Genomic DNA, 60,131 nt, shown 5'->3' with positions numbered 1-60,131 from the left:
TTGATCAAATAATTCAATTGGATATCCACTGGTAAATCAAGATGATAAATCTTATTCAAAATGCTATACATTGCTCTTCTTGCTTGATTCAGTTGTTTAGCTTGAGCTTTCCGAGATGAATTATTATAATTTAAGCCGGAATTGAAGGTCATTCCAAGATATCATCATCTACTACTTCAAATAAGAGAACCCGTTTTTCTCACTTTGCCACGGCAGAATATAACTATTTTCTTCTTGTCTATATTCACATTTGAATACCATCGTTTACAACAACCTGCATTGAGCGCACATTAAAGTTCTTGTTCAGATTTGACAAGGACAATGGTATCATCTGTGCATAAAGTATTGTAAATAACTTCATGTACACATCAATTCCATGATCTAGTAATAATGATTGAAGCTTCTCAGGTAAAACATCAAGACCATCATATCGTTCACTGATAAATTCTTTAAAGTCGTTTATGAACATAGCAAACAGTAAAGGTGAAAAATTTTCTCCTTGACTCCTATATTACAATTAAATAGGCTTGATTTTTTCACCATCTTTTATACAACACGATTGAGCTTGTGTGTACATAATACTAACCACTTTGAAAAGTTTCCATTTATATCACTTAAAGGTAATTTGTTCCAAAGTGATGTCCTATCAACAATATCAATGCCTTTTTACGATGATCGATGAAGGCACAATATACCCTTTTATTTTATTCATTTTATTTTTATTTTATTGATATGTTCATATTCCACAATCATCAAAGTACATTTCGTAATCATGTTTACAATGAAAAAAATGCATAACATATGCAGGATTGAAACGTAGCAATGAAATGAAAAAAAAGTGGAGGGGCCTACTAAAAAGCAGAGCTTGTAAAATGTAGACCCCCTATCAAAACACAAATAGAGTAAAATAATCAGCAAAATTCTATAAAATTATATAGATATAAACACTGTAACAGAAAATGTATTTACACTATATACAAAATTAAATATTGACTTCAAAAAATAAATCAATACTACCGTGGATAAGTATGAAGTTCACAAATATTTGATTGAATCAATAAGAATTCAGTAGAAATTTTTTGATGAGTAATTTAAATCGTATAAGATTAGCTGTCTCTTTCATTTCTCTGTCCAGAGAATTCCAGAGTTTTGGTCCTGTGAAAGATACAGTTTTGCTAGAAAATATTGTTTTACTTTTAGGTAAGTGATAGTCATTTGATTGTCTCGTATTATATGAATGTAAACTATTGTTTCTCATAATTTTTTTTGTAGGACATTAGGTACACTATTTCTATCTAGCTGATACATGAATTGGAATAGTTGCAAGCGGTACAGGTCATTGATTTTAAGGATACGTTTCTGACGAAACAATTCATCCGCATGAGCTCTAAAGGACATATTGCATATTATTCTCAGTACTCTTTTCTGAAGTAGCAAGACTTTATTTAGTCTCGTTTGAGAGGCATTACCCCATGCCAGAATTCCATAATTAAGATATGGTAGAATTAATGCACAATACAACATGGATAGCGCCTGTGCTGGAAGAACGTATTTAAGCTTATTGATGACTCCAATGTTTCTTGACACAGTTTTGCAAGTATTGTTGATATGAGCATTCCACGTAAGTTTGTTATCAATGGTAAGACCTAAAAATTTTGTTGTTTGCACTTCTTTGATTTCAGTACTATCTAAAAGTATTTGATGCGGTAGATGTTTCAATGAATGACTAAAAAGCATATAATTAGTTTTTTTCCAGATTCAGTGACAGTTTGTTGGCTTTAATCCAGTTTGTTACTTTTTTAAATTCTGTATTCATAGTGCTCAAAGTACATGTGGATCATGATGTGTATAGAAAATATTGGAATCATCAGCAAAGAGAATAAATGAGAGAACATGAGATGAATTTTTCATATCATTAACATAAAGTATAAATAACAAAGGGCCAAGAATACTACCTTGTGGAATTCCACAGGAAACTGGCCTTGTTGGAGATTCTGATTCATTTACTGTAACAAACTGAATTCTATCAGTAAGATAACTCCTAAACCATCGTAAAGCTGTCCCTCTGATACCGTAATTTGATAGCTTACACAACAGTATTTCATGATCTACTGTGTCAAACGCTTTTGAGAAGTCAAGGAATAATCCTACAGTATGATCAGAATTATCAAAAGAAGTAGATATTTTATTTATTAATGTCAATATAGCATGAGTTGTATTATGTTTTTCTCTAAAACCGAATTGATTATCACATATGATACTATATTTCTTAAGGAAAGCAACTGTCCTTTTATAAATGATCCTTTCAAGAATTTTTGAGAACGAAGTTAACAAAGATATTGGGCGATAATTACTAGTAATTAATTGGTCTCCCTTCTTGAAAATGGGTATAACTTTAGCTATTTTCATCTTCTTTGGGACCTGGCCAAGCTGCAATGATAAATTAAATATATGAAGCAGGGGATCAGCGAGAGAATGTATAATGTTTTTCACTACTCTATTTGTAATGCCATCATATCCGGGTGTCTTTCCTGCTTTCAAATTAAATACAATCTCAAGTAATTCTTCTCTATGAACTGGAGTAAGAAATATTGAATTATCATTTTGTTTGTCCAAAAAGTCCTTAAACGAATTTTCTACAGGGATAATATTTCCAGCTAACTTTGGTCCAATTTGAGAGAAATATGAATTAAATTCATTTGCTATAGAATGAGTATCTTCAACCATATTTCCATCTACACATAATTTATTAACAGCACTAGATTTGTTAATTTTGTTTAGAGCCCCATTTATTGTTTTCCATGTATTTTTAAGGTCATTTTTATATGATTGTAATTTTTCTGAATAAAACCTCTTTTTTGCTATTCGGAGAGTAGTTGTTAAGGTATTTTTATAAGACGTGTATCTATTCCGTGAAACATCATTTGGATTTGATATATAAGAAACATACAGATTATTTTTCCGATTGATAGACCTTAATATCAATTTTGAAACCCATGGTAGCTTTGGATCACGTTTATAGTCGTAATTTCGATATTTCTTTAAAGGAACACAAGAATCTAAGCAATCATTGAAACATTTCAAAAATATGTCAAATGAGTCATCGACATTCTCTTTCGAGTTATAAACGTCAGACCAATCAACAGAGCTTAAATTTTCTTGGAGGCGTTCAATATTTTTGTCACTGAAGTTGCGACAGATCCTATATTTCTTTTCCATTTTTGCGAGTGATTGCATTGTTTGGATATGGGTAAAAATAAGGAAATGATCGGAAATGTCTGTCATTACAATGCCAGCTTTCGGAAGAGGATGAGAGTTACAGAATATATTATCTATAAGCGTAGCAGAATGATCAGTAATACGGGTTGGTCTAGAAATAATCGGCAAAAAAGTAGAAGTTAACATTAATTCAAGGAAATCGTTTGTTACAGAGTGATTACTGGTCAAGAGATTAATATTGAAATCACCAGTGATGATACAATTGTTATTTATCAATTCTCCGTTTTGCAAAAGTTCTCTTCCAAACAGGTAAATTCAAGTAACTAATGTCAAGTAAAAATATGATCTAGCGTTGATAGATTATTCCTAAATCCAGCTTGTTCATTTTCAATCTTTTCACAGTCTTATAGATATAAATTCAGCCGATGATTTAAAACAGCTGTGAATAGTTTACCCAGACAACTCAATAAATATGATAAAGTGAGTAATTGTTTGGATCTTCAGGTTTCCCTTTTTCTAGTAAATTGGCCGTATTAAAACAATAGTCCAATCTGTTGGTACAACTTTCCACTTTCAAACACAGTATTGAATAATTAAAAAATAAAATGACGCAGAGAATTACGTCTTGAGTTCTTCAAAAATTCATTCGGTAGCAAATCTTCAAAATGCGCCCTACCGGTTTTAATTTTTTCAACGAGTGATTACCTCATCTCTGTCAATTGGTCTGTTTAAAACTGCATTACTTGTTGGCGATTCAATGTCTTTCTTTGTGATCTTGATTCAAGTTTCTGAAATGTTCACAAAATGCTTTAATATCTCCAATATTCATGAGGTTGTTTCTTTTTCAAACCTCTTAATTCTTGGTGCAGATTATAATGAAATTCTGAGTTGGCATTTTTTTATACATGCGTTTCTTTTCTTCAACTTTTTCAGTTAGGTTAACAACTTTGTTTTTATTTTTAAGTTTTTTCATACCGAAGTATTATTTTCATTAGTTCTTAGTTTATAACAGTTATCAGTTAACCAAGGTTTACATCTCTTCTCTAATTTTTCCGTTGATTTTTTATAATTTAATTTGCAACCACTTTTCATCATACCACTCTCTTTTCTGCTACGTCATAATACAATTTTTAAAGACGATTACCAATTTCATCAATTGAATGTTGCGTAAAACCCCCATTTTTCTATATCTTTACTATCATGCAATATACCAACGCACTCATCATCTATGTTTTTTGTAAAGTCTGTGACAGATTCAGGATCCCATTTTATTCTTATCGTTTGTGTTGGTGGTGCATTATGTTCAGATAAGCTTTTCATTCGGTATGCATTTTCTTACACGGTAAGAATAATGGCATTATGTTTATCTGACAAAAGAATCGAACGTATCCACCATAAATAATTGCAGAATAAGGAAGGTGATGAAATGCAGCAATCAATGGTGCTTGCATTAGCACGCGTGAAATCTCCATCCTTATCTATGCCTATTCTTCCATTAACAATAATCAAGCGGAAACTTTTACAGAGCTCCACAAGACGATTTCAGTGATTGTTAATTGTTTTATCTTTGTTTTTTTCTTTCTTGATCCGTGTTTAACATTTATTAATCACTAGTATGTAATATTCATCAATCAAATGATGGAACTTATATTCATGAATTCCATTTTCAATTACGCACATTACCTGTTCTTGCATTGAAATCTCCTAACAAACAGATCGGTAAGTCATAGGTGTTGTTGAACATAACAAGATCAGATGATAAGTCATCAAACATTGACTCTTGATTTTTTTGGGGGGGGGTTTCTGGTGAAATGCACACTGCTCCAAGTATGAAAGAATATCCATATATATATGCTCTTTTGTCTATTTTTAGCCACAGCACTGTTTCTGATAAAATGCAGTTACAAAGTCGAAAAGACTCTTCCTGGTTAAAATTCCTATTCCATGTGCTTTATGTAGTGTGTTATTTTTATTTTCTTTACTAATAAATTTAAATCCGTTAGGAATAAGTGATTCAGAAATATCATCTGCCCTAGATTCGCATAAACATATAATATAAAAATTGGAGATATGCCATCAGATAGTTTTTTTTTCGAAGACCACAAACATTTGAACTCATTAATTTACCATCAGTCCTCGTGTCTTTTTTTGCTTTGCCTTCATTAGGTATTTATGTTTGCAGTAATGAGGTCAGATGGATACTGCATTAAGTGTTGAAGTTCAGATTTAATGCCTTGCACACACTCTTAAAACAGATCAGTCAAATTGACTAGACCATGCAGTAGTCAGCTGGGAGCAACTGATATGGCAATCACTGATAGTCACATTTCTGACATATATTCTAGTCAGAAATAACTCTGTTCTAGTAAAATATGACTAGAAAATTGTCAAATATGACTAGAATAACAGTTGCACCCAGCTGACCCTATTAACTAGTCATTTTTGACTGATTTGTTTTTAGAGTGCATCGATTACCTGAGAGAATCATGGACCTTGTAGATCGCCTTTTTTGTTCACAAGTAAATTCCTTTAAATCGTTTCGAAAAAAAATAAGCAAAGAGCAAAAGCGAATAAGTTAAAACAAATGGTATGTAAAATATTATGAATATAATTATGCGGTTCTTACTTTCCAAACAATCGAATGCAAGTTCCTATACTGTATAGATTTGATTCAATATTTTGTCCAACTATTGTGTTTTTTTCAACTAAGCTTTCATTGAGTTCGTAGACCTTGCTCCTTCACAACAAATTTTCTTGAAAGGATTCATCTTCCCGGAATAACTTCCCAACTTCATCAGTGTGTCTGCATCATCAAGCTTTAATATGTGTACAGGGGGTGATGAGCGGAGCAACAAACTTACGGATGAGTCGAAAGGGGGATCAGAAATGAGAAGATATATCACTCAGGCACTTGGCAGACGGAGGGTCTGACTACATCATACGTCATTACTGTGACGTTGATGCCGACGATGACACTCGCATACGTATACACACACATCGTTTACGGTAAATGGCAAATGCGGGCACACACACGCACACACTTACAAAACGCGGGAATTCAGGGAAGGGATTCAGAGAGTGGTAAAAGATGCGAATATTATCATCGTGCTTGAGCGAAGTGAATCTCATTACGAAAACGAAAGCGAGAAAATCTGCGATATATTTCATATCTAATTCCCGCGAGGTATGAACGGTCAACTGTTAGGTGTTGTGGTACACCGGTGGTATGGATGTAGGTGAATCTATAAACCTGCACTGGATGGGCAGCCATGCAGTGAGAATCCTCAGCTTCCATTATCAGCCTTTTATAAGATCAATTCGAAAGGGACCTTGATCAATTTAATCCTATTGTATTTACCGACTCTTGATCCATCGGCGTGCACACCCCCTCACCTTCTCTGGAGCTTTAAATCATTTAAACGTAGGCCTATATTCACCTGTGAGAGCGACCGACGATTGAAAAAAATGCTTAAATTTGACTTCCTTGAAAACGAGCGTTTACCAGACGAGCAGATTCGTTCGGGGAAGCGATATTTGTCGAAGTCGAAGGCGATCGTGGTCGTGGTTCTCTTCGTCCTCGCCATCGTCATTGTGGGATTGCTGTGTGGATTGCTCGCGGAAAAGAAGGCATGTCATACGAGGTAGGCCAAACACTTGTGATTATACAGGTATATTTGTTTGAAAAAAATAATATAATCATATTAACATTCAGAAAATAGCTTCTCATTTTACACTTCACACATTCATTGCCTTTCTTTCCCAAATTTTCCCTTTTCCATTAAAAAAAATTTTTTTTTATCTATTTATTTATCTATTCATTAACGTAGGCTACTTACTCATTTTAGCGCGGAGTGTACAACTATGAGTGCCCCAGCCGCATCTGTACGAAAATGGTGTATTTATCATTAAGGATATTCGTATTGATTTTTTTCAAAGTCGACCCCAGGGATTTCCATGCAGCCCCTAGATCCGAGTTTTCCAGTATGTGAAATGACAGTAGTTACTGCAATAAGTCATTAATTTCTAATCATACACCGCCATTCCCTCCATTTACGAGGCCTTTTCATTATTACCTCAAATCCCGATGTCGCTTCAAAATTACCAACGTAATCAAGCGTCTACAGAGGGGAGGAGGCGGTCGTATAAAATCGATTTACACCAGTATATGCATGGCAATTCATAATTTCTTACTTCGTTGGTTTATTTTCGTCATAAAAATAAATATGCAATCATGTAAAGAAACACAAAGAGTAACATGCACATGAAATAAATTCTTAACCTTGACAGCTACATAAAATGCTCTAAAAAGATAAAAGACAAAATACATGAAAGTGGGTTGGACGTTAAAGCCCATTGTCACTTGTACCAATTATGTACAGCATGCCGTCTAAGGGAACCAAATCCAGAGAGAGAGAAGGAGAGAAAGCGCGAGAGGGGAGAGAGGGATAAAATGAAATAAAAGAAAAGAAGGAAGAAAAAGAAGATGATGATGGTGAAGAAGGATGAGGAGGAGGAGAAGAAGAATTTGACATGTTTGATGCATGAAGTCTTACTCGATCTCGACTTTGAACCTAAAAACACTTGATGACACATTTATTTAGATGAACTTATGGGACTTATACTATCTTGTCATGGGGGTGTCTTCTGTTCTTGGGGGTGTGTAGTCGTTCTAATTGCGCGTAGCATGTTATAAGGTGTGTGTGTGTGTGTATTTGAGTTTTGTCAGACGTGTATCAATCAGATATGATTATTTACGTCTGGGACCGACCTTTAACGTCTCCATCCGAAAGACGTGAGCAGGATCGAACCTCGAATCTCTGCATCCATTTGTAACTTCCCCACAGCTTGGATTACAGGCGCACGCCACAACGCCCAGTCAAGGACCGCTAGTCATGATAGTCGCTATTCATAAGGGCCGCCAATCGTCGATGAGGGCCGGCATGAGGGTATAGTCATGACAAAGAGAATGGTACAAGGGTCGCCAATAGGAGGATCGCTATTTTAATAGAAGAGGGTCGATGGTAGGATCCATGCTGGTATCATTAGAATCCCCAGCGTAGAAATTTTTTGATTTTTCAGTCACCGATATCTTCACAGTGTCTGCACGAATTTGTTTTTCTTTTATAATTGTCTGGTGTGTTCTTCCCATAAATATGGAAAATACCCCCCCTCCCCCACAAATTGAAGTTCAGGATTATTAACACAAGACTTTATTTTATAACGTTAATCCATATATTGAAACGTCATGCAGATTTCAGTCAGTTGCCCAGAATCGACCCCAAAACACAAGACCCTATGTTTGTTTTACAGGCAAGCATCATATCTTCTCCGAGCATTAGTGACCCCCTTTTTATATGAATAGCGACCCTCTTCTATTATGACTAGTGATCCTCTTTTTATTATGAATAGCGACCCTCTTCTTCTCTCATGACTGGTGAAACTGTGATGCGTTCGTGAATAGCTATCCTTATGATTAATGAAGGATTTTCCATTTTATAACTAGCGACCCTCTTCTATTATGGCTTGCGATTCTCTTTGTTAACTATGACTAGATTCTTATGATAAATTACCCTCTAGGTTGATTATAAGCAAGGCAAACGCCAAGCGTTGTCTCGCCTGCATATTGCAGTCATGAAGAGAATGTATGTCAAAACTATGCTATATGACTTCCGAGGCTGTCAGCAGTTTAGGGGGTGAATTGTGGTTCTGACAGTTTACATATGCAATAATGCTATAGGCCTACTTTATCCCTAGGAAATGAGATAACACTAAGAATGCTGTTAATACTATGAAGCTATAATGATTTCCATGGAAGTAAGGAAATGAATGTTAGTGAAAAAGAATGTAATTCATAATAATGAGTGCAACATGTTGCCCGGCACCACGGCGTGGACGCGGATCACACTTCATAATATTCACACTGTAATAAAATGCCAATCTTTTTATAATTATGTTAGATGGTGGTAGAGGAATAACTTTTCTCAATTTGTTTTGTATAATCTACAGTATTACCAGAACATGCACATACAGCAAATCTGAAGGGTAACATTTAAGAAACTTTGACAGCTTTTCTATTGTACCTTTGGCAAATTTGTGTGAATATTATAAATGGTGCCAAGAACTATAGCTCATTAAATAAATAACAACAGCTTTTAAAGAATAAACAAGTAAAATACAAAATCTGGTTCAAGTATAGAGAGTACTGAGTTCTGAAGTAAAATGTTCATTGACCTTTGACCTTATTCAAATTCGACTCATATTCGAACTTGACCTGTGCCTTCAGGAGATGGACCTCTGGTATGAATTTGGTGATCCCACCTCGAAGCTATAGAAAGTTATTGGGTGTACAACACAGCACAGTGCCAGTCATGAAAAGTTCATTGACCTTTGACCTTATTCTAATTCGACTCATATTCGAACTTGACCTGTGCCTTCAGGAGATGGACCTCTGGTATGAATTTGGTGATCCCACCTCGAAGCTGTAGAAAGTTATTGGGTGTACAACACAGCACAGTGCCAGTCATGAAAAGTTCATTGACCTTTGACCTTATTCAAATTCGACTCATATTCAAACTTGACCAGTGCCTTCAGGAGATGGACCTCTGGTATGAATTTGGTGATCCCACCTCGAAGCTGTAGAAAGTTATTGGGTGTACAACACAGCACAGTGCCAGTCATGGAAAGTTCATAGACCTTTGACCTTTAACCTTATTCAAATTCGACTCATATTCGAACTTGACCTGTGCCTTCAGGAGATGGACCTCTGGTATGAATTTGGCGATCCCATCTCGAAGCTATAGAAAGTTATTGGGTGTACAACACAGCACAGTGCCAGTCATGGAAAGTTCATTGACCTTATTCAAATTCGACTCATATTCGAACTTGACCTGTGCCTTCAGGAGATGGACCTCTGGTATGAATTTGGTGATCCCACCTCGAAGCTATAGAAAGTTATTGGGTGTACAACACAACACAGTGCCAGTCATGAAAAGTTCATTGACCTTTGATCTTATTCAAATTCGACTCATATTCAAACTTGACCTGTGCCTTCAGGAGATGGACCTCTGGTATGAATTTGGTGATCCCACCTCGAAGCTGTAGAAAGTTATTGGGTGTACAACATAGCACAGTGCCAGTCATGGAAAGTTCATTGACCTTTGACTTTATTCAAATTCGACTCATATTCGAACTTGACCTGTGCCTTCAGGAGATGGACCTCTGGTATGAATTTGGTGATCCCACCTCGAAGCTGTAGAAAGTTATTAGGTGTATATAGCGCAGTGCCAGTCATGGAAAGTTCATTGACCTTTGACCTTTAACCTTATTCAAATTCGACTCATATTCGAACTTGACCTGTGCCTTCAGGAGATGGACCTCTGGTATGAATTTGGCGATCCCATCTCGAAGCTATAGAAAGTTATTGGGTGTACAACACAGCACAGTGCCAGTCATGGAAAGTTCATTGACCTTTGACCTTATTCAAATTCGACTCATATTCGAACTTGACCTGTGCCTTCAGGAGATGGACCTCTGGTATGAATTTGGTGATCCCACCTCGAAGCTATAGAAAGTTATTGGGTGTACAACACAACACAGTGCCAGTCATGAAAAGTTCATTGACCTTTGACCTTATTCAAATTCGACTCATATTCAAACTTGACCTGTGCCTTCAGGAGATGGACCTCTGGTATGAATTTGGTGATCCCACCTCGAAGCTGTAGAAAGTTATTGGGTGTATATAGCACAGTGCCAGTCATGGAAAGTTCATTGACCTTTGACCTTATTCAAATTCGACTCATATTCGAACTTAGACCTGTGCCTTCAGGAGATGGACCTTTGGTATGAATTTGGTGATCCCACCTCGAAGCTGTAGAAAGTTATTAGGTGTATATAGCACAGTGCCAGTCATGGAAAGTTCATTGACCTTTGTCCTTTAACCTTACTCAAATTCGATTCATATTCGAACTTGACCTGTGCCTTCAGGAGATGGACCTCTGGTATGAGTTTGGTGATCCCACCTCGAAGCTGTAGAAAGTTATTGGGTGTATATAGCACAGTGCCAGTCATGGAAAGTTCATTGACCTTTGACCTTATTCAAATTCGACTCATATTCAAACTTGACCTGTGCCTTCAGGAGATGGACCTCTGGTATGAATTTGGTGATCCCACCTCGAAGCTGTAGAAAGTTATTGGGTGTATATAGCACAGTGCCAGTCATGGAAAGTTCATTGACCTTTGACCTTTAACCTTACTCAAATTCGAATCATATTCGAACTTGACCTGTGCCTTCAGGAGATGGACCTCTGGTATGAATTTGGCGATCCCATCTCGAAGCTATAGAAAGTTATTGGGTGTACAACACAGCACAGTGCCAGTCATGGAAAGTTCATTGACCTTTGACCTTATTCAAATTCGACTCATATTCGAACTTGACCTGTGCCTTCAGGAGATGGACCTCTGGTATGAATTTGGTGATCCCACCTCGAAGCTATAGAAAGTTATTGGGTGTACAACACAACACAGTGCCAGTCATGAAAAGTTCATTGACCTTTGACCTTATTCAAATTCGACTCATATTCAAACTTGACCAGTGCCTTCAGGAGATGGACCTCTGGTATGAATTTGGTGATCCCACCTCGAAGCTGTAGAAAGTTATTGGATGTACAGCACAGCACAGTGCCAGTCATGGAAAGTTCATTGACCTTTGACCTTTGACCTTATTCAAATTCGACTCATATTCGAACTTGACCTGTGCCTTCAGGAGATGGACCTCTGGTATGAATTTGGTGATCCCACCTCGAAGCTGTAGAAAGTTATTGGGTGTACAACATAGCACAGTGCCAGTCATGGAAAGTTCATTGACCTTTGACCTTATTCAAATTCAACTCATATTCGAACTTGACCTGTGCTTTCAGGAGATGGACCTTTGGTATGAATTTGGTGATCCCACCTCGAAGCTATAGAAAGTTATTGGGTGTACAACACAATTGTTGACGACGACGCCGCCGACACCGGAAATAGTGATACCTATGTCTCGCTCCGCTACGCAGGCGAGACAAAAAACGACCCGCATCTTACAAAATGGATATCAGACCTTATATGACTTATTGTCCTTGTGACTTTATGACTAGTGGCCCACTTTTCCTGTGATGACCAGCCCACCTTCGGGTATAGGAACTTAGACATTACAAAACGCGGCATTTACTTTATACGCAGATGTTTTGACTAAAGCGGTCCATAATGACTACACAGCTTATATACCCCGTAACACCATGATGTTAGTTGTTAGACCTACTTCATATCAATAATTATGCTTATGTTGATCGGATATCCGATAAAAACAAAATATCGACGTATTTTTGTTTTGTGTACCAACCCATTCTCTAGCATAGGCAATGGAATGAAAATTCGGGGTACCTAGCTTTGTCAGGGGATGCTGTAGCGGGGGGCTTGGGGGTGGGCTTCAGCCCCCCCCACTTTTTTTCCAAAGCCGTGTACAAAAACGTAAAAATGACCATTTTTATTTTTTGCATGGTCACTTTGAAAACCGTTCTGCGGCCCTGTATGACTAAATGTATGACTAAATAAAGTTGTAATGTAATGCTCAAATTTTTCAAATAGAAATAAGAACATTACCTATTTTTTTTATAAATGAAAACATTACCGGTTGCTAATTTTAACGAGAGCTAGCTGAAAAAATCCAACGAGCACTAATATTTACCAAGGTTTCGAAGGACTTTAAAAACGCCAGACTCGAAAAAGATCTCTGCATTAATTGCGAAAAGCAAGTAAATAATATCATGAATAATTCAGAGTTACACAGGTTAATTTTCTGCATTGGTAAATCGTTTATCCCACAAGGTACATCATTTGAAGTGTGTAAGGCAGTGGCGTACCGTGGGTCACGGCATTGGGGGCACCAGCAAAAATTTCGGGTCACTTAGGGAGCGCGCTCAGTTGTCAGGTATACTGACCTAATAGAGATATTTTAAGGACATGCAGTGCCATCAAACGGATATGTATCTCACTGATTAAATAATGCGAGCGCGAAGCGCGAGCTGAAAATTTTTGATATTGAGGGCTAAAAATTGACATTATAAGCGAATTGTTTTGTAATCATGATACTTAACTGTCTCGCTAAACAAACAATGCGAGCGCGAAGCGCGAGCTAAAATTTTTGTATATACTGACCCTAAACAAGGAAATTTTAAGGATTATATTTTAGAATCCATTAAGAGTATAAATATCTCACCATAGTCATCTAATGCTATTGCCATCCTTTGCTGAAATTTTTGTATATATTGACCACAAACATGGATATTTTAAGGACTATAGTTACGAATCCATTAAGTCAGAGTATACATATCTCACCATAGTCATCTAATGCGAGTGCCAAGCGCTTGCTGATTTTGTTAGAATTACATCTAAACACATGGAGCACTTTTTGAAGTCATTGTAATCATGATTATTATACGCATCTCACTAATGAAATACTGCGAGCGCGAAGCGCGAGCTGAAAATCTAGGAAATTCAGACATGAAGAGGGGCATTCCAAGGCTTGTTTGTAGGAATTCACTAAGACCCCACGTATTTCACTAACCAAATGATGCGAGCGCGAAGCGCGAGCTAAAATCTTTTGATATTCAGATCAGAAAAATTGACATTTTAAGGACTGATTTTAGGAGTTCATGAAGAGCAGAAATCTCACCAATCCACTAATGCGAACGTTAGCACGGACAGGAAATGTTTTATATTAAGACCTTAAAATAAGGCAATTACTTTCAGTATTCATGAAAAAGAAGAATACATTACTACTTAAAACAATAATAACTCTAATTGCGAGGAAATATATTATTTTGTTGTATATTGATTTGAAAAGGCTTTAGTACAGCAGGTCTATATATCTCGCTAAAAAGTCTATGCGAGCACCAGGAACAATGAAGACACAATTAAGCAAATAATGTTTCATAAAGTTGTGAAAAAATGCTTCTTATGTTATATAACATAATATAATATCACTATGATAAACAACACTTTCTTGTTTCCCCCACTACGTTTCTCTTCTTTTTTCCCTCTTTTTCTCCTTTTCCCCGGTTTTTTTTTGGCCAGCCAATTGGGGGGGGGGGGGGGCACGTGCCCCCCATGCCCCCCGTAGTTACGCCACTGGTGTAAGGGACTGTTTGGCAGGCCTCTGTCCGCATAGGATTATTCTATTGTTACTGGGGGTGCTGAGCATTGTCAAAGAACCCCAGTAACAATATAATATAATCCTCCGAGGCCATTGCTATTTGGATATTCTTTCAAGAAAACGTTTAATAATAATAATAATAATAATAATAATAATAATAATAACGGCATATTTACCCAGGGTAGCCACTTCAGTTCCGAAAACTGTTCTCCCAGCGGGCCCTGCTATTATTATTATTGACATATTGTATATTCTATTTACATATTCAACCTAACTTGATTGTGGTATTATAGGTACACTGGAGTGACATACCCTCCATATGCAACTCATCACCAACCTACTCAGGAACCAACCAAGGATATATATGAAAGGACAACCCATCTAACGCCAACGAGTAGACCCCCACCTATCTCCACGAGCCAGGCACCGTTGGCGCCGTGGGAGGAACCGCGCCTCCCCGGCGACCTCAAACCGATTCACTACGAACTCGACATCCAAATCGACATCGACCACCGGCAGTGGTTTAATGGGACAGTGACGGTGTTGATACGGTGTTTGAGGAACACCAACATCATTATCATGCATTCGAAACAGCTGGACCTGATCCCGGGTTCTGCATCGCTTGAAATGTTGTCGAGGAACGGAGGTAGTGTTCTTCCGAGATTATCGAAAGAACCCTGGACATACCTAGGAAATCAGTACCTCGTGGTGGAGTTGGATGGTTGGTTGGTCCAAGGGGAGGAATATCTCTTCAAGATTGGTTTCGGTGCAGAGCTGGTAGACCAGGGGCTTGTCGGACTCTTCAGGAGTTCCTACAAGACGGTAACGGGAGAAACCAGGTAATGAATACTCCTCTATCATTCTGATCGAGTTGACTGATACACAGCAACTGAGGTAATATAATTAGTCTCCCTTTTTCATTTACCTCCCAAATTAGGTATTTTAGCCATTTTCAAAATTTTGTGTCGGTTTTTTACCTCTGCAAAATATTCAGGGGAGATATTTTGCAAGAACTTTCTCTTACTTCCTTGATAACATAAGAACTTTATTTACCCATACTTGTACTTAAACTTTTTTGAATAGATTTTTTGCAATAAAAGCACAAGCACCGACCATGCACTTACACTCTTGTGTTTTCTTGCACGAGTGGGATACCCCCCCCCCATGAATGTATATCGTAACTAGTATTAAGTAATAATTAAAATATGATTTATGTAGCGCATTTTCCAGAAGATATAAAGGGCTGTTATATGCAATTATAAATGTTACTTTTTATGCCTTTATAGGGGCATACAAAAGTAACATTTATAATTTTATAAGTATGTTTTCAGGTGATTTTTGAACATGTCAAGTGAGATGATGTTTCTTCGATCTACATCTTTCGAAGATCGGGTAGGTGTTCCGTAATGCTGTTCGGAAATTACGAACGACTTTCTATAGGTACGACTGGTAACATTACAAAGAGCTTTTATTATGAATAACCCAGAGTAACTTACGCCATGACTGATAGGCCTTGGGCCGGTTGCATAAAACTTTTGGCATAAAAACTATGGCAAATATTGCCAGTTTTCTTTCATGCAACAGGGTCCTGGTAAGTGTTTTATAAAGCCATTCGTAAGATGAGAGCGACTTTAAAAACGAATGATGAAAATCAACATCAATGAAAATCTAATTTACCACAAGAAAGGATCACCAGTCGTTCGTAAAGTAACTCACGAACACCTTCATCGATCACTCGCCTGATAATATTTAAATGTATCTGATATCGTCCGTTGCTAGATACCTTGCCACAACATTTTTCGCGCCCACCAACGCCCGCATGGCCTTCCCTTGCTTCGACGAACCGGCAATGAAGGCAACATACGACATCGCCATCGTTCACCAACCCGACTACGTGGCCATTAGCAACATGCCTGTGATGGAAGTGGAGAATGTGACTGTCGAAGATGGTCAGAGACCTTGGCTGATGTCCACCTTCCAGAGAACGAAACCGATGTCCAGCTATACCATCTGTTACGTCGTCTGCGACTTCGAAAAAGAAACTGGTGTGACAGCCGGCAACATAGAGGTTACCTCAAAATTTTAATCTTAATTACAAATGTTCACTCCCTCTTCCATTCAATGGCAAATTACTTTCATTTTTTCTACCTCAACCAGCACTAGGATATTTTGGTTATGGGGGATTTGCGTGCGGGGGGGGGGGGTATGGGGGCGAGAAGCCAAAAGGTAAAGTAATGTTTTCTCCATGGAATTATAAGGGGTATTATAGATTGACACGACCCAGATCACTCTTATACTGTTCTTCCTTATTTGGCCCTTTCTCTCCCTCCTTTTCCCACCTTTCTCCGTGGTTTTTAAATAATTTCAACAAACTCAAAAGGGGGCCATGCGATCACCCCTTCTGCCCACCACCGACGGCAACACATTCTATTTTTAATGTAACTTGATCGATGCTCTGTATCGAATCACAAGTGAGGCCTTTAATCTAATTATATCAAATAATGTCTACCTGTTTTAAAACCATATTCATGCCTAAAATTACGATCTTAATGGTATTGTTTAACTTTGTGAGCAGCCAATTTGAAAAATTCTCAAACGAAGATGTAACATGTGTACAAGTGCATGTATTGGAACTAATAAACCCTGAAAACAACCATTATTGAGAATGAAAAGCTAAAACTACAAGGCAAACCCCGATTTTGTAAATAGGCGTCTTATAGACACCTAAATAGTACACATAAGTGTATGGGATGAAATTAAGATGGTGTTTCCGGTCACTTTATATTTAAATTTTTGAAGCACTAAATAATTATTTTCGAACGCAATTTTTCTGGGCTTCATTTTTGTAACATATCACAGACACAGGTGACAAGTGTGACTTTCTAGCTTAGATTTTTAAAAAGTCGAACCAATGTTAACCCATCACTTTAACGGAAGATGTAGAAAAAAAAATCATGAAAATTGCTCCATTAAGAATTGTAAAGAGAGATATGCATATGCTAATCATCCTCTCCATTTTGCACGAAAATGCAACCGCTGTATGATAAACGACTGTCGAGAAAAAATATCATCTAGACAGCCAGGCCCTGGGGGATTCGAACCCTCGACCTCAGGAATATCACAGCGTCTTGCCTGGAGAATCTGATGTCTAAACTTAAACTCATGGAGGTTTATATATATATTTGGGACGGGGTCGAAGAGACGTCTTTTTGTCCTATTGATTCACCACAGAAATCGAAGACTCTCCGTTGGTACGATGTCAATGAAATTATTCCAAAATCTTGTGTTTGTGTTTTATCGCCAATTTCGCATGTGTTGTTTCGCATTCGTTTCACGAAAATTTTAAGGATGTATGCATGATTGTGTGCTTATCCGAATTCCCATTCTGTCAATAGCGATTTGTTTGACATTTTCCTCTTCTTGCCCGGGGAGTAAGTCAGAGGTAAGAGTGATTATTTCACCACGTTTAGATAATAACGAATAAAGAGAATAGGTATCTAGTCAGGTCCAGATTTAAAAAAATCTACTCAGAAAAAGTGCTTTAGGCATTTTGTGTTAATGCTGATTTATCAATTGTTTTAAGGTAATTCAGGGGTGCTGAACCCAAAAATGCTGTTTGCCAAACTTGATTCCGACGTTTTCATCCTCAAATCGGCAAAAAACAAAATGGCGGCATTTTTAATGCAGTTTCCCATATTAAACAATTTTTATGGGTGATTATATTTTAAAAAATGGGATCTATGCGTTATTTTTGATACCCAGGGTTGCAAACATAATGTGTCCGATTGATTCGTCAGCCATCTTTAATTCCAAGATGGCTGCCATGATTCACAGCTGCTGATTTGATAAATAATATGGCAAAATGTTTGATAATTTGGGGGCGATGCTGGCATATTCACATTGGATATCTTTAACGTGTCCGCCATTTTTTCCTCGCCTGCATAGCAGAAGCAAGACATGGACGTCGCTTTTCCGACGGCGGCGGCGAAGTCAACATCAAATCTTAACCGAGGTTAAGTTTTTGAAATTTCATAACTTTTAGGGTTTAGATGTCTATTTCATGAAACTTAGGCATGTTAGGATTAAACAAAGTCTATTGACACAGGTTATAGTTACAAAACGTCAATGTTACCTGGAAATCCAACAGAGCGTCCACAACGGCAGTCGTTGTTTCATCAACTCCGAAAATAAAGTAAATCCTCAAAATCAAAATCATCAAAAAGCTTTCAAGGCAAAGAATGAATCAGGACATGGTTACAAGATAGTCAGTGAGTGTGTCGGAGAATTCAAGATTACCTTCCAAAATGGCGTCTATAATGGACGTTGTAACTTTGAAATGGTCCAAATTCATATAATATCCACCTGGTAGAAATAACTTTGGGGTCTACCGAGAATAAAATAAAACATAAAAAAAATCATGATTCCAAAGGGAAAATTACATTGGAAAAATTTCAAGGTTTATCAGTGGTGCAGTTTTGCCCCCCCCCCCAAAAAAAAATAATGATGGCTTCAAAAATACTTGCTATTTCTTATAAATCTGGCTGCACATTTCATATAATATCTACCTACAATGTAAGAACATTTTTTGGGCCTTTCTCATGATCTCAAGGGTCATATGATATAGGTGAAGACATATTACAGGGAACCACTGTTGTCCATTTTGTCAAAAATTGAAGAACGCTCCAAAAATTACATTCAAATTGGCCACCATGTTACAAAAATGACAATACTTCATATCCCATCTAGTGCCTATTTTGGTATCTCTGTTTCTAAGACTCATGAAAATATGTTTACAAGAATTAGTGACATAATTAGGTGGTGGTGCAACAATAAGTAAACATCCAAAAACAAACTTAAAAAATAAGGTACACTTTCACCTAAGAATTTCCATAATTCACTGATAAGTATTTCACGACACGTCATTTTCGTTTTTTGTCTCACCTGCATAGCAGAGTGAGACTATAGGCGCCGCTTTTCCGACGGCCGCGGCAGCGTCAACATCAAATCTTAACCTGAGGTTAAGTTTTTGAAATGACATCATAACTTAGAAAGTATATAGACCTAGTTTATGAAACTTGGCCATAAGGTTGATCAAGTATTACTGAACATCCTATTAGAGTTTCATGTCACATGACTAAGGTCAAAGGTCATTTAGGGTCAATAAACTTAGACCATGTTGGGGGTAATCAACATCAAAATCTTAACTTGAGGTTAAGTTTTTGAAATTTCATCATAACTTAGAAAGTATATGGACCTAGGTCATTAAACTTAGACATAAGTTAATCAAGTATCACCAAACATCCTGCATGAGTTTCTGTCACATGACCATGGTCAAAGGTCATTTGGGGTCAATGAACTTTGGCCGATTTGGGGGTATCTATTGAATTACAATCAAAACTAAAAGTTTTTGGATCTGATTCATGAAACTTGGACATAATAGTAATCAAGTATCACTGCACATCCTGTGCAAGTTTCAGGTCACATGATCAAGGTCAAAGGTCATTTAGGGTCAATAAACTTTGGCCGAATTGGGGGTATTTGTTGAATTACAATCATAACTTTGAAAGTATGTTGGTCTAGTTCATAAAACTTGGACATAAGAGTAATCAAGTATCACTGAGTATCCTGTGTGCATTTTAGGTCACATGGCCAAGGTCAAAGGTCAATGAACTTTGGCCATAATGGGGGTATCTGTTGAATTACCATCATAACTTTGCAAATTTATTGATCTGACTTTTGAAACTTGGACATAAGAGTAATCAAGTATCACTGAATATCCTGTGCAAGTTTCAGGTCACATGATCAAGGTCAAAGGTCATGTGAGGTCAATGAATTTTTGCCACATTGGGGGTATTTGTTGAATTACCATCCTATCTCTGTAAGTGTACTGGTCTAGTTCATAAAACGTGGAAATAAGAGTAACCAAGTATCACTGAACATCTTGTGCGAGTTATAGTAGTTTTCAAAGTCAGCACTGCTGCTATGTTGAATCGCGTGATGCAGGTGAGACGGCCAGAGGCATTCCACTTGTTTATGATTAGGGGACAGCAGTCATTTTCACGCAATTTTAGAAGTCGTTTTGGACTTTTTACGACGAAAAAGGAAACTGACCATCTTTTTATTTGTTCCGATTTATTATTTCAGCCTTCAAACCGCAATACATGTAGTGTAGATTTTGTTCACCTAATTATGACTATGTTTAGCTGATGGAAGTGTTTTAAGACTCACTTTGAAAGCCAACTTTAAATAATAGGCAAAATGGACCGCTTCATACCATTGACATGATTGAAACTAATCCAAAAGTATTATTCAACCCTTGAAACCATAGTGTGGACACCAACATCATACTTCCCAAATGGATTTTACATAGATTGTGTCACATTTTTAGTATCAGCAAATTTTAAACTCCTTAATTGGAAGCCATCTTGGATTTCTAGACGAATAGGACCATTCATTGCCCTTGTAACTTATCCTAATGTATTACTTGACCATTTAAACCAAGGGTTAGACAACATAATCATATACCCCAGGCGGATATTAAACAAACTATGACAGTTTTTAGGTAACAATAGCCATTTTAGACTCCAATTTTGGAAGCCTTTTTTTATTCTTGGACATGCTGGACCTCTGACTGTCCTTGTAACTTGTCCTTATTTATTACTTGACCCTTTAAACCATGGGTTAAACACCAAAATCATATACCCCGGGCTGATACTAAACAAACTATGTCAGTTTTTCGGTGAGAACGGCCTATATAGACTCCATTTTTGGAAGCCATTATGGATTTTTGGACATAATGGAACCACTAACTGTCCTTGTAACTTGTCCCAATCTAATACTTGACCCTTTAAACCATGCGTTATACTAAAAAATCATATTCTCCAGGCGGTTATTAAACAAACTGTGTCGGTTTGTAATTAACGACAGACATTTTATACTCCATTTTTGCAAACCATCCTGGATTTTTGGACATGGAGGACCATAGACTGTCTTTTTTTACTTGTCCCAACGTATTTCTTGACCCATTAAACCATGGGTTAGACACCAACATCCTATGCCCAAGGCAGGTATTAAACAAACTATGTCGGGTTTGGGTTTTTTTAGATAACAACAGCTATTTTAGACTCCAATTTTGAGAGCCATCTTGGATTTTTGGACATAGTGGACTGTTGACTGTCCTTGTAACTTGTCCCGGTTTACTTCTTGACCCTTGAAATCACCAATGAATACAACCCAAATAAAAGACACTAAAATACGTAAAAGATGAATTATGAATTTTTAGGCCATGGCAGCCATTTTTACGCAATCTTGGATTTTCAGGTACCCTAGAGTGCTTATGTTCACTCTTTCCTTTTTCGCCCTCCACCATTGAATACATGTATGCACCGAAAAAGGTGTCTAGGGTAGATAAAGTGCCGGTTATTTTAATTTTCAGTTAATGGCGGCCATCTTAGACGCCATCTTGAAAATAACCACTTTCCCGGATACGGATTTTGGTGGATTTTTAGTATGTTATTTTTGAGATCAAATAGTACCAAAAACCGTTGACAAACGTTTTTGTCTCACCTGCGAAGCAAAGTGAGACTATAGGCGCCGCTTTTCCGACGGCGGCGGCGGCGGCGGCGGCGTCAACATCAAATCTTAACCTGAGGTTAAGTTTTTGAAATGACATCATAACTTAGAAAGTATATGGACCTAGTTCATGAAACTTGGCCATAAGGTTAATCAAGTATTACTAAACATCCTATTAGAGTTTCATGTCACATGATCAAGGTCAAAGGTCATTTAGGGTCAATGAACTTAGACCACGTTGGAGGAATCAACATCGAAATCTTAACCTGTGGTTAAGTTTTTGAAATGTCATCATAACTTAGAAAATATATGGACCTAGTTCATGAAACTTGGACATAAGGTTAATCAAGTATCACTGAACATCCTGCATGAGTTTCACGTCACATGACCAAGGTCAAAGGTCATTTAGGGTCAATGAACTTTGGCCGAATTGGAGATATCTGTTGAATTCCCATCATAACTTTGAAAATTTATGGATCTGATTCATGAAACTTGGACATAATAGTAATCAAGCATCACTGAAAATTTTGTGCAAGTTTCAGGTCTCATGATTAAGGTCAAAGGTCATTAGGGTCAATGAACTTTGGCCGAATCGGGGGTATCTGTTGAATTACCATCATAACTTTGGAAGTTTATTGGGCTAGTTCATTAAACTTGGACATTAGAGTAATCAAGTATCACTGAACATCCTGTGCACATTTCAGGTCACATGACCAAGGTCAAAGGTCAATGAACTTTGGCCGAATTGGGTGTATCTGTTGAATTACCATCATAACTTTGAAAGTTTATGGATCTGATTCATGAAACTTGTACATAAGAGTAATCAAGTATCACTGAATATCCTGTTTGAGTTTCACGTCACATGATCATGGTCAAAGGTCATGTAAGGTCAATGAACTTTGGCCATGTTGGGGTTTTTTGGTGAATAACCATCATATCTCTGTAAGTTTATTGGTCTAGTTCATAAAAAGTGGACATAAGAGTAACCATGTATCACTGAACATCTTGTGCGAGTTAGAGTAGTATTCAAAGTCAGCACTGCTGCTATATTGAACCGCGTGATGCAGGTGAGACGGCCAGAGGCATTCCACTTGTTGTTAAAAGTTTTGGGGGTCAGAATAGAGTAAAAATGGGTGTAGAATGGTGGCCATTTTGTTTTTGCCAATTTGAGGATTTTAACCTCAAAATCAAGGTTGGCAAACAGCAAATTTGGACTCAGCGCCCTCAAATTATGTTAAAGCACGTCTCAATTCAGCATTAACACGATTTGCCTAAGGCAGTCTACTTTTCTCAAATCTGGACCTGACTAATCATGAAGAGTCTTACGCAGCGGAGAGAGAGAGGGGGGGGGGGAGTGGACCGCAATAATCAATAGCCGACCTATCTTTCACTGTACATTTTCACAAAAGCCCTCCCAGCAAAAATGCGCACCTCATCCTTAATCCCATTAAAAACGCCTTTGTAATCAGCTCGTGCGCCTCGCTCTGTTGATTGATTACATATATCTATATATATATATATACACACAACAAAAAAAGTAAGTCCCCCTAAATCAAATTACTGTAACTTTTGAACAGAATTGTTTTGAGATATGATATTTCGTAGGTAGTTTTCTACATTTATTAAGCAACTCCTGGAGAAATATGAAATTGATCGGTTGAGTCATGCATGAGTAATCAAAGATTGAATTAAAAATGACAATTTTGGTAGTCACAAGAGTAGTGTTTCAGATTGTGCAAATACAAAGTTGGACAAAAGTTGTTTTTAGGTGCATTTTATGGTGTTATACTGGTTTACTATCCATCATTTAACCACTCCACACACAATTTTGATATCATATGTTCATGAGTAAGCACATTATTGCAGGGGCCGCGGAAGCGGGGGGGGGGGGTTCAGCCCCCCACTTTTTTCAAAAAGCATGTACAAAAATGTAAAAATGACCATACGATTGTGATTTTTTGCATAATCAGCCCCCACCCTCCCACTTTTGGCTCAGTCCCCCCTTTGAAAACCGTTCTGCAGCCCCTGTATTGTGACGTATCATCATAGGGATTTATGGTAGTATCCTCTACAACTTGTTAGATCATGTTAAAATTTGAAAATGTTGGTTGTTCCCCCGATTATAGGCCTCTCCCCATTTTAAAATTCTGGATCCACCACTGATTTGCCCATAAATTAAACTGGTCATGAGGAACTTACGAAAAGAATACATTTATGCCGCATAAAGATTATTCATTCCTAAGTTTTCGAATGTGCTTCCTCAACCATGAAAATGTTTAAAGTTCGGAAAGTGTGTGGTGATAGAAATGATGGATGATAAAAAAACATTTGAAACCGAATTTGCCCTCAATATTCAATTTATTACCCTTTGAAATGAGTCTGTGACATTGAAAATACCAATTTTCTCACTTTGATGCGTGCTCACTCATGCATGAATAAACATATCGATTTCATTTTTGCACAGAATTCTGCCCATAGGATGATAAACATTGCTGCCAAATGACATTGCTAAAGACAGCCTTGAAAAAAGTTCCACCATATTGAATAAGGGGTTACTTACTTTTAAACATATGCCCCCATAATGTACACAAGTCTATGAGAGAAGAAGTAAAAATTTTCACAAATATGAAATTAGGGTTTGTTTCATGAACGGATTTTGTTAGTTCTGCCAACAGTTATTACATGAGACTTCGCACATGGCTTCAGGGTAACACTATCCAAAAGGTGCGCACACCAAAATAACCTTTCAACACGGCACAGAGTGGGGCCAAGGCAATGAACTTTCTTCTCATTTGCATAATTTTCGAATATTGTGTGCAGACTGATGCATTAAACATCGGGATTTTAATAAAAATCAAATCAAATGAACTATGCAAGGAGGTCTGTGACAGATATCCATAGTTACAAATTGCATTTTTTCCAATAACGTAAAAAAGAGCTTATCACATTCCACATGTTCATTCAAGCGTGAATGTTTAATTAAACGCCTTTGAATCATTGAAGCATGTTAAATGGTCGTGAACATAACGAAAAAGTTGAGAAAAGATCATTTTCAGTTACCAAAATGAAACAATACTTGCCTATGATATTTGAAAATCGTATTTTTTGTTTTCAATAAATGTTCATTGAACCGTGAAACGATGAATAATCTTGAAGATACTCTTCCCAAAAATAACTGTCATATTCTTTCATTCTTATTGATACAAATTTGTAAAAAATCAAATTATAGCAAATATGGACTTGTGTCTATTCAACCGTGAAATTTAACCAAAAAAGTTGTATCGTCTTTTAGAAAGTACCTTTTACAAGCCTTATGGCTATTTTCCATGATGAGAATGTGGAATTAGTTCCAATAAAATAGAATCAAAGTCATGATATTTGGCTTGTGACTTTTGAAAAGTGACATTTTTGCCTTCTGACGGTGCTCACTGAAGCATGACGCAAAATACGTCCACAACATTTACTCAGAAGGTAGCTTATAAAAATACCTACACGCTCATGTAAAAATATATTAAAAACTCGCATTGGTTCGGAAATTATTGATGTTTGTTTAAGGGGGGGGACTTACTCTTTTTTGTATATATTGGACCATTCATGCCATGAAGTAAAAAAAGTGCGTACGTCGCGGCCATGGCATTAATAGTCATCGTTTCGCCTTTCATCCAAAATGTCCCTCAGCGTGGTTCCTGGGACCCGTTGCAAAAAGAGTTGCGTTTAAACGCAAACCAAAAAACCAATCGCAAGTCCCGAATGCGCGCTGTTGATTGGTTGAAAATCAAGTTGCGCATGATTTTTAGAGTTTCGATTGATTGTAACTCTTTCTGCAACGGGCCCCTGGTGTCTGCTGTACAACTAAATTTCACTCTCTTTAGAAATGTGTGTGTGCGCGCTTGGATGAGGGTTGGGTTTGGGTGTGTGTGTGCGTACATGTAAAATGACACCATTCTGTAATCATCTGGAAAAACTGCACCAACTATCAAGAACTTCTTATAGAAATCTCACACTATACATGTACAATCCTTGGTCAACTACGAAAACATATCTCATTATGTTTCAGTACACACGAGTATGTGTCCGCATTGCGAGTTTATCTACACAAGCTTAGAATTACATCTGTATATTCTTCACTATTTGTATCGACGTTTGGTTGATGACTGATTGATTTGTTTACATGAATTAATATAAATGAAGTTGAAAAGAGCTACTAAGTGAAAAAGGGAAAACAAATGATATCACAAAGTCAAAAAGGACTGAATAATTTGAATTCGAAGTAGTAATTGTTGCTATAAATTCAACAAATATGAAATTTGTGGAAAAGGTAAATGTTTTGACACTGAGGTATTTTTTCATAGGAATGAAATGGTGTACCATAGTCTCCAAAGATCTATTTTTAGATGGTTTGAGAAAACAAAATAGCCGAAATAACAATCACAGATGGTGTGGCAGAATAATTCTCTCTGACCTTTTGAATGTCTGAACTCTCTGAGAAACTAGCATGATGAACTTTATAATGAGAGGGATGGTAAAAACAGGAATGGAAGGAAAGTAAGGGAGCGAGAGAAAGAAAGAGAGAGAGAAAGAGAGAGGGGGGGGGGGAGAGATGTTGGATGAATCGCTGGTAGATCATTCCGTACTTAAAGGTCAAGTCCACCCCAGAAAAATGTTGATTTGAATAAATAGAGAAAATGAAACAAGCACACCACTAAAAATTTCATCAAATCGGATGATAAATAAGGAAGTTATGACATTTCAAAGTTTCGCTTATGTACACAACTCAGTGATATGCAAATCAGAGAGTCAATGATGTCCCTCACTCACTATTTCTCTTGTGTCTTATTGTTTGAATTATACAATATTTCAATTTTTAGCGAAGTGACAATAAGAACCAACTTGTCTGAACCATAAGATGTTAAACAACTGTAATTCGTCATGTTCAGGGAGGAACAAAGACTTTGCTTCCCAGGAAAATGAGGAGAAAATTAGAATATTTCTTATAACAAAATACAAAAGAAATTTGTATACCAACCAGGAAGTGCATATAACTGTTTTATGAAATAAAAGCAAAACTTCAAAATATCATAACTTTCTTATTTTACATCCGATTTTGATGAAATTTTTGGCGTTATATGCTTCTTGGATTTTTTCTTTTTATTGAAATCAACATTTTGTTGGCGTGAACTTGTCATTTGAAAAAGGCAGTCGGGTACCTGGAGGGTGGCAAAGTGTCCCTGACCAAATTTATAATATTTATTTTTGCTCGTCAGAATTCTTTTTCAGAAATTGTTGAAGTTCTTATCTTAGTTTGCATTTCATTTTATTATTTATTATTAGTATATATATTATGTATATGAATATATTTATTGTAATTATTATTTCTCATAACCTACCATTGAGTATTGCCGTGCATGGATTCTGTGCCATCATGGTCATAGCTATATGAATATAATGACCAAACAAGGTAATTTGCAAAATTCAATGGTAAATTTCATCATTATTGCGCACTAAAACAATGTGTACTGCTTCTAAAAAACAATAGGTCGAATGCACCTGCAGATTATTCTGCAACGGAAATAAGAAATCCAGGAATGACCAAAATATATTTTGGAGATCAAGTAAAGCCATAGAAGATTATATTAAAAGAAATATCAAGAGAAGTAGTATAGCTAGGAAAACAAAACATGCTCTCAAATTAACGACACCATCTAACCATGCACCCAAACGTCTCTTTCTTCTCTGTTCCCTTGTTTTTCAAATTTCTGTCTCCGTTTTCTGTCTTTTACTTTGTTATCTAGATTTGTTTTATCCATAATTTTCTCTCTCTCACTTTTTTTCGTCCCCCATTTTCATTTCTTTGAATTATTATGTTTTCATTTTTGTTTTTGAAGAAAAATACGGTGAAAGTTTCAGACAGTTGTCCTCCCTTTGGAAGGATCATTTTCAAAGAAAGTGATGATAGCTGTGGGAAACTTGATTTAAGCTTCGCCTACCAATATTCTCTATCCCAATCTTTTCACTATATTACACACACATATATACATACATACATACATATATATATATATATATATATATATATATATATATATATATATATATATATATATATATATATATATATATATATATATATAATATGAGGGTGTGTGTGTGTGTGTGAGAGGCGTGTGTATACATATATCAATAATATATATAATCAATGATAACCTGATATATAAAATCCTGTTAATTCTCTTCCCTTATACAGTTTACTATCTGGGCAAGAAAAGAAGCGATGTCTTCCGTGCACTATGCTTTAGATAAAGGAGGCAATATATTGGATTACTATAATTTCTACTTCAGTACCGAATATCCGCTTCCAAAAATGGGTACGAATATTTCGATTTTTTTTTGAAATAATATTCTGAAAACGATATCACATCTCATTCCTTTTCCCGTCGTTTTCTTCCCCTTTTTATCTTGGTTAGGAAAGTTTTTGTGGTTCCAAGCCCCCCCCCCCCTCCTCTGTACGCCAGTGCGCATTACGATGATGACCACCGTAAATAGTGGTAAAATAATCCTTGCCATACTACTCTCTCGAACATTAAATATTTTTAGCATCGAATATCAGTTATTTCTGTGGTTCGAAATCATTAAGAGCTTGTCTGTTCAAGAAATGCTTAATTATACTACTCGATTATTTCAAATTAGCATTCATTGAAGAACAATGAAATGTAAAAATTATAGTGTGAAGACAAATATTCTTACGGAAAATGATGAGCGAATAGGAATTGTATCACAGGAATTTTTCTAAAATGATCATTGTATATGTAACATTTTGATTTGTCCGTATGATTTTCATTTTTTCTTTACCATTGATCCAGCAAAATTATATCTGATTTAATTGATATTCTACTTGTCTCTCGAAGATACTGTTGCCATCCCCGACTATGGTGTTGGTGCCATGGAAAATTGGGGCCTCCTGACGTTTCGTGAATATTATCTTCTATACACACCTGGTACGTCATCTCGATCCGACCTTCAGCATATCACCTACGTCATGGCTCACGAGCTAGCTCATCAGGTTAGTCAGAACTTTGAGCAGTAAAATTCCCTATAATTTTCCAGAAAAGTCACAATAAATAATAATAATTATAAAACTTCAAAGTCACAATTTCGGATAATATTGCCATATAGGCAACTTAGGCCAGATCCTTTCTCCTCTACACATATTCTTAATTTTACCTATTTGGTAGATGATAATACTTAAGGACTTGTTTAATGTTCAAGATGGGCCTACATTACCTGTAATTCAAGCGATTGAGCAAAGCAGACGAGCTTACTTTACACATACACAGTATATATATATATATATATATATATATATATATATATATATATATATAATCCACATACGATTAGTGCAAAACACCATTGTAAGGGTGCTCGACTAGCATGACTAGAGACATGTATAGGAACGGTAAAGTTAGTAAAGTAAGTAATATTATTGTATACTGGGGATTCCCGAGACCCTGAGTTGAGCTTTTGACTTGACAACAATTATTGTGTTGTGCTTTGATTTTACAGTGGTTTGGTAACTTGGTTTCATTCGAGTGGTGGAACGACCTCTGGTTGAAAGAAGGCTTTGCAACCTACGCCGGGAATATCGGCTGCGACGTAGTTCAGCCAGACTGGGGTATGGTAAGTTACGGTCATTTTTAAATATGTAAGTTACACTCTTTTCAAACATGTGTAACATGTGTAATAAATAAATGAATAAATAAATGAATACATAATTGAATAAATGAATAGATAGATAAATGAATGAATGAATAAATAACAGGGAGTTACCGCGACTTGGGGGATTTAAAAGGCTAAGAAAAATTATCGTGGGGCGGTCTATTTAGGAAGAGAAATGATTATAGAACAGGCTGCGATAACCTTTTAAAAATACGTTGGGGCGGCTCAACACACATAATAAATCACAATAAGTTAGCCATTTCAAGCTTTTCTACACACTTGGTGAAAGAGTGTGTGTGTCTATGGAAGGGGATGGGGTGGTGAAGCCCCCGCCGACCAACGGTTCCGCCGTTTCTGCTGGAAATTCGTGGAACATGTGTGTCGGTTATACGTTTTATCTTTCATATTATATATGTCAATATGTTACTCTGGAAAATATTTACCCTCAGCGCTGTGCACTTCGCCCAAAATACAATCCATCGGGAAGAAATATTTTCTTTAAAGAAAGATGTTACATTGAATCTCGAGGCAGGTACTGTACGATATGTACATCTTGGTTGTGTTATTTTTTGCATTTTGTTTTTGCTGATTACTTTGTAATATGTATGTGAACACGGTGAAGAGAGTGACAGACAGAGAAAGTTCTCCCTGTGCCATACCAACATCCCTTGATGAAAAATCGACCATCGGTGAAACTCCATGTAGACACACAACCACACCTACACACAAGTAACTGAGATTTAGCTTTCACATAGCAAAATCATAATCAAATCGTTCAATTGAAAGTCATTCCACATCTCTTTAAAAAGACGGATTTAAATTACGATATCTAATCTACGCACCTGTCTTTGACAAATTTCTTTGTTCGAATGTCATCAGAGTTGGTCCGTTTAATTTCCATTCAATTATACCACTGGAAATATAATTCTTGGTACAGACAGATCAGTTCACTGCGAAAGAGATGTTCAAATCCCTCCAGGAAGACGCCTCTCCTTCTTCCCGCCCTATCATCGTGGACGTCTTCACTGCAGACGACATTAACCAACAATACGATGTGATCGTCTATGATAAGGTAATAGCGAGTTTTCACTCAGCGACGCAGAATGAACCCTCAAACGCAGCAAACGCAATGAAAATGCAAGTCAAATCACAATTAAGTCTTTGTCGAGTGTCGGCGAATCGGAACAACAGTTTCGTCCGACATTCGAGAGCTGACGAAATATCGCAAATAGGTCGTTTGCAGTCCAGAGTCACCGACGAAACTGTTTTTTTACGATTCAAGATGGCATTTGACAATAGATTCTCTACGTTCAAGAAAGCGTCTTTGTAGCTGTTGCGAAATCTCTTTAATCTTTATGCTCTCGCGTTAACGCTCTAACAATAATCGGGGGGGGGGGCAGGCATTTTAATTATAAAGTTGAGACTATGCTCGTAAATAAAAGCAAGTAAAATTGTTTACACGCCGGGCAATATACACTCTAAAAATAGAAAACTAAAAATGAAGTGCTAATTTAGCTCTTAAAGAGCGTGTATAGTGACTGCACTTCGGAGTGCTGATTTGTCTAGTTCAAATTTGAACGAGAAAAATGAGCACTCCGAAGTGCAGTCACTATACAAGCTCTTTAAGAGCTGAATTAGCACTTCATTTTTTAGAGTGTACACGCGTACAGTGAACATGGTAGAAAGGGTATCAGCATCAGGCCTAACATTTTCTCCATATCAATTAGAAAGTAACATTGTGAGCAATTATTTAGAGAGGTAGGCCTACGTGAAAACAAATTGGTTTGGGGTACTTTGAGTTTAAGATGATGAAAACGTGATGACTTATTTCTTTCAAAGTGATCCAGGTTCGACCGGGGTGTCCATCTACTACTGACAGAGCCCCTACACTGTTAGAAAAAATAAAAGAAGTTCCTGCAGCAGAATCTCGAGAACACCTGTAATCTTACCGAATTGCGTAATAATCATTCTGTAAATTCATAAAACAAGAATTTTTCTGCAATTTAACAGAACAGGTCTGTTTAAAAATGGGAAAAGGGTGTTTTATTCAAGGAAATTTGTAAGATTCCATACATCAAATACCAATTTCCTGTAAGATTACGCAATTCGGTAAGATTACAGGTGTTCTCGAGACTCTGCTGCAGGAACTTCTTTTATTTTTTCTAACAGTGTAGCTTGTCATGGACAAAAAGATATTAATTGCATACCAAGAGCCCGTTTCATCATGTTCATAAGGACTTGCAACTGTTGTAGCTTTGCATGCCATTAAGACATCTACTATGGTAACCTTGATTTTGATTGGCTGCTGAGCCCTGTTACCATGTTAGTTGCCATTATGGCAAAGTTACAGCAGTTGCAAGTCCTTTGTGAAACGGGTCCCAGGTTGTATAGCCTTCGTGTAGGTGTTGCTCCAGGGTCTGCTGCGGAAAGAGTTCTGTTAAATGCAACTTTAAAACAAATCTATCGCAAATCCCCCATGTGCGCATTTATTTGATTTAAAAGCGAGTTATTGCTTTTTTTAAAATCTTACTTGCGTTCGATTGCACTTCTTTCTGCAACAGGGTCACAAGAACTGTCACAGAATGCATTACCGACGGTCATTCATGTACTTGTATGCGTTGACCAATGAGACGTTGCGTGAGACTTAGGTTCAATTTAAGTCGGTAATATAGTTTCGTGTAGCTAGGTCAAACGGCAATAAGAGCGGAATAATAGTGTAACAAAATGGGGTTTACTAAGTAATTCAAACTCTAGGAACTTGTGATTGTCTAAAAAGCATTTTATACAGATAATTGTGAATCAATAAATCAAGAAGTCTATCGGATCTTTATATAATCATGTACATTATATTCCCTCTTTTTCAAAGAGCCATGATATCAACAATACATGATACTAGAATAGTAACCAACGTCATCCTCCCTCATTCGGTTTTGCTGTCATGTCTAATATGGGTTGTAGTAACCAATTAGTTTGTTTAATCCAACAGGCAGCTTCTATCATTAGGATGATACACGATTTCCTTGGCGAAGAAACATTTAGGAGAGGGTTGCAGGTGTGTATAATTTATCAGCTTTTGATTTAAAGGAGAATGAAACCTTTGGAACAAGTGGGCTTGTGTGGAAAGAGAAAAATCAAAGAATAAGATCAAAGAAAGTTTTAGGAAAATTAGACAAATAATCAGAAAGTTATGAGCATTTGAATATCGCGATCACTAATGCTATGGAGATCCTCCCATTGGCATGCGACAAGGATGTGTGATGTCACATGTGAACAACTTTCCATTTGATGGACTATAAAATACCCCAAAATGTCTCCTTTTGCTTTTTCTTAGGTGATGCAAAATATTTATCCAAGATGTATTATTTTTTATCTGTATTACATGTCCTCAGACTATAGTAAAACACATAACCTACTGATAGATGTGACAAAAGAGGCAGTTTAAGTGAAATATATACTTAAGTAATGGGGAGAGTTGTTCACAAGTGACATCACACATCTTCGTCACATTGCCAAAGAGAGGATCTCCATAGCATTAGTGATCGCAATATTCAAATGTTCGTAACGTTCTCATTATTTGTCTAATTTTTCTCAATCTTTCGTTGATCCCTTTCTTTGATTTTTCTGTTTTCACACAAGCTATCTTGTTCCAAATGTTTCACTCTCCTTTAAAAGGCAGAACACAACAGTAAATTTCAAGAGCATCATTTAGAGCCACGGACCTCTATGGGCTAAGCTTGATTTTCTATATTAAAGTTACCTAGTAGGATGATGAAAATCGTCAGCTTAAAAAATATAATATTTTACAAAAGTTGATGCCTCATAGACTAAGGTGCACTTTCAATATCTGAAATTCTATTTTCAATTTTTAACGAAATTCATTGTAATTCACGCCAAAATGGAAAATAGAGACTATCAGTTGTTTTATACAAAACAAAAAACTACCGGTATATATGTGTACCAAGACTATTGTACAATAATGCAAGTATAGTGTATGCGACTTACCCGGGGAAATTACACCCTTTAAATAATATTTTATCATTAATATACCTTTACTTTCTAAACAAATAGAACTATGGGTTATAGTATATATATATATGAAGGCCATAATGGAGATACTAACCGATAATTTCTTTGTAATAGGAAATGTAATGTAATATGTGTTTCCAATAAGTCCAAAGGGATATACGTTTTAGAGATATGTTTGCCTTTTTATCGTCTTTGATGGCGTTTCAAATATTCATGTGATTTTTTGCAGCTCTATGTTGAGAGATATCAGTACGGTAATGCAGTTAACACTGATCTGTGGAATTGTTTCACAGATGTAAGTATACCCTTTATTTCCAAACACTATATATAGATGGCTTAATTGGTGGGAGTACCGCCCCCCAGAAAAAAGTTCCTTGACCGAGAAAAGAGAGAATAATATGCAAGGAAACGAAAGGAAAAGGGTAAAATATGGACTGGTTAGTGTGTTCAAATCATGTCCTAAAATTCGATTTTCATATTTAGAAAATGTTTTTTTTTGCTCCCTCGCTAGCGACTGTTGTTGGGATTTTCCCCCTCTCACACATAATTATATCCCTTCACTAGAATGCTTTGTTGTAGGTCTTTACCATATTTCGGATTCAAACTGCTGATTTTCAATGACACAAAAAGGGTAACTCAGGAAAATACAATTCACAAGTAAATGAATAATGAAATTAGACAACTTTAATATAATAATATTAAATAATTATTATATAAAGCTTTTCATGAAATCCATATCAAAGCGCTGTACATTGTAGAACATAAAGAAATATACAAACAAAAGTGAATTCGAAAAAATCAAAGTATCAAGGACTGTAAATGGGACTATGTTGAATATTCTTTCTTCATAAGATACGCCTTTAAATCTGATGTAAACGATGTGATAATTGGGATACAATTAATGAAAGCTGGAGCCTGTCGCATAAAAAATTTTACCTTAGAAAACTCTGGTAAAAACTGAAAACTAAGGTTAGTCTGATTTCTGCCATTGACTTTAACACAGGGCAAAAACTCTGGTAAGAACAACCTGAGTTTTCTCAGGTAAAAAGTTTTATGCAAGGACCTTTCATCTATCACCAGTATGTTTAATTTTTGCTTTTCTGGACCGTTGGGAAATTTTGATTTGCAGAACGAAGGGACCTACTGGGAATGTATGCCTTGATTAATTCAGAGAGATATTTAAAGCATGTCCATGAAGAGATTTGAATGTTGCGAGTAGTCTTTTGAATTGTATACAAAATTTATTATTTGGGGAGCTAGTAAGATGTATTTGGCATTTTATGGGATTTTACTACCCCGTCATAAATAATCGCAACCTTAATCATATTTTTCTCATTTAGGCCTTAAATGGGTCGACGATTGATGTCAAGGAGGTCATGGATACTTGGACATTACAGATGGGTTATCCTACTGTCTACGTCACTCGTGATTATTCATTAGTTAATCCGGCCTTCTCAGCCAAACAGAGTCGTTTCCTCATTGACCCGGAAGCGAATACTACAACACAATACGATGATCTTGGGTATAACATCTACTCCAATTCTTTTCTAAAACAGAAAAATCGTGTTAATTTGTTGCACGTTTATTGAATGCATCCTTTATGCCAATAAGGCATCTTATCTGTAGTCCGAGCCGCCACATTTCATCTCAAATCCTCACATTTAATAATAATAATGATAATGTTTATATTTACCCAGGGTAGCAACTTCAGTTAGGAAACTGCTCTACCAGCGGGTCCTGCATAACATAACATATTATTACCCTTCTCCAATCTAAATGCTGAGCGCCTAGCAAGAAGGCAGAAGGTCCCATTTTTATAAGTCTTTGGTATGACTCGGCCGAGGATCGAACCCACGACCTCCCGTTCATGAGGCGGACGCTCTACCGCTGAGCCACCATGCCCGGTTTCATCATAAATAAAACCATGGGGAATGCAAAATAGCCGCTCTAGCGGGACTGCTTAAAGACGCGGTGCAGACTATCGGCATAAGGTGCCTAAAGTATGCAACGGTGTAATACGTCTGCATATAACAACTGGGTACAGGCCTACATATGTAGGCCTATACCCGGTTGATGTATACCCGGACGGATTGTTTGTCCGGAAAAAAAAGCTTTTTCAGTAACTTTTACGATCTATATATTTTATTATTCAATTGGAAATAATTTGAGGCAATATAGTACCAAGCACAAATATTCACAATTATTTTTGCTATTTATGCTTAATTTTTTAGAAAATCCAGAGCAATCCATGATTTTGTTAAAATCTACTTAAATGTCGGCCCTCATTCAAGATAACCGCTTATGTGCGTTCTAAATGAATTTCTATCCTACTTGCATTTTATTTAAATCAATGCAGTCAAGCGACCTATTAATAAGGTTAATGTCAAGTTACGTGGCCACTTTTCATCATTTTTTGATGGCAACATCAGACCCAAAGAACAATCTAAAAGGGGACACACTTTCTGTCTTCGTTCATGAATTTCCTACGGAAATTATTCAGATTTTTCCTCGCTAAATTAATCTCACCAAAATATGAACTCTTGCTAAAGACTTCACCAAAATTTTCATGTAGACTGAAAAATAACGTCAAGATATCGAACACGTTCGTCTCCTTCCATTTGGGAGGAGACTTGGGACACCGTGATCCACTGATATAGGGATAAAATGGCATATTATAGCATCAAGACCAGTTGTGCGACCGGAAAAGCAGTTTTAAACAGCCATTTGGAAATATTAACAAGCGTTTAATCAATTTTAATACAAAATGTTAAGCATTATTATAGAGAACAAAATAGAAGATGATTACAACTATTGAAGTCTTAAAATTTTAAAGTGCCCGGACACCCGACCCCTATCCTACATACGAGAAGCTCTTCCCGTCTGGTCCAGGGTTATAGGCATTGGTTGTCAAAGATTGATTTCTTCTTCCTGCATGTTTTATGTTTATGTTATAAAAAAAATGGCTGGCCGTTTGTATAAAAGTGATTTCAATCAGGTGACGTAACATTAACAGTTTTTTTTCATGTTAAGTTCAACGTTGTGGCCTCAGGTTGTGTTGACTCAACAGTAGTTGGGATCTTGAAATGACCCAATGAGTCTTCAGAGATTTCATCATATAATTTATGTCATATCTTTCCAAAGAGAATCTTTATATTTCTGGGTATAGGCGAGGAGATGTCACCTCTTGGTATAGGTGTTTCGTAAAGCTGTTTGTACGAAAAGAAAGCACAAGAAATGATTAAAAGTCTTGTGTAAACAGCTTTATCAAACACCCGCGAACCGAAAATCAGACACGAATTGGAAATCTAGCCTTAGAATATAATTGGTAAACCTACAATGTTATTATCCATCAATGCATCAATACCCGTTTTCAGTTCATCCTCTAACAATCTGACCATTTCTTCCAGCTATACATGGTACATACCGATTAGGTATACGACTAAGGGAGAGGCGAACTTCGACAGTCCTCCTCTTCAGTGGCTAACCCCAAACTCATCTGGTGGTAAGATCATAATCATATATTAACAACAACAACAACAAAAGAATCTGTGTCTCATCTCACGTTCATCATCATCATCATCATCATCATCATCACAAATCTTTAAGTCCGGTTTTGTTTCTGTCCCCATGAAGGGGGGAGGGGGGGGGGGCGGATTCCCCATCACACTCGCAGCAAAACCCCCTCGATCCACTTTGCCAGATTCACGTCATCTTCAATCCTCATAAAAATCCTCCTACTCGACCTCCTCCTTTACCTTTCTCTTCTTTGCCTGTCTTTCTCCTCGAACCATGCACCCTCCTTAAAGCATGCGGCTTCGTGATTATGCTTGGGCATTACCAAGAAGCGTCCATGCCGCTACAGTTAACCACATAGGCCTACTGCCATACTTGATTCTAACTGGCCAGCTAATTCGACGGTAATAATTAGAGAAAAAAAGGTGACAAGGTGCTCATTGAAAATGATCACTGGGTCACCATACTCGTTTGTATTCTAGCTCTTCATCCTGGTTATGTCCCTTTGTTCATCATTTTCTTGGTTTTTATTCAGTTACAACGCCTATCTTGGGATCCTCGGCAGATGAGTGGCTTTTAGTAAATATCAACGCCTATGGATATTACCGGGTTAACTATGATGAGCATAACTGGCAGTTGCTGATATCACAGCTTCTATCGAATCGTGAGGTAGGGATGCATGCTTCACATTTCTCATGCTTACTAAGACATTTTCATAATCGCCATCAACGCTCTTGACAGGGAACTTTCTGCAGAGCTCAATAGAATGTGATTTGTGAACATGGCGCTGGGGAAGCAGGGTGTGGGTTGCTCTTTTTTGTCAATTTTTCTTGACATACTGAAAATCTGCATTCGGGGATGAAGGATACCAGCTAGCCAGCACATCGATGAAAACATCGTTCCCAGGGGCACTGGTTGTGAACGTCAAGTGTGTGTTTGATTCGGACAGATCTTCATTATCACTGTGAATATGCACTGCACTGCACGAACTTAATCCTGGTGAAGAAAGAATTATGGCACATTGGCAATTGCGGGACAGGCGAGATCTGCTAAATATGCTAAAAGTGATTCACCAAAATTGGCCGCAAAATTGTCAATTTTCTCAGTTTCGCGACAGTATTTTTTTCATATGCATCGATAAACATGACGTATTACCGAGCAATCTCCATACTCATGACATTTACTTGATAATATCTACTTCAAATGAAAATTCATCAACTTTACGACAAAGTCGTCATCCAAGACTTGGTATAATGGTATAAGATGGTTTTGGAGTATACTTAGTATACTCCAAAACCATCTTATACTATTATACTAATTGAGGGTGACATAGATCTAATATGAAATGATAATGCTGGGTCAGTGGATAAGTGTCCGGAGTTTGAACCACAAGGTCTAGGGTTCAAAACTCGCATCCTTTGGCAAAGGTGTAGTAAATGATGGGTACCAACTAGGAAGGAATTACTTGAATGCTCGAGCGTCCAATCAGGGTAGCGTACTCAAGCCGTGATTATACTATGCAGCGCTTACATTTGTATTAAGCGTTATAAGGCATATTATTAATACCTGATTTGAATGAATTCTGCTCCTATTGACATACAGGCGATACCTATATCAAATCGTGCAGAACTTATCGGCGACGCCCTGAATCTAGCGAGAGCTGGTGACTTGGATTATACCATAGCCCTCAACCTCACCCGCTATCTATCCGATGAGAGGGAGTACGTCCCCTGGTTGACCGCAACCAAGGTCCTCGGGTACATCAATCTCATGCTGTCTAGAGCTTCAGCCTTTGGGGCTTTCCAGGTGAGTCGCTTGACCATAAGAGGATCAGGGGAATGAGGACACCTATTTGCACCCCCCAAATAAAAGAGAGAAAAGAGCTAATGAAGGGCGGAAAAGAAAGAAAAAGAGGAAAACGTAGAACAGAAACAACGGCAATGAAAGCAGGAAAAATAAAAGAAAAGAGAAAGAAATGAAGATAAGAAAGAATTTTTCTTTAATTGAATTCATTAGTTTATTTCATTTCTGTATCCATTGTTCAACAAATAGTAAAATTCCTTCACTGTAGAGTAGAAAATTGTGAACTGGGTCCCGATTCACAAAGAATTGTTTTGACAACACAATTTATGTTTAGCAAATTTACTCTCAGCCAATCAGATTAAAGGAATTCAGTAGCTTTTAACTATTTGTTGAAATACAAAGTTTTATGAGACGGGTCCCAAGTTTGATTTCAAGTGGCGTTTTGCTCATTTAAATAATTATGCAGAATGAATACATTCCCCGTTTTACCAGTTCTTTCTTTTCAATAATGAAATGAAAAAATGGAATCGAATGCATAATCGGATAAACGTGACAGTTCAAGTTTTGCCGAGTTTCGAGTTTTAATTTCCCAGTCTCATAAACGCCACTCCTATTCGAAAATGGCAAAAGTCCCGTCGCCAATATGCCACTTGTCTTTGCTATTTTATATATGCGACTCCAAAATATATATGCGACACTGGAATGTGGAATGACCTATAACATTCTAATGGGTGTAATCATCGAATGAGTTTTGTTCATTCTGTTGCTTTTATAGTCAAGAATTCTTGGTGTAAAACTGCTGTAAATTATGGAAGAGTTGTTTCACTAAAGGGCAGTTGAGAGACTGTTTTTTCTAGCTCTGAAATTTGCGAATGCTGAGTTAAATCACATTATATGTAAATATGTATATTTATTAAAGATTTTATTGGTGTCATTATTGTCTTTCTTGTCTACCTTTTCATATTAGAGATACATGTCAAGGCTTGTTGAACCTTTCTACAGGGATGCTGGATTATATAACTCGGAAAGCAATCATCTTCAACAGTAAGAAAACCATCAGTAATGTTTTTCACTGTCGAATAACAGGATTTCTATTCGGACCTCTTTAAGCCACAACATGAATTGCATTACCACAAATAAAAGTTGGAAATTTATTCTTCATATAATCATGTTATCGCTCAAAATGGAGCTGTTTTCCACTAATATCAAATCCCCAATAAAATCAGTTATTTGTATCAACTAACATTCACGGAATCTTATAATTGGCCTTCTAATTGGCCTTAAAATTACCTTCATCATGTTTATCTGGCTTCCCGGATACTATATTTTTATTTATAGTTGTTATTTTGATTGATAATATTTTCAGGTCTTAATGTTGAAATAGTTATTAATCCATTTATAGAGCTCAATGAAAATTATATGTAATCATGTACAGATTAGCTCGTGTTGTCGCTGAACAGGAAGCTTGTAACTATGGCAACCGTGATTGCATCACGAGAGCAACATCCATGTTTGCAAGTTGGATGAGGAATGACTCGTATAATACGTAAGTTGAACATTTCATTATTTCATGAGTATCTTTTAAGGAATGGACAAAATATGACATCGTAAGCGTGTCCTGTCTTTAAACTTCTGACGAAATGCAATTCAGATAAATATGATTTATAAGGATCCCCTCATTCCGGGGGGGGGGGGGTTAAGGGGGACCAATGATCTTGTACTATTTTTTTCAAAGTTTGAACCAAGAAGGGGGACGGGAAATACTATTTATCATTATTATTTTTGGGGGTATTTAAGTCTTCATTCACAATGAGGAAGCACTTGTACTCCTGATCCAAACTATTATGAGGGATGTATGACAAGTTGTTTCAAGTGTTTTATTTTTTGTAGACAGTTTAGATAATTTCAAAACAATTTAAACAATTTCTAAAGTACGTTTAACAATTTGTTCAAGTGACAACATGCTAACATTAATTTTTACTCTGTAGTGATTTAAGTCTGCGATTTATGACTTTATTTATTGAACTATTGTTGGAAATTAGAATTTAAGAATACCAAATTCATTACGGCTCTGTTAAAAATCACAGTATTCCACCAGATCAGAAGAAGCACGTGTATTGTACTGCAATCGCAATGGGTGGGGAGACAGAGTGGTCCTTTGCGTTCGATAAGTATGAATCAACCCTCGTTGCCAGTGAACGAGCCTTACTACTGCAATCCCTGGCGTGTGCCAAACAGCCCTGGATACTCAGCAAGTACGTTCTTTAACACTTCATCACGTGATCATGCGTCAACTCCTTGGTGGCAGAAAGACGGATACGTCGACGATTAATACATTCTGTGATTTCCTATGTGAAATTTAAAATGTATTATGTCGATATATGTGTATATATATATTTTTTTCTGCTATATGTTTCAATAATTAAAAAACAAAGAAGAAATTTATCACGTAAAATCATATTTCAATTAGAATATAAGAATGTATGTGTGCATATGTTATTCATTATGTCATTTGCTTATCATGTTAATATGCTGATAAAAAAATTATTACACTTGTATATACGTTTTTATTGGAAATGAATAAATCAAATCTAATCAAATCAAATGACACTGCTAAATAGCCAGGGATATGTGTGAAGTTTATGCAAAAGAAAACCAGGCATGCCGACTTGATAATTGACACAGAGATGAAAAAAATCACAATATGAAGATAATCTATTTTGTATTGATTGGCCCGTTGTTCTTATAATTCTATCATTTTGTATTAAACTTCTATTACATTTCTATAGCTCGTCATTACTGTATGACGATGTTTGCGTTTGCATTCCTCCATTGCTTTTTATGATTTTCGGCAAGGAGCGCATTTCATTAAGCTCATTGTGAGATAGAAATGAGTTTTACGCAGGGATTATTACCATTTCTTGTGTTAAAAGAATTATCTCTATGTACTTAACTAAGAAAGCGTTCCAGTCGAGCGTGAAATCGTCCATATCTTTACGAACTGCCATTTGAAACACCCTCCAGGAATCTCGTGCATTTTAACATATTGACTCAAACAAACCCGTTTGCACTCATTTATTTACAGATATCTAGGGATGATAACTGATGGAGTGATTAGATCCCAGGATGCCGACTCTGTTTTAGAGTATGTAGCGAAAAACCCGATAGGATACGATCTAGCTTGGCGCTTTTTCCAGAATAATTGGGATTTCTTTAGAAAAACGTAAGTATTTTCATCACCATCACCTCATGAATTCTATTCTACCATGGTCATCATCATCATCATCATCATCATCAACATCATCACCATCATCAACATCATCACCCTCATCGTAGTCATCCACATCATCATAATCATATCATCATCATAATCAACATCATCAACAACATCATCATCAACATCATCACCATAATCAACATAATCATCATAATCAACATCATAATCATCATCATTGTAGCCATCATTGCTGTCACATTCGTCGTCTTCCTATTAATTCCTTATAATCATCACATACAGCATAAATGTAGTTTCATCATCAATTTTTCATCACCATTCACATCCTTTTCATCATTATTACCATCGTCAACAGCAACAGGCTCTGTCTGTTTTCCATTATCGGTTGGATCTTAGCTTCCAATTCCTTCAACTATTCAGAGTCTGTTCGGCTAAAAGTATGCCAGTTTCAATTATAACTATCATCTATGAAACAGCATGCGCATCGCAAAAGTATGTGTGTGGGTGGATGTGTGTGGGGTGTTCTTTTCGAGAGGGCGAAATGTTTTTTTTTTGTATCTTGATGTATTCATATCTACCTTAGATTGCGGCAAGAAAGCGCACTTAGTCAAAATAGGTGCAAACAGATATTTACACCATCAGATTACGTTCCTGCCTGAAGCATAGATCATAGATTTATAGATATGTCCTGATAGAGTTATTCCCCCCTGGTCCTTTTTGGTACCATGCTCATACGGAATTTGGCATCCACGACTGACTTCGAGGCAATCTCTAGAAGGTCGTAAAATCTCAGTTGCGTCAGGTTGCTGGGAGAAGAATCAAACAAAGTGAGAAAACTGTTATTGTGTGCACACAAAAAGACACCTACATACACACATTCACACCACATTAACACATCACTTTTCTCGGACACACATACCCACTAAAAACACCCACCTTCACCCCCACACACGCTTGTTAAAAAAGCTTCCTAATCCCTCATGAAGTAGTGTTTACATTTCCTCATCTCCTTATCTCATTGGTTATGTCTTTCGTTGATTACCAGTGGCCAACTGTCTCATAAATTACCTTCTAAATTTGCTTGCCTGATTTGGGAAGCAGTTACTTATTTTGGACCCTTCACAAATGTGTGGTGGAAGGGGTGGTTGTTTCTGTGACGAATGATGGTTAGGTTTCATTTCCATATATATCAAGATACTAAAAACATTCTCTCTCCACACACATGCATACCCTTTAAATGTTCATACTTTATACAAGACAATTTCGAATTGATGGGACATGTTTTGTGACTCACTCTGTATATGTACATGATGTAGGATATATCTATTCTATTTTTTTTGCAAAATAACGTAAAAAGGGACTTGTTAATGACTTTTTGTAGTGAATCAAGGATTTGATACATGTATCTCACAAAATGCAAGCGTAAGGTGGGAGCCAAAAATGTTTGATGTTTGATCTGAAATATAATGAAATACAAATAATGATATTTTACTTGTACCCCGACTGAGTGAATTGAAACCTGATTTGAAATATCTGCACATTCGTCACTGATGGTGATTTTTCTTTTGTGTTATTGTTTATTCTGTGTGGGTTTTTTGGTCTCTGGCACGCGTTAAAGATATTAAGAGAACACATTGCACAACGAAGAGGCACATTGCGTGGCCAAAAGGGCCACCTTTCAGTGCCCTTGGGAAGGCACAAATAACTCATCTGCACCTTTTTCGTAACCACATGTTCACATGCAGGAGATCCAAGGGAGCCGAAACGACTGCGGTTCCCTTATTGACGGCGCATGGCGAGAATAAATGAGTGAAAAGAAACATGTAAAGAACAAAAAATAATAGGAGTAAAAAATAAGGAATTGAATTAAATAAGGGACGTGAATAATTGGGAAAAGTATAACTATCAAGTCAATATATGAAAAAATATTTCTATCGCATTTTGCGTTCGAGGGTGAAGAATAATGGTTTATTTCTTTTATTATTTACAGCTACGGCAGTACTTTATTTCATTTTGCCGATCTTATCAAAAAGGTCACTGCCTATTTCAACACGGAGTTACAACTCAGAGAGGTAATTCTTTTCTTACTTCATTTTCGGAGTTCACTTCACTTCAGGGTTTGGCCTCTTTAAAATCAAACCATTTATTTAAAAGTAGAAAATCTAAAAGCAATTCTGTTTTTAAAAACTTTATTATTTTTTCAAATGCTGATAAATGTTCAGCATTTGAAAATACTGCGTGCTAAATTCCATTTGATTTTACCAATGTATAACTCGGCTCTGCAAAGCCGAATTCTGCTCATATCCCGAACGCATCTTTGAAAAATTATGTCTATTACAATTATAATTATTATTATCATTATTATTGTTATTATTATCACTATTATTATCACCAAAATTATTAGTATTATTACTATCATTGTTAGGCCATATTATCATGATTATTGTTTAGTCACTTTTTCTGGGGGAGGGGTAGATAGTCCAATTAGCTCTTCCTCTTTGTTTTCCAATTTTGACTGAAATTCATGTGCAACGGAAAAATAAACCTGTGCAAAAGCTGACGATATATTCCCTTACGGTCTTGGAAACCGCATCCAAATGCAATTAGATAGAAATTTCAATGGAAACTAATCCCTGGCAGTCCATGTTGCTTGTCAATTATTGCCTTCTCCTTTCTACCTATGATTAAACAATCTGTATACTGAATTTATTTTTTCAGCTTGAGGACTTTATATTGCAGCATCCTGACCAGGGAACGGGTGCCAGAGCGTTTGTCCAGGCCGTACAGCAGACCAAAGCTAACATCAGATGGGTACGACGTTATCGGGAGAAAGTGCATGCATGGCTTCAACAGGAAAATGAAGGTTGAGTCTTGGGAGTTGTTTCACCAACACCAATGTGCACTTGCTTTTTCGTTTCTTTGTGGCAGGCATTTCAGATCTTTTTAGATGTTGATCTGGCTTCGGTCCTTCATGGGAAGTTCCCGTAGGGATATCCAGGGTGACCAGATTTCACAAAATGAAATACGGGACAATCGACAAAAAAATCAACAAAGAAGGCTACACAATGTTACACCTGTGAACAATTATAAAGAATTGGAAGGGATCGAGGCCGTGAAGGAAAAAATAAAGGAGAGAAAGAAAAGACGAAAGAAAAGAGATGAATTGAGAAGAAAGAAAGAAAAAATTAAGGGGAAAATGAGGGAAAATATAAAAATATAAAGAAAATTAGAATAAAAGGATGAAAGAAAGAATAAAAGAGAAAAAAAAGTTTCCGTCATTCTTTGAATTGAATAAAGAAAGAAAGGAATTGAAGAAAAATACATGTGTTAAAGACAAAATAAAGGAGAGAAAGAAAAAAAAGTAAGAAAAAGGAGGAGGAAAGAAAGAATGAAGGAAAGAAAAATGTTTCCTTCATTCTTTGAAAGAAAGAAACAAAGAAAGAAGGAAAACAGTAAGGGAGGAGGGAAGGAAGGAAGAAATTCAGGGAGGGGGAGAGAAAGAGTAAGGGAAAGAATTAGAAGGAAAAATAAAATAAAGAATGAAAGAAAGGAGGAAAGAGGGAGGAAGAATGAAGTAAGGAGGGAGTGATAACATAATGGAAGAAGAGAAAGAATTAAAAGAAAAAGGAGAGGGAGGGAGGGGGAGAAGAAAAAGTTTAAAGAAAGAATGAAGGAAATAAAAAAGGGAAATTTGATAAAGAAGACGGGTAATAAAAGGAGGAAAGAAAGGAAAATGAACACAGAGAGTCAGAGAGAAAGGATCAGGAAATTTACAAATAGGAAAGAAAGATAGATGGAACAAAAAACGGGTAAGCAGGAAGGATATAGAAGGATGAAGAAAGAATGATAGAAAAGAAAGAAAGAGGAATCTGAGAACCCATAATATAATTATCCAAATTTCCCGCCGATTTTGTGATTATTTTGCATGTTTGGTGGAGAGAATCTGCTCCGATCCTACATGCCTATAGCTAGTACAGCTTGCCACACAGTGGCAGGAGGCCAGTTCGTTTGCGATGTACTGGGTTAGCAAGAAAATTACCGCAGAACTTGCAAAAGTTTATTTCGATTTTATTGTTGTCTCTGCTTCGTCATCTGTTGGTTATTTTGAAAATTCGTCACTTTTAAATACATTTTGTTCAATATTCTGAAATACGGGACAATTAGGCGTCCCGGGGAGGGTTTGTCGGGACGCCGGGACAAAGAAGGAAAATACGGGACAATCCCGGGAAATACGGGACGTCTGGTCACCCTGGGGATATCATTCAAGGGACTAAACATTTCGAGATTCTTTGTGTCGTTTGCGTGGGAATGAAACTGATGGAACGCTGTATCATAACAAAAAGGATGGTAGAGAGTCAAAAGTCTTCCCCGAATTCGGAGAACTTGTGTGACATCTAATGTTTATCTTGCAATCCGATCCAAATTACCACTAAACACTTGCCATTGTTTGTATAAATGTAATGATCAAATGTATTATCCTTCCAACCGTCCTCTATAGGTACTTGATGACATGAATGTTATCTGTTTTTATATGTCCATGTAAATATCTTGAAGAATATGGATGTCATTAAAATAAATGTATCTTGTGTAATGCATCTCAATAAAGCACGCGTTATTTGATGTAGACAAGGAGAGTTCTTTTAGTCTTGGTTGTACTGTTACTATTTATGCCTGCAATCCAGATTTTTGATCAAAATCACTCTTTTCCAAATTACATTTATTTTTGTTTAGATTGCGTTGTGCACCATGACATTTTAAAATATACAGCTTCAGTTGAAAAATATGTCAGGATAGTTTCTTGTGTAGTCTATTGATTTAAGTGTATAATGATAATATACTATATGCATACTCAACTGCGCTTTGATACCTGATATCATATTATTACCCCGGCAGCAGCTGAGCCGCCATATCAGGCGCTAAAGTATTCAAGGAATAAATCCTACCGGGTACCCATTCACCATACCTGGGTCGAGTACAGCACGATAAATTTCATGCCAAATTAAGGAAATACCATGGCTGGGATTCGAACCCACGACCCTCTGTTTCAAAGTCCGGAGACGAATTCACTGGGCCACAACGCTCCACAAGCATCACCAAAATATTATTTCCCAAACCAGTCAGCTGTGTAATAAATTTATGTTGGGTGATCCGCTCCTGGAAATGGAATCGTATTGAAATCATTATGACATGATTGGCAGGCAAGTTTGCAGTCAAACGCAACTCCGAAAATCATACGCTGAACCCATGGGAAATCCCCGACATTGCGCGTAATTGCTTGAAATTTCCAGAGTTTAAAAGCAATGCTCAGAGAGTGTCGATCGTGGTCGAGTGGTTTAATTTACACCTTGAATCAGAGGGTTGTAATCTCAGCCATCAAACACAAATTCGGAGCATGTGCAGATAAAAGTCATCTGTATCAAAGTCTATTACCATCAAGCGATCTGCCACAAATCAACGTCGGCTCATATCAAAGGTATATTTGTATTGTTTTGTGTAAATATCTTCATTATTCCGTCCTTAGTTTCTGAATGAAATGTATAATTTGCTTACGACTGATAATCCTTTTCAAATGTATGAATATGAAAGCTTGAAATTCATGAAGGGGTTGCTATATATATTTTCATGAAAATTTTATGTGAGTACTAAAAATTGATGAATGAATTATACATACTTTGCATGAGATCATAACGTAACTGTTGGTTATTGAGTTGTATGCTTGGATAGGCGAGGCTGTGGGTGTAGAGGTGTGTATTTAAGGGGGTTGATAATGTGTTTGGGAGTGACATACACTCTATTTTTTACTAAGGAAGACGGGGGGGGGGGGGTATGTTTTTGCATTCTTTTTAAAGTTTTTTTTTGCCTCTGAATGATTTCGTATGAGGAGATCTGTATCTGATGAGCAATGTAAACTACTGTTTTATCACTAAAAACTACGGTATATGATTGTTTAGCTTCTTATAAGAATGCATTTGACAAAATGTATACATTTATTTAACAAACGCGCAATGGCTAGACTCTAAATTGTTGAAATCAGAATGAGTTGTTTTTGTATAATTGTATATTTTACACAGGTTATGTAGATTCGAATCAGTGATAGGTCAATACGCCATCACGTGACCATAGCTGCGAGGATCGCATTTGTTGTATCTTAACGCGTCGATTGCATGAAGAACGCGCTTGATGTATTAAAAAAAAATCTATTATGACGTAGATGGATCAGAGCTGTAGCAAGAATTTCGGGTTTGAGCCAGATGATGAATGCAATTTCCGATGGCGAATCCACATAGACTATATAATATAACAGATATTGCCTGGTCTATCGTCATAATACAAAACATTTCAACTCCCCTCCGAAGCTATATTTTTCCCAAGGGATTTATATTTTGCCCGAAGCGCGCATAACTCCGTCGGGGAGAGGAAATGTTATATTCAAACTCTAGGTATGCAATAGGCCTATATAATTATGGACGGGGTATTGTCAGGTGGTCTGTGCCTGTCTAGTTTCGTCTACTAGTCCCACTTTCTCTAATCCTATACTCCATCTTCAACTACCTGGGGCCTGTTGCAGGAAGAGTTGCAATCAAACGCAACTCAAAAAATCTTTCGCAACTTTATTTTCAGCCAATGAAGCACCCGTATTCGGGACTTGCGCTTGATATTTTGACTTGCGTTTAAACGAAACTCTGTCTGCAACAGGCCCCTGGTTTGCTATGCATTGGTCCTATTTCATTTTACCCCATTTTAACATTTTGCCTAAAATACAATCAGACTATTCACATTTTATCTAACATCCACTTGGTCTGACATGCTGTGATCAGACCACACGGGTCGTGTGGCCCAGTGGTTGTAGCATTGGACCCATATAATCTCAAGGATGTCAGTTCGAATCCCTATTCTGCCCTTGTCTCCACTTTGATAAAAAGACCCGAGAGTAATATCTGTCGTCTATAAGGTCTGCCATTATTATACCTGATTAAAATAGACGTACGTTTCCTTGGTAATTGGTTATCTACCAGCTTGGCTTTTAACAGCAAAAGCTCCCCTGTCGAGTTCCTACGGGAGTTAGCATAAACAGAAACAGATCAACCGTTTATGAACCAGGTTATCATTGACGAAAAAAAAAACAATCGGGAAACAAAGATGAAATTAGATCAGCTGGGCAGTAACTTGAATGAGAATTAGATGAAATGGGCATCAGACCAGTGCCCCGTAACACGAAGCCTAGCGATCGATCGTGGAGCCGATTTTTACGATTCATCATACACAATTATCTATGTAACCAATCATAGAAATAAGTCTTACATCAATCGCTATGCTTTGTGAAACGGGGTCCAGGTGAAGTGTAAGCCAAACTTGATAGTAGACTAAATGTGTGTAGCCCTTGTGGTATATAAGACTATCTGATAAGTAGAGTACGTAGACCATGCGAATATCAAAGGGCAGGTCCATCCTATTAAACAAAAAGTTGGTTTAAGTAATAAAGGAATATCAAACAAGTATCAAACCATATCAACGTTACATGTATGTGAGAGTGAATGGCGTTTGTGTGTAGTAGAGATCATGTAGGTATAGAGAGGAACACGATCTTGAGAATGGGGAGGGAGGAGGGGCGGTGTCTTGATATCATTAAAACTACACTGCAAAAACTCCGGTGTTGATATAACACCAGCACGGAATCTATATATGCCCGCACCATGGAAGTATTGAAACAACACCAGTATGGAATCAATCCAATGGTGTTTTAATACAATTTGGTGTTGTACAAAACACCTGTCTGGTGTTAGACTAAAACCAAACTGGTGTTGTTTAACACTTCTCTGGTGTGGACATAATAGATTCCAGGCTGGTGTTAAATCAACACCAGAGTATTTGCAGTGTACTTGAATCCGACATCAATCCCCTTGTAACCATTATTCAAGATTGTTCAAGCCGGGACAGCAGTACCCTCTGGTGACAATGGACGATGACATATTTGCAATTGTTTGTCTGGTGCAAATCTTTAGATGATCTGCAATTCCAGTCCACCAACTTTCCACAAAAAGCCTCTCAGCTCTCCGTTGTGATTTGACTTGCATTTCCAAAGGAATTGATGTGTTATAGAAAGCGGTCGCGTCTTGAAAACAACAAACGAATTTAACCCACTTTACGAATGTAGGCAAACAAATTGTACCTTATCTCTCTCGCCATTTTACTGTTTTTACGAGGTAAATGGAATGATTAATGAAGCAATCTCTTTGAATGATAGAAATAATGAAGAAAAGTTTATTCCAAATATTCCACATATTGTAATCCATGCTCACCACATAAGTTATTGTATTATAACCCATACAACCAACAATGCAATAAGAGACATTAATAGTAATAATGGTAATAACTCATATACACCCAGGGTATCCACTTCAGCTGTAAGCTGATCTCCAAGCAGGCCCTGCATATATGTTATTCAATATTGATCACGTCGAGACCCGTTCAGATAATACTACAGGGCTAAGCAATATTCTACAATATTCGCAAATTGAGAGAAAAATGTATCTGAACAGGGGGCCGTTTCATAAAGCTGTTCGTAAGTTAAGAGCGACTTTAAGAACGACTGGTGACCCTTTCTTGTGGTAAACGATATGTTCATTGGTGATTAATTAGAAAGGTTCACCAGTCGTTCTTAAAGTCGCTCTTAACTTACGAACAGCTTTATGAAACACCCACCAGGTAATATCCCAAGTTGCATAAACAAACTCAGGAAATTAAAATCATTTTGTCATATCATGACCTCTGAATGCGATGTCTTATATTATGAGGTCATGATGCTGTATCTATGTCTGCCAATGCCAGCCAGAAAAAAGTTGAGCTAATATTCAAAGATTTTAAAAGTCAATGAATCTGCAGCTATTGCCTCAACCGACACCTCTCACTAACTGGTTGCGGACTTTTTGCGAAATTTTGTTTCCCGGCCAGTCGCTCCATTTCTAAACGGGTCTCAATTGCCTTACCCGTTATAGAGTAATGTCCCATTTAGCCATATTATATTGACGTACGTATGCCAAGCCGTTTAATCACCCAATCCCATTTCTTATATAACAATGATATCATTCATATCACGAAATCAAATTCCATAAAATACCATTTTAACAATGTCATACGTAGTCAACATCAAGACTTGAAAAACCCTTAAACGTAAAAAACCCTTTATGTATAAAGATTTTACGACGATTTGAATGATGAACATTGATTAACATACATTGTTACAAACTAAATATTAAACTCAGTCCATTGTGTAATGATATAAACTTCTGAAAATGATAGACCAACTATTCTAGTTAAACGAATGCTTAAAGGACAAGTCCACCCCAACAAAAACTTGATTTGAATAAAAAGAGAGAAATTCAAGAAGCATAACACTAAAAATTTCATCAAAATCGGATGTAAAATAAGAAAGTTATAGCATTTTAAAGTTTCGCTTATTTTCAACAAAATTGTTATATGAACGAGCCAGTTACATCCAAATGAGAGAGTTGATGACATCACTCACTCACTATTTCTTTTGTATTTTATTATATGAAATATTTTAATTTTCTCGTCATTGTCATTTGAAATGAAGCTTCATTCCTTCCTGAACATGTGGAATTCCATTATTTTAACATTTTTTGCTTCAGGCAAGGAGGTCCGAACTGTCAAATTTGTAAAAATTGAAATATTGTATAAATTCAAACAATAAAAAACAAAAGAAATAGTGAGTGGGTGACATCATCGACTCTCTCATTTGGATGTAACTGGCTCGTTCATATAACTATTTTGTCGAAAAAAGGGGAAACTTTGAAATGTCATAACTTTCTTATTTTATATCCGATTTTGATGAAATTTTCAGCATTGTGCTTGTCTGATTTTTCTCTATTGATTCAAATCAACATTTTTCTGAGGTGGACTTGACCTTTAACTATACCACTACCACCAAAAGGATATACATTCCGAGGCCATTTTCATCGAGTTACAACTATGGTAAATGCTATGACAGTCGTAAGACTTTTTCAAACGGGCCCCAGACTATCATTTTTACCGTTTTTCCCACCGCAGTTAGGAACCCAAGTCTACATGATATGAATATTCATGACTTGCGTCTTCGGAATATAACTACTCATGCGCGTGGACTTGCATTATTGCAGCGAGGAAAAGAGGCTCCCAGATCCCAGCACAACATGGCATCAAAACAATTCAAACAATTCTCTATTACCTCGAAACAAAATCAATATATAATTTCAGTTTAGCATATTGTATTTGAGTAATGAAAGGCATTTTCGGACGATCTGATTCCTTACCAATATCGCACAGGTTCGCGTATTCTGATCAATTCTCGCCTTTCCGATAAAATAGTCCCATCGTTTTATTTTCGTCATAGTTTACATAATCTATCGCAGTGTGTACAAGTCAATGAAGTACAGGTTTGCGGAGAGCCGCACGAAATTGCCGAATCTCGATAATTTTCCTCTATTATAAGAACTCCTCTAATTCCGAAGACGCAGGTCATGAAAATTCAAATCATGAAGACTTGGTGTCTGGAACTGCGGTGGGAAAAAAATTTCGCGGGTTATCTGCGTCGCGTTTACACGCTGTCCCAGCTCGCGGATCAGACTCGGCTCGTGGGGCAAAAACACAGACCAGTGGATGAAATTTACGACATGAAACCCCCGCTAATTGCCGGGGCAGATATAACTTTGTGTTTACACGGAGAAAAAATTTCCATGTCTTCACCGACTTGCGGTTCTGATCCTACTATTTTGGCGGAGCAATATCGCAGTGTGCACCGCGAGCCGGTGCAGCGTGTACGGTAAAAGCTGGCCTTGTATCAAGAATACAAAATAATGAATTTTTAAAAGTGCTAGCTGATGAACACTTGTCTGCTACATGTACTTCATTCAGTTCACAATTTCATTAATATATATATTAAAGCTATTTACAATACCACATCAAACAAGTAACGGTAAAAACATTCACAAAACGTGTTCAAAACGTCTAAAATTTTCTAAATGTCCTCAAACCCCGACTATCCCACGACTTTCTCAAGACAGTTCTCACTGCGAAATTAATTGCCATGATACAATGGTCACTTCTGCAGCTTACAGCGCGCATGCGAGTCGTCATTGCGTGCATTATCATTGGAGACCCATTTTCTGCTGCATAAAAAGAGTCAAAGTAGAATTGTACAGTCTGAAAAGAATGTGTATAAATGACGCAGTAACCATAGTTGACACGGACTTTCATTGGGCCTCATAACAGCTCCATCAACGTAACATAGATGAAACGAACATACGGGCACAGCAAGAGCCCCATTCGTATTTACTACGCGGTCAATGCACATATCAAGTTATAACTACGTCCCCCGCTACGTCCAAACAGAGGTAGATATACCATCTCACAAACTGCTCAGACGCAGCTAAATCGACGTAATGGGAACGGTTTCGACGCCGTATGGACCGGCTCATGATGAGAAAAATACATACATTTCGATCGTCACGAATGGAAGATGAATTTTAGAAGGATGTTGCACAGAAGTGTTCTCATTTGTCGAAATATCAAGTTAGCGCTACTTCCAAACTCCCCAGGGATAAAGGCCGCATAAGACAATATTTTCTGCAAAGTACTGGTTTCGAAAATTTTATTCAGAAAACACGTTATATCTCTTAATTCAATCGTTCATTAATTATGCAATTTTATTCAAAATCAAGAAGCTCTCATCTTTTCTATTCTATTCTTTTCTATTCTTTTGATATTATATTGGTTTTTATTTGATAAATAATTTCCAATGCAACGACTTGTTCAGAAAATTACTACACACGGCCTTTCATGAAAAGCTCTCGAGTTGATTTGATTCCCCTCCCATAACCCACCCTTTGAAAAAAAAACCCGGATTTTTCAAAAGGGTGCGGCCACTCCCGCTCCGTGTCCGCTCCGCGAACGCAGACGATTGTCACAGGCCATTTGGTGCGACTTTCTTGATGCCTCGTCTCTATAAGACGAAGTGCCAACATCATTGGTTCGAAGAAACAATTTCGCCATGTGGATCATCCATGCCAAGGCCGTGTCACGTCTTTGTGCTGGAGTCATGTTACCCTTGGGGGTATTGCCACTTAAATCGTTAATAATTTGTTGCATATAACTGATTCGCACAGCACCGAACAGTTCGCGTTACGTTCTCGCTATGCCCTCGCAGATTCCTGTATCTACGCCCATTTAGATGTGAATACTGCGTGGTGTGCGCGCAATGGGAGTGTAGCAAACATGAATGGGGTTCTCTCTGTATCTGCTACATATATGCTGGAACTGTTAGTAGGTCCTGAGCGTCATCAGTACTCAATGTGCAGATACCGCCGCAGCGTTCGGTTAAGTTCAAATTCGATGTAAATGAAAATGGATCTCTAAATATCATGCAGATTACACAGCATCGGTGAAGTTGTGTCAACGATTTCACTGCGCCACATCAGAGACCATCTTCGTCTTGGTCATTCTCCTTCGTCGCAGTGAGAATTGCCTTGATGCAGCGCTCATTTATTAAATCAAATATATAACAAATCTTATACATGTTTCATTTTTTACTAATGCTATCTCTGACCAAAGCAAATCAATATTCATAATAAATAGAAATCAATGTACACTTTCACCAACCATTTTTTAAAATAAGAAATAGGCACAAAATATTTACAAATGCACACTTTAAATGGAGTGGTGATCCATAATTGTCATTACACAAATAAACTTAATTTCCAAGAGAGTCAAGACCAGAGGCCCGTGGCAGAAAGAGTTGAGATCGAACGCAACTCGAAAATTCTTGCGCAATTTGATTTTCAGCCAATGAACCCCCCACTCCGGGGTCGGAGAGACCGCATGCGAGTTCCCCAAATGTCCGATAAAGACGCGGGACAAGTCCGGCCCGTGTACTTGACTTTTCACCCGGAGGCTTCTTTAAAAAGGGGTGTTTTTTCTCTCTCTTTCTCTTTGGACTCCTGAGAAATTTAAACAATCTTTCCTAAGCAAAAGAGGGTTCCCACAAGCAGCCATAATGGAGGACAAAAAATAAAATTCTGTGCGTCAGACTATGAAAAGTAATTGTTTTCATAGTTTTGTCCTACATCCCCCTACATCACGAAATCAGGGAACCTCTATAATTATGACAGTTTACCTGAGATGAAGGGGGTTCAGAAATTTTGGCAGACATGAGATAGGGGGTGCTATCAAAGGGAGGGAACGAGCAAATAGGCGTACCCTAAATAACACTATGTGGGGGTGGGGCCGGCCAATGAACCACCCATTTTCAGGACTTGTGCTTGATATTTTTACTTGCGTTTAAAGGCAACTCTTTCTTCAACGGCCCCACGTGCATAAATTATCGTTACTTTATTGTTCATTAATATTCATTGATGTATATTATATAATTATATTATATAAATTCAATAACCTTTAATATAATAAAGTACGAATCCATAACAATTCATTCTATTTTGTTTATTTCGTATTCTCCCCATTTCATGGCTCTTTTTTTTATCAGTCTTTGCAATTGAACAAGAATTTAAAGAAATGGTGAGTAACTTGACAACAGGCATTCCACGAGAGTGTGGCCTGAGTTTATAACCCCATGTTTTTAACCAATCCATAGCCTATAATCGAGGCGGAGGCTGCAGTTATTGTCTTTGCGGTTATTATGAACGCAAAAGATACGTCTGACCAAGCGAAGACTACGCATTTGTGGCTGCCACAAATGCCTCGTCTTCGCCAGATCAGAGTTATCTCTTGCGTTCAGATTAACCATAGCTGTTAGAATGGAACCACCCAGTGAAAATAACACACAGTCACCCAACCCTTCCTTGTGAAACGATACGTTGCAGAAACACTGCAGATATAATAAAGATAAGTCCTGTGTATCAAGAGAACAGCAAAATTAATTCACAACAATGCTATCATTATTTCATTATTTAATTCATTCAGTTTATAGCTGTTGGATAACATATTGTAACCAATGCAAAAGATATCAATATTTATAGTAAGAAAACTTAAATTTCTCTACATGTATCATAAAACATGAAAACGACCTATTATTACAAGTACGTTCTTATATGCCTTGAAATCGAATCGGTCACCATTACGTGCATAATATGGATTAAATTGTTTTATCTTTGACCATAAACAAGCCAATAATCGGTACTAAATGTACACTCCTCTACGAATACACGCCCACACCCACAATAACGAACACAGACTCACGTACTCTAAAAGAGCAAATTCCCGGAACAAATCTAGTCCCTATTCACTCTCTTCTTGGAGTGATACTAGGGACCATTCCCTTTTGAGTGAAATGTACATCATTTTAAATTGCGTTATGACTCGTTTGGAGTGAACTGCGTGTGCCTGTTCCTACAGTTCACTCTAAAAGGAGTCACAATACACTCTAAAAGGATGTATACTTCACTCAAAACATGCAAAAGGGATTGATCCATATCCCTCCAAGCATTGCCAAGAGGAGTCTGATTAGTGACTAGATTCGTCTTTTGCATTTAGTGGGTACATACATCCGTTCTATCTTTCTAACCATCCAGTTTCTAATTGCTGCTATTCAGGATGGTAAGATATTGTACAAGCGTCTTCCAAAGGAGACACTGTTTTTCACGAATAATACACACAAAAAACCCCTTCACACACACACACACCCCTCCCTCCCTCCCCACATATACATTTGAAGAGCTCATTTGCAAAAGGGGTTAGATCAATTTTCCTAAAATCTGTTTTTTGTCTCAATATAAAGATTTTTAGTAGCTTTATAAGACGATATCAAAGGAAAGTCAAAATTCCAATTTTAACGTAAATAAAAATGGCAAATAAAAATCCCTTTTTTTATTCAAAAGGGGTTGGATTCATTTCAGAGAGTGTTAAAAAAAGGCCTATATCAACAAAGCTATTTTCTTGATAGGAAATATTCCTCAAATATTAAGATTTCTTTAATACTCAATTTTACGTTAACGTGGTAGGGTAGTATGACAATTTAGTTTTTAATAAAGATATTACAATATGGGAGAATAAAAAAAATCATGATTTTCTCGGAATAGTCAAAAGAGGATCTCATCCCCTTTTCAAACAATCTCTCTATACATGTATTTTCATGCTATCTCTATAACCATAATAAATTTGAAATTACTTTAAATTTAAATCATTTACAAACACTTCCTTGACCATATTCAAATACGTATCCTCAAAAATGAAAAAGTCTGATAATTTAAAAACACATCCCTTAAAATAAAAATGAAAATAATCTATCTCTACAAATGAAGTTGAATTTCTTCTAATGTTAATCATAATAAATAATTTTGACCAGGTTTAAAAACCAATCATCAAACAGGAAAAAGCATAAATATTTACAAACATATTCCTTCAAATAAAAATGAACTAAATCCATCGTTAAAGATAAAGTTGAATTTTTCATGATTTACTTTTGACATGAAATTACAAACATATTCCTTCAAAACAAAATGAACTAAATCTATCGCTGCAGATGAAATTGATTTTTTCATGATTTGCTTTTGACAATGTTTAAATACGTATCATCAAACATCAAAAAGTATAAATTTTTACAAACATATTCCTTCAAATCAAAATGAACTAAATCTATCGCTACAGATGAAGTTGAATTTTTAATAATGCTAATCGTACTACTAACACGTACCTTGGACCGAAGCAAGCCAATATCCAGAATAACACACACTAACACATGCACCCCTACACCCACACAAACACACAGGCACACATAATACCATTAATATTTACAAATATATCATTTACAAAAGGATGGTTCATACCTGTCAGAGCAAATATATATGTATATACATGTATATGTAGGTATATTATATATAAATATTATATAATTATATATATATATATATATATATATATATATATATATATATATATATATATATATATATACATGTTGTAAAGAAATGGATGAAGAGAACAATGGTAGGCGTAGCTTAAATCAAAGTTCCCCAGAGCTATCTACCCTTTGGAAAAATTGGTGATGCCGAAAAAATGTCTCTGCCGGGAATCGAACCCGGGCCCCCAGCTTTGAACGCCGGTGCCTTAACCACTAGACCACAGAGACGGTTAGTAGCTAGGGCGAGCCTGATCCGATTGACCCTCAGATAGACAGATTTTCGACACTATACCGTATCTGTATCGAAGCAATAGCTTTGATCCAGCTGAGGCATGGCGGCTTGTCATTGTTCAAAACTCACCTTCACCCGACAAAGGAATATATAATTGGTATAGTGTCGAAAATCTGTCTATCTGACGGTCAATCGGATCAGGCTCGCCCTAGCTACTAACCGTCTCTGTGGTCTAGTGGTTAAGGCACCGGCGTTCAAAGCTGGGGGCCCGGGTTCGATTCCCGGCAGAGACATTTTTTCGGCATCACCAATTTTTCCAAAGGGTAGATAGCTCTGGGGAACTTTGATTTAAGCTACGCCTACCATTGTTCTCTTCATCCATTTCTTTACAATATTTAAATAAAAAAGAGTTGCCAAAAGCTGTTGTACATGTATAACTTTACACATATATATATATACATGTATATATATATATATATGTACAATTGAGGCCAGAAGTTTACATACACCCAGGAAATTCAAAGAAAAGTTGACACTTGCCAAAGATAAAATGTACTATATCTTATAAAATATTTGTGCTATCATGACAAATTTGATATCAAACAAATGAGTATGCCATGCCCCTTCATCACACTGCTTTGTTATCAGGAGCTCTCACAAGACTAAGTCTTATGATGACAAAATCTGACATGATTGACAATATTTAAACGATTTTCAAAAATCCAATCCACTGCACAGAATTATAAATCCCCTGGGTTGACTGTTGCGTGAAGTACAATGTTAGTATCATTATGATTTATCATTATCCTTATTATTGTTATTATTATTACTTTTATCATTACTATCATCATTATTATCATTAGGTATTTTCTAACATAAGATTCAAAATAAAGTACCTACCAGTAAAATGTGTCTGGTCATGTCTTTACTCAAGTTCTCGAGTCTAAATTCAATATGGTGTACATGTTCGTGTTTCTGGCAGAAACCTATAAGCAGACATTGCTAAACAATTAAAAAGTATCGTAGTATTACAACGCCCCACACGGAGTGAACACTCTGGCAAACTGGAGGAAGGTAATTTCCATTGAATTCGGGTGTAGCATGATGTTAGTTACGTCTGGACATTCAGGAGTGGGGTAAAATCGAGGGTCGCGTGATAAGTTGGTAAGTGCAGTGTGGAGGGAAAATGTGCAGTGGATGAAGCGCAGTGAGAGGGGAAAATTCTCGAACGGCCGGCAGTATCTGGACTAGCTGCTGTAAAGTGGACAGTGGCGGACCGTGACCCTGAGGAGACAATGATTGGAGGGGCACTGTATTGTTTGTGAACAATGCTGTGCCCCCCCCCCAATGCTTTGTCTCCTCTGGGTCACGGTCCGCCACTGAGAGCGGATATAGACTTCTGAATAAGTTACTGTTAAGCGCTATATAAGCGAGTATAATGAATAATAATAATAGTAATAACATCAACAATGATAATAATGATGATAATAATATTAATAACAATAGCCACTTCAACTGTAAACTGTTCTACCAGCGCGCCCTGCATAACATAATGTTATTATGTCCCTCCTTTCTCCAAGTTTATTACTGAGCGCCTAGCATGAAAGCAGAAGGACCCATTTTCATAAGTCTTTGGTATGAATCGGTCAGGAATGAAACCTATGAAATCCAGTTCACGAGGCAGGCACTCTACCACTGAGCCAACATGCCCGATCTTCTC

The 60,131-nt window shown here is 36.9% G+C and overlaps 1 protein-coding gene across 1 annotated transcript; it reads left to right on the top strand.

The window, feature by feature from the left end:
- Nucleotides 1-6,006: 6,006 nt before the first annotated feature.
- Nucleotides 6,007-45,341, top strand: LOC121414118 (aminopeptidase Ey-like). Its single transcript, XM_041607183.1, has 19 exons — nt 6,007-6,860; nt 14,701-15,246; nt 16,187-16,475; nt 28,224-28,344; nt 28,885-29,039; nt 29,543-29,656; nt 30,633-30,767; nt 32,682-32,747; nt 33,951-34,016; nt 35,062-35,243; nt 37,129-37,223; nt 37,770-37,903; nt 38,837-39,040; nt 40,005-40,081; nt 40,473-40,583; nt 41,125-41,292; nt 42,123-42,260; nt 44,263-44,344; nt 44,991-45,341. The coding sequence occupies exons 1-19, from the start codon at nt 6,685-6,687 to the stop codon at nt 45,138-45,140; spliced, it is 3,009 nt and encodes a 1,002-aa protein (XP_041463117.1). The 5' UTR covers nt 6,007-6,684; the 3' UTR covers nt 45,141-45,341.
- Nucleotides 45,342-60,131: the final 14,790 nt, after the last annotated feature.

This window comes from Lytechinus variegatus, chromosome 4 (genome assembly GCF_018143015.1).
Source record: "Lytechinus variegatus isolate NC3 chromosome 4, Lvar_3.0, whole genome shotgun sequence".
Taxonomy (NCBI): Eukaryota; Metazoa; Echinodermata; class Echinoidea; order Temnopleuroida; family Toxopneustidae; genus Lytechinus; species Lytechinus variegatus.
This window is presented reverse-complemented; position numbering and strand designations above follow the sequence as displayed.

What these genes read in the sequence shown, in the direction of transcription:
- LOC121414118 (XM_041607183.1), top strand. Translation starts at nt 6,685, where the DNA reads ATGCTTAAATTTGACTTCCTTGAAAACGAGCGTTTACCAGACGAGCAG. An exon ending in CAGCCTTTGGGGCTTTCCAG is followed by an intron (nt 39,041 to 40,004) that starts GTGAGTCGCTTG and finishes TTTTCATATTAG; the next exon opens with AGATACATGTCAAGGCTTGT. An exon ending in CGGAGTTACAACTCAGAGAG is followed by an intron (nt 44,345 to 44,990) that starts GTAATTCTTTTC and finishes TTATTTTTTCAG; the next exon opens with CTTGAGGACTTTATATTGCA.